Genomic DNA, 72,089 nt, shown 5'->3' on the forward strand with positions numbered 1-72,089 from the left:
AAAATGGTATAAGGAAATGAATCATAGTGCATTAATTGGCTTTTAAATAAAAATATATACATGATAGCAAAAGTGATGGACTGAAATATGTCTCCCAAAAACATGCCACTTTGGCATAAAAATTATTTTGACCTAAAGGCACTTGAAAAATATCAGGTACAAGAAGGGTACTTGACTTTCTTCCCTACTACACCCCCACAGTTTTCCTTTCCTTGAAAGCAGTAGATAAAAATCCCCGAAAGAAGATATTCTTATACCAGAGGGAAAGTAAATTCTTATCATGACAGACTAAAAGTTAAAACAGAGAATTCTGTACAAACAGACCTTGTTAAAATAATTCTTATATTCCTTTAGGCTCCCCACATATTTAGTCACTTGTCCACAATTGCCTTTATTTGTTCACCCTCCTGTAAAACCATTTAGTCTTACCACTTCTTTAGGTTTTCTTCTCATCACGAGGGCTCCTGTGGTATGTAAAATTTACATTAAATATATTTGTATGCCTTTCTCCTGTTGATATCTCTTATATAAATTTAATTCTCAGACTCATCCAAAACCCTTAAGAGGGTTGAGGTAAAATTTTGCTTCCCCTACAATACTATGCAGTGTCTTTTTATTTTCAACTTCTGGAATAACACAATATATCCATGGCTATAAACCTGTTGCTAAGTAAAAGATTCTCTAGAAATTATGAATCTCAGTCATTAGTGATATAAACATTGGAAATGTCCAAACCTGTACAGAATTTTTATGAGTTTAGTTGAGCCAAACTGATGACAATTGCCTGGAAGCAAAATCTAATGGATGAAGAAAATGCTCTGGATAATGACAGGTTTACAGCTTATTTTATACATTAGATTTAAAGGAGGAGACATACAGGTGTTACATAAGACCCATTGGTGGTCCATTAGGGAGGTGGGAGAAAACAAAGCAGGAAAATTTCTGAGGCTGGATAAAAAGTAAAATGCTGAGACATATACTTCTTTTACATTGATAGGTATAGGATACTTAACAATTGACACTTACAGCACTCATAAATGGTATTCCAGGAACAAGATAACAATGAAGGGTTCTATCATCTCCTGCTTTGCGGGTAAGGTTGTACTCTGAGGGGTCCAGAAAAAGGGTAATACTCAGACATTCCAAGGGTATGTTATCTTAGATGTAAAAACACAATAGACAGGCTTACTTAAGGTAAAGATTGAACTTTGTCAAGGAAGCTACAGGCCTGGGATGTGACTATCTGCCATCACTTTCTTATAGTTAGGAATGTTGATGTTCAGACCATCTTATGTGCTTACTTTCAGTCGCTGAGTTTGTAGGGTCTGCCATGCAAGACTCCCCTGAGCTTGTGAGGTTTAGTATGCGGTCCTTATTTTGTCCACAGTGTATTCAAAATTTTAATTATTGAAATATTTCACATAAAGCATATTGTTTCCAAACAAGAAAAAAAAAATCAGAAGCTATAAATTTATATTTCTACTAGAGGTCCAGTGCACAAATCTGTGCATGCGAAGGGTCTGGCTGGCCCAGCCCCAATTGGGGTGGATCAGGGCCAGGCTAGCCATGGGGGGAGGGGCCATGGGCAATTGGCCAGCGTGCCACCCTGATTGGAGTGGGGAGGCTGATTGGGGTGGGCTGGCAGTGGGGAGGGGCTGTGAGCAGCGTGGCCAATCGGCCCCACCCCCAATTGGTGTGGGGAGGCCAATCAGGGACAGGGTCAGCTGGGGGGAGTGGCCACAGGTGATAGCCACTGGCCTTGCCCCTGATCAGAGTGGGGGGGGGACAATTGGAGGTGGAGCTGGCTGGGGGGAAGGGCCTCAGGACGATCAGGGTGGTGGGGGATGATCAGGGGTGGGACCGGTCCTGATAAGGGGCTGTGGGCGGTGGGCCAGCTGGCCCCAACCTTGAATGGGGTGGAGGGACTGATTGGGGGCCAGTAGCTTGGGGGAGGGGCCATGGGTGATTGGCTGGCCGGCCTCAGCCCTGATTGGTGTGAGGGAGCTGATTGGGGGCAGAGCTGACTGGGGGAAGGGGCCACGGACTGATCGGGGTGGTGAGGGCCCATTGGAGGCGAGGCCGACCTGGGGGAGGGGCCACAGGCAGTTGGCTGACTGGCCCCTCCCCTAATTGGGGTGGGGGGGCCGATCTGGGGTGGGGCCGGGTGGGGGGGAGGCTGCAGGAGGTTGGCCAGCTGGCCCTGCGCCCTATTGGTGTAAGGGGGACGATCGGGTGTGGGGCCAGCCAGAGGGAGGGCCTGCGGAGGTTGGCTGCCAGCCCCATCCATGATCGGCCGGTTTGCTGGCCTCAGTGGCATCATAGCAACCAGTTGCTCTGGTAGTTACAGTGTTCTGGTCACTAGCTTTATATAGACATATCAACAATAGAAGGCAGGAACTTATTGCTTTTCCTTTTAGATGAAATTTGCTTTTCCTAATTTCTCATAGTCTCCAAACTATTAGCCCACTGCAACAAAAGAAGTAAATCATTTTTTTCCAGTAATATTATACTTAGATTTATATTACCCATAAAACAGTTAAAAATGAATTCTTGCCCTGTCAGTGTTGCTCAGTGGTTGAGCATTGACCCATGAACCAAGGAGGTCACAGTTCGATTCCTGGTCAGGGCACATGCCTGGGTTGTGGGCTCAATCCCCAGGAGGGGTCATGCAGGAGGCAGCTGGTCAATGATTCTCTCTCATTATTGATGTGTTTAATCTCTCTCTCCCTCTCCCTTCCTCTCTGAAATCAATAAAAATAAGTTTTTAAAAATGAATTTTTTTCATACACAGTGTTTTATAAGGCTGTTCTAAAAATATTACAAAGTCAGTGACTTAAAACAACAGAAATTCTTTCACAGTTTATTCTTTCAGAGGCAGGAGTCCAAAATCTAGGTGTTGGCAAGGCCACACTCCCTCCAACAGCTCTAGGGGAGAATTATTCCTTACCTTTTCCAGCTTCTGGTAGATCTAGAAGTCCCTTTCAATGGGACTGCATCACTACATCTCTGCCCCTGTTTTCACATGGCTTTCCCTCTTGTTTATCTGAGTCTCAAACCCCCCTTTGCCTTTCTCTTATAGTTAAACCTGCCATTGGATTTAGATCTGACACTGAATCTAAGATACGTATCAAGACCATTTTTCAAAATGTAATCACATTGACAGATTCCAGGATGAGGACATGGGTGTATCTTTTGGAAGACAACCATTGAACCCATTATGCCATGCTTACAATATTGAAAAGAAACCATTGTTAGAATAAAATGCTCCTTGAAAAATGGGAGGCATCATATTACTTGGAGGAAAAAAGCTAATTCTTAAGTTTAATTTTTAAAAGCATATATGCATTGATTGACTACAGCTTGAGTCACATGGGGGAAAATGTTACTCTTGTACAGAAATAGACACATAATACAAAATTTACAGCCCAGATATAGAACTGCAATTATGATTATAAAAATAATGTATAAACCATTGCAAAAATTCAATTGTATATTAAGTGAAAACTTTTAATAAATGGTGAATGTATGATAGAGTGCCTAATGCATATAACAAAAACCAGTTGTTCTAAATATAATTATACATTTATTAATGTAAATTCAACTACAAAATTTTAAAACTTTATCCTTGGAACATATGAATAAAAATCTACTGAAATTCTGTGGGAAAAATAAAAATAAATTTTGGTATTTTCTATTGTAGCTGGTGAGTACACAAATATAAAAAACTAGAGGCCCAGTGCACAAAATTCGTGCACAGGGGTGTGTGTCCCTCAGCCCAGTCTGCACCCTCTCCAATCTGGGACCCCTTGAGAGATGTTTGACTGCCCATTTAGGCCCGATCCTACTGGGATCAGGCCTAAACGGGCAGTCAAACATCTCTCACAATCCAGGACTGCTGGCTCCCAACTGCTCGCCTGCCTGCCTTCCTGATTGCCCCTAACCACTTCTGCCTACCAGCCTAATCACCCCCTAACCACTCACCTGCCAGTCTTATTGCCCATAATTTCCCTCCCCTGCCAGCATGGTCACCCCTAACTGCCCTCCCCTGAAGGCCTGGTCACCCTTAACTGCCCTCTCCTGCTGGCATGGTCCCCCCAATTGCCCTCCCCTGCAGGCCTGGTCCCCCCCAACTGCTCTCCCCTGCAGGCCTGGGTCCCCCCCAACTGCCTTTCCCTGCAGGCCCCGTAGCCCCCAACTTTCCTCCTCTGCTGGCCTGGTCACCCCTAACTGCCCTCCCCTGCAGGCTTGATCGCCCCCAACTCCCCTCCTTTGCAGGCCAGGTACCCCCAACTGCTCTCCCCTCCTGGCCTGATTGCCCACAACTGCCCTCCCTTGCAGGCCTGGTACCTCCCAACTGCCCTCCCCTGCTGGCCTGATCACCCACAACTGCCCTCCCTTGCAGGCCTGGTCCCTCCCAACTGCCCTCCCCTGCTGGCCATCTTGTGGCAGCCATCTTGTGTCCAAATGGGGGCAGCCATCTTTTTCCACATGGGGGCAGCCATCTGGTGTGTTGGAGTGATGGTCAATTTGCATACTACTCTTTTATTAGATAGGCTAGTACATGACTACATTTAACTGCTAATTTTTATTTAGTTAAATACCTATTGGACTTGATGCTCAAAATACTCAATACTTTAATATTATATATATATTTTTAAGTAATTCCTGGAAGTACTTAAATCTTCATGCAGATTAATCTAAATAAATTTTAATATAGACCAGGGGTAAGAGAAATAAATTTAAAAGCCCACAAGCTAAATCTGGCCAAACTTGTGTCAAGGAGAAAATTCTGTGATGTCCTAATTTAAATTACAGCAGTGAGAGGGTGGAAGGAAGAGACCAGAAGTGGTTAATCAGTTAACAACTGCAGGGCAAAACTCACAAAGACTGCTTATATTCCTGCGTGTTTATTGAAACTTTGAATTCACTTCCAAGGTGGCTATTTCCACTTTATCTAATAGAGAACAGCAGGAGTGCCTGCGCCCCAGGAGCATCTGCTTCAACTTTTCAGGCGGTTGTCCACACCAAAGGAGCAAACACTTCTTTAGGGACTCTGCGCCTGTTTCAGAACCGCCCCTGCTTCACCCTATTTCACCCACCTTATCTGTAACCAATGTAAATTCGTTCAAACCCACTTACAGCTGTCACCCCCTCCTTGATGTGTAAAGGAGCCCACCAGCTCCTGCACAGCACACATGCTTCTCCACCCAGCGCTGCTGCTGTGGTTTAGACGTCATGCCTCAGCACCTGGTCCTTTACGACCCCATCAACGCTTTCTTTTAAAAGGCCTTTCGCTGTATAAGTTTTTTTTGTTTTGCTTTACACCTGCTTTGTAAATAAAGTTTTATTGGAACACCAGTACACTCCTTGGTTTATCTGTTGTCTATGGTTGTTTTCCCAATACCACAGCAGAAGTAATTGTAACACAGAGCCCACAAAGCCTACATTACTTAGTACCAGGCATTTTACAGAAAATGTTTGCCAACCCCTGCTATTGTTCAGCATGTGCAATAAAACTTGCTGAGATAATTAAAATATTCTGTATGGGCTCTCCAATAAGATTGCTAGGAGTCACATGAGGCTGCTGTTGAGGATTTGAATTGTGGCTAATGTGAGTGAGAAACTGAATTGTTAGTTTACCTATTTTAATTTTAATTTAAGTACTCACATGCGACTAGTGGCTATGTTACCAGACAGTGCAACTATAGATGGTGTTCCAGTTGTAGAATGCCATATCATTTTAGTTGAGAAATTTAATACATTGTGGTAGCTTTTTTCTCCCCCAAGGATTCAGGTTATAAATACGCTTGTTACACCATTCACAAGTAATTATTTCATGCTCAAAAGATAAATTTGAATAAAAAGTTATTGAATGTAATAATTAACACAGTGTTACAGACTTTTAAGATGTCATAGAAATATTAACACTTTTCTGGGTATGTTATATACACACCACCATTGACTATTACAAGGAGGAGGTTGATTTAAAATATGCTAAAGACATTTTTTTGACAATTGAAATAAATAAAGTTGTCCCTGTCATCTAGTAAAAATACATGGTTTAGTTTACTGAAAAGATGGAGTCAAAATTAGCTTTTTTTTTACATGAACCTATCTAAATAGTTTGAACATTTCTTAGTAATTACCCACAAGCATATGTATAAAATATATAATTCAATTTGTTCCTTCTTAGTGAAATGGTTTCTTTGGGAAACTCATTTGGTGAGTTTCATATGCAGATATTTGTTTACATAAACAAAAGTAATACTCTGAACTATATCCATATAAACTGTTGGAATAAATATTGAATTTTACAAAATGTTCTTTGATTTGCTAGTTTGTGAAAATGAACTAACATTTGTTCAATTCACTTCTCTCAATGAATATTGATAGTGTGAATGAAGAGTTTCAAGTGGAAGTTATTGAACTACAATAAAATATGACACAGAAAACTAAATATGATAATGCTGGTATATTAGAACTCGATAAATACATTGGGACATGTTATCATAGATATAAAAAACCATTGTGAAAAGATTATATCCATCTTTGGAAGCACTTGCAATGGTGAACAGCTGTATTCTTCTATAAAACTGAATATAATTATTTTTCCATGTTAAAAGATTCAAAGCTGACTTCTTATTGCATACCACAGCCCAAAGTATAAGAATGACATTGATAGTGCTTGGTATAGAAGAAAAGGTGACAAATAGCTAGAACCAAATAAAAGGAATAATAGATTTGAAAAATAGTATATGCCATCTTTAAATGTGTCTACTTTCTGTATCAAGTGTAAAATGCAATACTCAATATAATATAGATTATAATTGTATTGCTTATTTTATATTATATAAATAAAATAATGTTTTTGTATATAATAGTACATATATCAAATAATGTAGTATTACAATAAACCAAAATTTGAGTTTTATTTCTGGTAGTCACTTTTTCTATTTCTGTTCTGGTTCACTTACAGACTGGGGGCAAAGGTATGTTTATAGTTGTTCATGTGGAAAATAATACAATAATTAATACATAATAATAAAAGAATAAAATCCCGTTTTGCATACTCATAACCATAAACCTATTCTGCCCCACCCTGTATTTCTGTTTACTACATTGATTTTGTAGGCATTTGAGTTTCCAACTCTTAGAATTAACAAAACAAAGATGACTTCAATATGCTTACAGAAAGAATGTACATTATTAAACATAAGCATATATAAAACTACAATTGATAGTAGGAGATTTTAGAATGAAGAGCTATGTTGAAAAGTGTGGAAATTTAAATATACTGATCTTACAACAAATAATGGACAAGGTGTAACATCTGGATTATTCAAACAATAAAGTGCAATAATATTATTTATATTTATAAGTATAAAAGTGAAAATAAAATTATTATCAAATTAGAAGAGGTGAGTTTAGTTGGCATGAAATGTGGTAATTCTTTATAACTAAAGTAGTAAAGTGAGATTTAAAAAAGTGGAATAAATACAGTATATTCTTTAAAAATATGGAAGACAATGAAACCTTAAAAATAAATAAATTCCCCAAAAGAGTTTGACTTGGACTTATGAGGAGCACGTCAGGGATTATTGCTGCTCATTATAGTAATTTTTGGCCAGATGTGATTGTTTAATACAGCAGAACATTACTTTGTTAAAACTATTTAGAATATATTTAAAAATTTGAATAACAAACTACATCAAAATGACAAAAAGCACACTCTGGAATCTGATAAATTTTAAATACTTTCTCTTCTTGTAAAGAATCAAAAAGTGGGAGCAAGAACTGAATGCAGACTTCTTTTCTCCGTAGTGTCTAATAGACTCTTGCCTTTATTTTTAATAATGATGCATATAATTTTAAATATACACAATAAAATATCTACTGAAGAACTGCTCATCAATCATTCAATACTCCAAATTCATAAAACTAAAATTTTAATTGGGGACACAACTAAAAAGCAATTACATTAAATTTGATAACATATCAGGGAAAGTATACTAGTGTGGACTTACCTAGCAATAAGGTCTCACCTGGCCTAACCAGATCAGGGAATGTTTACTAGGGAAAGCTATATTTTACACTACATGACTTAGAGAGAATTCCTGAATGAGGTGTCACTGTCTATGACAGAACACTGTGTATGGAAGGTTTTGGGTAGTTCTAGAAATATAAATCCACCTATAACCCTCTTGAAAGGTACTTGATAACCAAGAATTCATCTGTTTGTCAGTTGCCTTCAAATGTCATCATTTGTATATTTGTAGGATCATGGTTAGTAAAGGCTTCCAAAGTGGTAATATATAGAAAATGAAATATAAAATTCATACTCATTGAAAAATGTACCTTTTAAACACAAATTATAAAGAAGTTAAAAAAAGTACTTTGTTCTTACCCATTGGCATTTATTTGTAGACTCGATACCACATCAGCCCCTCCTTACTACAAACAAGAACAGTCTCCTGCTGCCAGGAAACAACCTTCAAAATCAGAAAATTAACATTGATAAACTTTTACCATTTAACCCTCAGGCTATATTAAAATTTTGCCAACTACTCTAGTATTTTTTATAGTAAAAAAAAATCTAGTTCAGAATCATACATAGTATTTCCTTCACACTGGGAGGTTACATCCATTCCTTGTACGTTTTCCATTCTTAAGCATAAGTTCAATATATTTATTCATTCATTGACATCTCATAATAAATGGAACTCATGCTTTTATATTTTATTCAATGTGTTAGTATCTGTTAATACCATTATTCATTGTGATGTTAAAATTATTTTTAATTGGGACAGCAAAAGAAGCTCTTGCAAGTTGGCTTCTGTGTTCTTTTTTTTAAAATATATTTTATTGATTTTTTACAGAGAGGAAGGGAGAGGGATAGAAAGTTAGAAACATCGATGAGAGAGAAACATCGATCAGCTGCCTCCTGCACACCCCCTACTGGGGATGTGCCCGCAACCAAGGTACATGCCCTTAACCGGAATCGAACCCGGGACCTTTCAGTCTGCAGGCTGACGCTCTATCCACTGAGCCAAACCGGTTTCGGCAGCTTCTGTGTTCTTTTGACCACTTTATTTTTTAGTATACCAAGATGTTTTCGATTCATATTTGTAGTTTCTTTTTAAAAATGTTTTATTGAATTTATTAGGGTGACATTGATTAATAAAATTATATCGATTTTAGGTGTACAATTCTATAATACATCATCTGTATATTGTATTGTGTGTTTACTAGCCCAAATCAAGTCTCCTTCCATCATCATTTACCCTCCTTTCCCCTCTTTTACCTCCCCTACCTCCTTTCCCTTTGATAATCACCGTTTTATCTAAGATACTTTTCTTTTTTAGAGGAAAATGATATTTAGAAGTGAAAAACTGTGTTTTCATTACTCATTGCAAATCTATCATGGTGATTGAGGTATCACTAATTACAGGCCTTCTCATGAAGAGATCTCAGAAATATACATAGGAATGTACATATAGACATATACTTACATGATTAAGTCTATGTTTATGAAACTACCTACCTACCTTTCTATTATCTACCCAACTACCTATTTGAAAGCCATGTACTCATCCTAATGTATCCAATTTAACAACAAAGTATCCATTATGTTTTTCTCCCATTTTGTATTTATAACTGTCTTCTCTACTTCTAAGAAATTGGCTTTTGTCATCTCTAATATATTTACTTATTTGATTAATCCCCTGCATTTACCCAATCCTTTGTCTCTGCTGCATCCATCCCTTGTGCTGATATCCTTTACTCTGCTTGAGCTCTGACTTCCATTCTGGGTAGCTCTCCTATCCTACATGAACACCCTCTTCACCTATTAGATAATTTTAGATTTTAGTCTTTTTAATGCATATAGATAATCTTTGTGCATCCTAATTATTACTACAGACTTCATTTTTTTAAAGCTATCTGATTTTCTATTTAACACTAACATACATAGAAATATCTTGTTGACTATGTATTATAATTGATTAATATGTTATAGACATCATTGTCCATGTAGCTCAGAATAGTGACATATGTCAGGATTATATCCCCCGAAGTAGGCACATTATATATTCTTTCCATGGTAAGATAGCCTTTTCCCATTTAAGAGAGTAGTAAGATATTGTAATGTAATATCCAATAAGACTCAGATATGTATTTCAAAAATTAATATGATTACTTGGTTTTTAATCAGTGCACACATATATTAAATGTTATTAATATTATAGATAATTTGGTCTTAAAATGTATCCTTAAATTGTCTTCATGTATATGAACAAATATATGATGCTGTTTTAGTGTCTGTGAGTGGTATGTGTGTGCAATTAAAATTAGCGAAGATAGGAGAATTACTAAAATTCTGATTTTTTGAAGGAGTAGGTTCTGTGAGACTATAACTGCATGTAGAAATCCACTGAACAGGAAATGAGCATAACATTTTGGGAAAGAGCATATATTTTTTATCCGAGCATCTTGATATAAAACCCCAGTCTTCTCTTACTATGTATATGTGTTTTAGAAAAAAATTACTTGGCCAATTTATGTTTCAATCCTCCATCTACAAAATGATTAAAGCATATCTACCTCACTGAGTTATAATAAAATTAAATGTGTTATGGGATATACAAAAGCCTGACATATAGTATACACCATGTAATAATTATAGCAATATAAAAATATTTTTATCATAGATGATATTAATATTGCCTTCTCAAGGAATCTAAAATATAGTCCTTTATTAAAGTGTCACCTTTCAATGGAGATCTCTGTATATGCCTACAAATATTTGGAAACAAAATTGTTCATTCCCAACCAGTTTACTTACCTATGCTAGAACATGTGAATATTATCTAATTTGATTTTTCTGTTCTATGTCACCTGACTTTTTAAATTAATTTCCCTGCAGCTAATTTAAATAAGGAAATTGTTAAGTGACAAGTATTTTAGTTAGTTTAGTAAAAGAAACACATAACTGTGGGTATCTGGGGAGAACAGCTTGTATTTGCCAGCAAACTAGCCAGAAGGCACACTTAACAATTTTTTCAATCCTTTTGCATTTGACAAGAATACCCGCTGTTTCTTATCTTTCCAAAGGAAAGGTTGTCCACTTTTATTCACTCTTCCCACAGCCACACGGGAGCAACAACTACATTCTCCTCTTTCTGCTCTGCTTGAGCTCCTCATCAATATCTATTTTTGCTCTCCTCTGTTGTGGAGGACAGATGTCCTTGATTTTAGTGGACTAGTACAGATTTTCAGAATCAAAGGCTACTCTACCACCTATCATTTTCACAGACAATTCAAAGTAATCTTTCATCCCTCTTCCTTGTGGGCCATCATTAATGAAACTTGCATTTTTAATGTTACAGTCCTGCTGACCATCACATCTGAAACTGCAAGAATGACAGTCCATGCAAAACTCTATCCTACTGTGCTTTTGCTCACGGTCTTGTGAAACTGAGAACCAGTACAGAGTGTCATGGAGTTTTGACAATTCATTTTGAATGAAAGCTTTGTTGTTTTGGCACCAGAAAAAGAAAAAAAAAGCTAGGGAGACTTGTTAGTTTACAAAGTTGGATAATACCCAAATGCTAAAAAAAATAACAAATACAAAAGTGGAAAACATATTTTGTGAAAATGCTGTAAACCCTGGGTAAGAGAGCATGATGAAAGCTTTTATCCACTACATTTGGTTAACCTCCAACGTTTAGATGTCTTGGGCTCAACCTACATTATTCAGGCTATTATTTGTAAGACAATTTTAATAACCAATTAGCTGATTCAGTACATTGGCAGACCTGTTGTACATGGTCTATCCAGAAGAAATCATGATCAGAATTAAAGTGATGTGTGCTCTCTTAAAAACTTTTCAAAACCCCTTGAAAAGAAAGGATTGATACTCTTAGATAAATAAATGTATACCTGTTATATCAACCAACAGAGTACTCATCTATGAGTTCATCTATGTTTTGCAGATTTAGATTACTAATTTCTTTGTCTGTATCTTTTCTTAAATGTGTTTATAGTTACATTTTAATTTTCAATTGCTTGACTATAATCATACTGGTTTTGAGGAAGAAATAGAAAACTGTGTGTGCTCATTTCTTATTATTAATGTGTGTTCTCATATCTTTATCTTTTTACAGTTGCTAGTGATACAATAAAATTATCCATTTATTATGGAAACATCAAAGAAGCATTCAGAAGTAAATTATTATTTAAAAGGTTTTTTAAAAATATTTTCTCTTTCACATATATAAAGTGAGTGGGAAATTTATAGGATATTATTTGAGGTAAGTCTTATTGTTTGTCAATATGGGAATACGGGAATGTTTTAACACAGCAATGGATGATCTAGCCTCTCTAATAAAATGGTAATATACAAATTAACCATCACTCCGCTACACAAGCCACGCCCACCAGCCAATCAGGGCAAGCATGCAAATTAACCCCATCCAAGATGGCTACAGCCACAGAGAGCAAGGTTTCCCAGGTAACAGAGTAAGCCAAGCTTTCCATAGCCGTTGCAGGCCTAAGCCTCCACTCAAGCTACAAAATTTCAATTATAGAAGGTAAACAAATTCAAACAAATGGCAGCAGAATGGAGCTTGAGAGTGCAGGCCAGGGTTGCCGCCGGCAACAGGGGAAGCAAAGCTTTCCACACACCCTGGCCGGGCTCACCCACTTAAGGCTACAAAGTTTCAATTGTAGAAGGTGAATTAACTGCCACAGAAATGGCTGCCGCCCCGGAGGGAGCAGCAGGCTTGGCTCCGCTCCAGGCTACAAAGTTTCAATTGTAGAAGGAAAATAAATTCCAGATACCAGGGCCTCCCCTTGGGTTGCCAGGGGGCGTGGCCGGCCTGCAAACCACCACAGGCCCCTCGCTCAGGCCGCCCCATGCCCCAAGGGAACCCCACTCTGATCCGGGACACTCTCCAGGGCAAACCAGCTGGCCCCCACCCCTGTACCAGGCCTCTATCCTGTCTAATAAAAGAGTAATATGCAGATTGATCATCACTGCAACACACAATATAGCTGCCCCCATGTGGTCAAAGATCCTGCCTCCATGTGGACACAAGATGGCCACTACAAGATGGCCAGCAGGAGAGGGCAGTTGGGAGGCACCTGGCCTGCAAGGGAGGGCAGTTGTGAGGGACCAGGCCTGCAAGGGAGGGCAGTTGGAGGTGATCAACCCTGCAGGAGAGGGCAGTTAGGGGTGACCAGGCTGGCAGAGGAAGGAAGTTGGGGGCAAACAGGCTGGCAAAGGAGCAGTTAAGCATCAACCAGGCTGGCAGTGGAGTGGTTAGGGGGTAATCAGGCTGGCAGGCAGAAGCAGTTAGGGGCAATCAGGAAGGCAGGCAGGCAAGCAGTTGGGAGCCAGCAGTCCTGGATTGTGAGAGGGATGTCCAGCTGCCCGTTTAGGCCCGATCCCACCAGGATTGGAGAGGGTACAGGCTGGGCTGAGGGACAACCCCCTTCCGTGCACAAATTTCGTGCACCAGGCCACTAGTATATATATAAAAGCCTAAGCAGCCATCGCAATTGAACAGATGTCCAAACAGGCTGCTTGCGGTGACCAGGCTGGCAAGGGGGGTCAATGAGGGGCAACCAAACAACCGAGCAGCAGGTTGCGTGGGGCAACCAGGCCAGCAGGGGGGTCAGTAAGGGGTGACCAAATGACCGAACAGCAGGCTGCATGGTGCAACTGGGCCAGCAGGGGAGTCAGTGAGGGGTGACCAGGCCAGCTGAGTGGGCAGTTGGAGGCAACCGGGCCAGCATGGCGGGCACTAAGGGGAAACCAGTCCAGTGAGGGGGACAGTTAGGGGCAACCAGGCCAGCGGGGGGGCTGATAGGAGCGACCAGGCTGGCGGGGGGGGCAGGTGGGGCAACCAGGCTGGCAGGGGAGCAGTAATGGGCAACCAGGCCTGTGGGAGGGCAATGTGGGGCGACAAGGCCAGAGGGGACAGGGCATTTGGGGGTGACTAGGCTGGCAGGAGAGGGCTGTTGGGGGCAATCAGGCTGGCAGGGGAGCAGTTAGGCGTCAATCAGGCTGGCAGGGGAGCAGTTAGGCGTCAATCAGGCCAGCAGGGGAGTGGTTAAGGGGTTATCAGGCAGGCTGGCGAGTGGTTAAAAGCCAGCAGTCCCAGATTGTGAGAGGGATGTCCGATATCCGACTGCCGGTTTAGGCTCGATCCCCCTGAGGGATCCCAGATTGGAGAGGGTGCAGGCTGGGCTGAGGTGACACCCCCCCCCCCCCCCCCGTGCACGAATTTCATGCACTGGGCCTCTAGTATATTATAAAAACATTATTTGAAGTAGTTTTTTAAAAACTTACTTAAAATGGCTTATGTTCTCTCCTAAGTGTGTGCATATGTATGAATGTATATATATGTGTATATAGATGTATATATCTAAATATGTATGTATGTAGCAGTATCTTTTATGATTCTGTAACAGAAAGCAAATATTCTAACAAAAATAATTGTAGAATTTCTCATGTCAAATGCATGTTTCTCTTTGTATTTTATAGAAAATATCTTCAACTCGAATGATTCCTACTAAAAGTGTCAGCTTACAATAAAATGACTATAAGCAACCCAAGAAAAGGGTCTCTGTTTAATATCATGCACAACATGATTTCAGCAACAGAATATATGCCATATTAGAAGAGGAACTGGGAATATACCAGGTGGAAGAATGGCAGATTAAATCAGGACAGACTTATCCAGTTGATATTTTGCAATTAGAATTACTAATGATTTTTAATATTAAGATTGCATTTTAAAAATAATATTCCCTTATAAATACTATGAAACTCCTAACGTATATACATGAGGGAAAGTAGCAGATGAGACTCCTTTGTATGAAAAAACAAGTGTTTTTGTTATTTGTATTGTAGCAAATAGAGAAGAAATGTTCCAATCAACCAACTTCCAAAAGGTCAGACCAAGGTCATCAGTGAAAGTAAAGTAGCTGTGTCTCAAAAAACAAATACCTCTTAATAAACTACTTCTCAAAAGGAACATGGCTTATTTGGCACTAGAGAATAGTAGTATTACACACAAACATTACCATCTGTGTATGTTTCAAAGTATATCAAAATAGATTTGTTTTTGTGTGTGTTCCGCAGTTTCCATTATTTTGGGCAGTTTGCCTCGTGTTGCCAGAGTTAGTTGTTAAGTTACAGAGAGCATGCTTAGACTTTGGAATTCTGAACATCACTCTTAATACGGCTGAACATATTCCCTGACCGCTCTGTCTCCTTGCATATCTCATTAAATACACATGCTAATATGCGATTAGACATAGTTAAGTGTAATAGTAGTTAGGGAATTGATAGTGGTTTGTTTGCTGCAATGCAGTACACTAATTTTTTTAGCCATCATCTATTTTTATTCAAACCCCAAAACATTTCTACACTGTTAAATATTGAATAGTCCGTATTGCTCATGAAAGTCCTTGATTAATAGTAAATAATTGAGTTCAGTCAACAGCTTCTGTTTCCTCCTATGACAGTTTAATTTGTAGAATTTAAGATAGCAGCATTTCAAAGTTGTGCTTATATCCAAATTGAAAAGAATGCTCAGTATTAACTATTCTTCCTAATGTGATTGTATTATTTCATAGTCATGACTTATCTGCAAATAGCATTTTGCAAAAACTCAGGACAAATTTCTAGAACAATATATAAACATAAATTAACTATTATATAAAGGCCCTTTACTATTTCATGACTTGTTTTTCATATCGTTCATCATTTATTTCTTGTGATTTAACAATGTATTATTTAAGCTAGAGTTGTATGTAGTAAGTCAAACCATAAGCCATCTAAAACAAATCAGCTTTTAGGTGTTCTGTTCATCATGAATCCCATTATTTTAGTAGCCAAGAAGTTCCTAAGGTCTACGTTGTCAATAGTGTGGACAAATGAGCTCCAGTGTATACTAAAATGATCACAAGGAGTTAATTTTCATTTCAGCTATTAATAATATTTGTTTTCCATGCAACACAATTACTAACAAATTCTAGGCAATGTGCCAGGTTTAGGGACTCAGATATGAAACACACAGGCCCTGTCCCCAAAATGCAAAATATGTTGTATGGATTTTGAATTTCTAATCCTCTTAAAATAATACCTCTAAGTATTTTATTTGGCAAAATTCCTCTGAGAGAGTGGGGCATTTATTTAATCAAGAAAATGATATAGGTCTTCACAGCATCGCCCTGAGTTACCACAGAGCTAGGTTTTACTTTTGAGAATGGATAATAAGATTGTTTTTCTTTAAAATAAGGAATGGAAATTTATTTTGAGAAATACTTTTTTAGCTAAAATGTTCACTGTATTGATTTAAACTTTTATCAGATTATGACAGAAATTTTTTTCAAGCATATGTATAATTACACATGATCCATTAAAATAAATTAAAGAAACATTAATATAATCTGCAAACATGCTTAATTATTAACTATACATATACTTGATATTGTTATTTTTTCTATAAAGTATAACAATATCAGTTAATACTTGTATGAATAAATTATTTTGTAAGTTAGATCTGTTTTGAATTGTGTTTCTGCTACTTAATAGTGACCTTGAGAATCTAATTTATCTGTTTTAAGATAAATTTTCTTTTGTTATCTATGACTAAGAGATTATAATTGACCATATATCAAAATGTCTATTTAATAATAGAAACTTTTCTGTTCATTAAATATTGCATGTAAAATGCTTACAAAGAGCAATAATTTATGGATATGTATTATATATGTTGAAGACATACACACATATACTTACTTTTTTGTATTATAAAACCGATTTAGAGCAATCCTTAAGACAAATACTGAACAAAAAATAAAATTACTAGGTGGGAGATTCACTTCTGCATTTGGTGAGTTTATATTATTAACCTTCCAACAGATAGCAAATAAAAGTCTAGAAAATATTTTTAAATTATTTGCTGTAATTAAAGATTTAAAAAAATGCAGAAAAGAAATGGGAAGGCAAATCAAAATATTGAACAGAGAAGTAGTAATGGGTGATATTTGTGTCCATGAAGGTTCATTTTCTCCATGAGGACACTTCTCACTCCACAAAACATGAGGCTGGAAAAACACAACAGAAAGTTCCAATTTAATTAGCTTTAGGAGTCAGAGGACAGCATCCAGGACTGTCAGAGTGGCTGGAGAGTGAGGCAAAGCCTTTTCTTTGTCATAAAAGCAACATCCCATGAAGTGGAAAACTCAAACATATGCAACTAAACTCCATCCAAAAGCTTAGCTGGTTATTGAACTGCACATTTGTGGGGAAGACATTCACAGGCCCAGTGAAACATATTTGGTAACATTAAACACTCATCGATGAAAACTTCCCCAAGCTAAAAATGGCCCTACCCCACAAAAAAATCTACAGCTAGCATCCAAATGATGCTTAACGGTGAAATATTGAACACTTTCTTCCTAAGCTGAGGAACAAAAGAAGAGAATTTACTCTTACCACATTGGTTCAACAAGAAGAGAAATAAAGTCATACAGACAGAAAATAGAAAATGAGGCAGCCTATATAACAAAATCTATAAATTAACTGTTATAACTAATAAGCGAATTGAGCAAACAGCAGGATACAAAGTCTATGTCACCATAATAATTGAAAAATGTAATTATTAAAATATATGTATAGTAGCATTTAAAAACATAATAGTGTTTAGTGTATAGTGTCCAGCCTCTAACTCAGAACCACTCATGCACCTCCTCTCTCCCTATTGCTGGTGCCCAGACCCACTTCTGTTTAATTTTTTATTCCACGCACCCACAATCATTATCCAAAGGCTTTTTTTTCCCCACTGGAAACTGACATGCTGATGGTATGATAAAAAAAAGTAACTTGATCCAGAATAGTAAAATAATTTTTAAAATAACTAACATACTTGAGGACTTTATAATACTGTTTTATTTTAAAAAATACATATTTTTATTGATTTCAGAGAGGAAGGGAGAGGGAGAGAGAGATAGAAACATCAGTGATGAGGAAGAATCCTTGATCGGCTGCCTCCTACATGCCCCACACTGGGGATCAAGCCTGCAACCTGAGAGTGTGTCCTGGCCAGGAATTGAATCATGACCTCCTGGTTTATAGGTCAACCCTCAATCACTGAGCCATGCCGGCTGGGCTATAATACTAGATTTTTGATGTATAAGTATAAAAAAAATAGAGGTCCAGATATGCAATCACATTTATTTTAGTCAATTAGTTTTTGACAAATCAATGGATTGAAGGAAGTCCTTTTTAAAATTTTTATTATTTATTTATTTATTTATTTATTTATTTATTTATTGGGGTAACATTGGTTAATATAATTTTATAGGTTTTATGTGTGCAATTCTATAAGACATCATCTGTAGACTGTATTGTGTTCAGCACTCCAAGTCATGTCTTCTTTCGTAACCATTTATCCCCCTATACACTCTTATTCCTTACCCACCTGTCTTTCCCTCTAGTAATCACCATATTGTTGTTTGTGTCTATGAGGGTTTTTTTATTGTTGTTGTTTTGTTCTGTTTTGCTTAATCCCTTCACCCTTTTCTCCCAACTCTGCAATCTCCCTCCCCTCTGACAGCTGTCAGTCTATTTCTATTTTGTTTTTTAGTTCCTTTTGTTCATTAGATTCCACACATACATTAAATAATATGGTACTTGTATTTCTCTGCATTATGGTAAGTGAAATAAGTTAGTCAGAGAAAGACAAGAAAGTCCTTTAAAAACTAATTGAATATTCATGTAGAAAAAAGAGGTCAATATCTACCACTCAGTATTTATTAGCAATAATTTGAGTTGTATCAGTGATGTAAATGTAAAAGCAAAACCTATAGCATTTAAAAAAATGTCCTTAAGAACATGAGAAATAAAACATAGAGTGAAATATAAAAACTAGAAAAGGAAAACTACTTTTCCTGAGTAGCATCAACAAGATGGCAGAATAAAGGTCAGTGATCATTTTCCAATGGAAACTCTAATTTGAAAAACACCCAAAATCCAAAATTTCTTAGTGGGAACTTAAGGATTCAGGTAAGAGTTTGTGACAACCTGGTGGAGGTGTAGATAAAGGAAAGGAGGTTTGAGAAGGCAGGTCTAGACCCCCCAGTAGCAGGCACACTGACCACACAAACCTAGATTCAGCCCTATTCCCCCGTGGAGTAATCTCCAGGCTTGCTCTTCCATTATCCTTCCGCCAGTCTTAACAGCTCTGGACCTGACAGGGACCTCATCTACCTGAGCTACTGGTAACAAGATAAATTCCGGACTTAACTATGAATCCAGAATCTGTCACATATGTCTGGGAACCCAGTAGGAGCCATACCTGCCGAAGTCCCCAGTAGCAGGCTTCCGACAATGGACCTGACTACTACCTGGACCTAGAAGTATACCAGTCCACCTCCTACAGCCCTTCCTGTCTGCTACCTGGAGGCAACCCTATCCTCAAACAGACACAGCAGGAACCATACCTCCAATGTCTGATCCACTGACCATGGGTCCAACTGTGGTCCTAGAGGCAGCTCTGGTGCTCCAATGGTCTCATTAAAAGCTCCTCCAGCCCTCCCATGGACCTGGCTCCAGTCCCACCCAACAGCAGACCTGACTCCAGCCATGCCACCTGCATCCCAACAGTGTACTCTCAGATACTGGCAGTGGCCTCCCCTGGACAATACTAGTCAACCAGCCCAGAGATGAGAGTTTTTATCTGCTGACATAAGTCTATAGAATGCTCCTTCAAGCTAGCATACACTAATCCAAGCTTACAATGATCATGAAGAATCAGGAAACATGATATCAGCAAAGGAACTTAGTAAAGCTCCACTAATTTACCCTAAGGAAACAGAAATCCATGAACTTCTTGACAAAGAATTCAAAGTAATTATTTTACAGAGTTTAAAGAGCTACAAGAAAGCACAGATAGACAACTAAACAAAATTGGGAAAATAACACAAGAACAAAATAAACTATTTCTTCCATAAACAATTAAAAACCATAAACCATAAAGGGGAACCAAAAGGATAACCTGAAGCTAAAGAATATAGTGACTGAATGGAAAAACTCTATAGAAAATTTCAATATCAGAATTAATCAAGCAGAATAAAGTATCAGCAAACTTGAAAACAAGTAAATTGAAATTTACTAGTCAGAGAGAAAAAGGAAAAAGAAAAAAAAAAAGAAAATAAGAAAAGGAAGCTTATAGGACTTAAGTTGTAGCATCAAGTGAACTGAAACACACATAATGAAGTCCCAGAAGGAGGAGAGAGAGAAAGAGATAGAAATCTTACTTAATGAAATAATGGTTGAAAATTTTCCAATTCTTAGGAGGGAAATGTATATCCAGTTTTGTGAAGCCTCCAAATGGGTTAGATATAAAGAGGTCTACACTGAAACAAATAATTTAATTAACCAGTTCTTCAAGTTGAAATGAAAAGACACTAAACAACAATGCAAAAGATTATGAAAGTAACATCTCACTTATAAAGCTAAATATAAAGGAAAACACAATATTGTAATGCTGTGATGGTATTGCATAAATTACTTTTTATATTGTGTAAAAATAACAATAATTATAACCATAGAACATTTTAATGGGAACACAATGTAAAAAAAGTAAAATCTGGTATCAATTACATGAAGTGTCTGAGTAGAATAAGGCGTAATGTATCCCTACGCAATTGAAGTCAGGTTGTTGTCCATTTAAAACACACTGTTATAGCTACAAAATTTGATGTGAGTCCTAGCTGGTTTTGCTCAGTCATTAGAGCAAAACGGACTCAGAGCTGCGGGTTCAATTCTGGTCAGCACCCATGGGATGTCATACCTGAACTCTGCCTCTACCGAGGTCCTGATGAGATTGAAAGGGAAGAGCAGGCCACTGCTGAAAAGGCTGTGACCAAGGAAGAATTTCGGAATGAATATACTGCCCCAGCTCCCGAGTTCACTGCTGCTCAGCCTGAGGTCACAGCCTGGTCTGAAGGTGTGCAGGTGCCCTCTGTGCTAACTCAGCAGTTCCCTACTGAAGGCCCATCACTGAAGACTGGTCTGTAGCCCCCACTGCTCAGGTCTCTGTATGGCTAGCAACAACCACTGAGTAGTCTTAAGCTGTTCTTCCACAACAAACTCTTAACAGAATGGAAATAATGTTGATGAAAAATAAAGTTTCTAAAAAGAAAGAAAAAAGAAACAGCTAATGAATGCATAAATAGAACAAATCTCTCATCTTTCAAATCAATAAATTAAAATAATTAGAAAAATAATAAACCAGACATAGTCCTTGATAAATACGTATGATAAATTTAGCTGTATATGTTGCTAAAAGATAGACTAATATGTAATTATATGGAAAATCTTGGCATTTATTGGTGAGATGTAAAGAAAAAATAGGACTTTCTCTGTGTATATATTCAACCAAATTTCTCCACTAGTATGTTAAATATATTAAATTCTTAATATAGTATACCACAGAATTTAAATCTATAGTTTGAATTCCAATAGCACAAGAGTCCATCAATTTGAGTGGCAAAAGTCTAGAGTTTGCCCAGTCTTCTCCTCATCCATTATGCTCTGTAGGAAAAAGCCAGGGAAGCATTCTCTGATTCTCACTTATTATCAGCTCTGCTTTTACAGTGGTGCAGAATTTCGATGTTCATTGCTCATGGTATCCTTCTTCTTTGTTGTTGCTGGTCCTAATGCACATGGGCTGTCATCTTTGCAGACACGAAGCACGTTTTTACCATTTTTCTCATTACAATGACCTGTGTCATTTAGATTTACCACTAACTACCTGAAGTTAACTGCTCTCTCTCTCAGTGCGTTAATTCCAAGACACTTTTCCCTATCTTAGCCCATAGTACAAAACACATTTTTTCTATAACTCTGCTTTATTAATCATGGGTTATGAGACATTAACATGTGTAGACCAAATTTTGTGAATCACCATTAGAAAAATATATTGGGCATGGAAAGTTATCAAATGGAAAAGAATATAGTACATCAGAGTGAGTAAGAGTAAGATCACTTTGTGCAGGTTTTGCCTGTTAAATGTTTCTCTCCAAAGTGATCCTATGGCTTATGCAAATCATGGAATAATAACTCATATTTTCAGACCACTTAAATTGACATATTATTGTAATCATTACAAATTTATGAATTAGGACTTTATTGAGCCCATTTTGCCCTCTGAGGAGGCAGAAACTAAGACATTGTAAATAACTTGCCCCAAGTCACAGTTCTAGTTGGTGATAGATCTGGGACTCAAATCTGTACCAAACCAAACAATGGCTCTACTACTGCCCCAGGACTCTAGGTGACAGTAAAAAAAATTGACAAGTGTGCAGTGACAGTTAGAAAACTAGTCTTCCCTGAGTACCAGGAAGGTTGTTGCCTCATGCCACAAGTCAGCCATAGTGTTATTTCTGACCTAGACAATTTCTGTAATACAAATAACATAGATACGGAGTTGACTTAATTATATGCCAAAACCTTATAACATGTTAATGATATCTTTAAATTGTGGAATTTGCTTTTTAAAAAAGTTTTTCATAATTTTTAACTTTCCTAAGATTAATATTTGAAAAAAAAAAGTAGAACATAAATGAAGGAATCACAGTAGTCAAAGGTCTAGTGTTTTTTCCTAGTCAGAAGCTGACCACAACATTTTAACAAAGGAAATTGATTTTTACTTTAATTATAGAAAGGGAAAACTGGCTAGAACCTGCAAGCACAATAGCAATCATTTGCTTGGCAAAGATCCCTTCTAGCCTTGATAGGCCAGTTTCCACGACACAATGTAAAAAACACACAAAAGAAAACAAAGCAAAAATACTTACTCTAAGTGGTGCTAAATAGCTTTCAGATCTAGACAGATCCCAGAATGATGCTGATTGACACCAGAGGTTCAGACAGCTTTATCTCTGCAAGTCAGCATCATGTCAGAAATAGTCTAACACTAGAATGACTCTGCAAATGACAAATGACTAACTTTCTACTTAGGTAGTGACATGGAAAATATGTAGTTAATGATTTGAGAAACACTTATTAGGACCTCCTGTGTGTCAGGTATTTCTTTAAGTGAAGAAGAATTTTGCTTAATTTGCTAGTGTAAATTATCCATATATAAGTTTATTGTTGCTCCAGACGAAACTATCTTCAATAATCTACAATAATAAAAGCATAATATGTTAATTAGACCAGACACCCTTCCGGACAACCTGCAGGACGAAGCCGGGGCTATGAGGGAAGCCCAGGTCCTGGGTGCCAGAGGGAAGCGGGTGGTGGCAGCCAGAGGGAAGAAGGCCTACTCTTGCATGAATTTTGTGCATCAGGCCTCTAGTAATTTAAATAATTAGACACTGTATAAAAGAGCTGAATAATATTTTAGCAGAAATCATAATTATAGGTTAAAATAATTTAAGTATAAATAATAGGGAAAAGGAAATAAAATAGAAACATCATAATGGTAGGAATTACAAATAAAAGTGAGAAAATATCAGAGCGATATTGTAAGATTAAGAAATTCAAATAAAGCACTTCAAGGAGGGACAGTAAAAAGTATACCATTTGCATTCTGCTTATGCCTATTCATTCACTATTCCTTATTCTACCCAATTGTGTGATAACTGCTATTACTTCATTGAGAGATATGCCATTAATTTCTTATTATATTTAAAGATATAGGTACATAAATACTGCTGTTATTAGTAATAATAGCACACATTTACCTTGTGCATATTAGGCAATGTTAAACCACTTCACAAGCATTAGTATTTATAATCCTGAGGTTATTCTTTTGAAGTTCAGGATAAATGTGTGTGTGTGCATGTGTTGTAAATGTGTATTATATTCAAAGAAAAAAAGTGCTATATATAAAATCAATAAACTGTATTTCATATACAATGTATTATGTATAGCATCTATCACTGAAATATATTAACTATTTACTTAAGTGTAAAAACAAAAATATATTTTTCTAAAATAAGGACAGCATTAAATACATTGTTTTAGCACTTTCTCAACCTTGAAACATTACATACTTAACAGATTTTATTCTACACAATCATAAAAGCATTATTAGAAACTAGAGGCTCAATGCATGAAATTCATGCAAGAGTAGGCCTTCCTTTTCCTGGCTGCTGGCACCAGCTTTCCTCTGGCACCCAGGACCCAGGCTTCCCTCACAGCCCCGACTTTGTCCAGAAAGGTTGTCCAGAAGGACGTCTGGAAGGATGTCCAGTCAAATTAGCATATTACATTTCTATTATTATAGACTAGTGGCCCGGTGCACGAAATTCGTGCCTAGGGGGTGGTGTGTGTTCCTCAGCCCAGCCTGCACCCTCTCCAATCTGGGACCCCTTGAAGGATGTCCTACTGCCAGTTTACAGGGATCAGGCTTAAACCAGCAGTCAGACATCCCTCTCACAATCCAGGACTGCTGGCTCCAGCTGCTCACCTGCCTGCCTGCCTGCTTGATTGCCCCTAACCACCCTGCTTGCCGGCCTGCTCGCCCCCAACTGCCCCCTGCCACCGGCCTGCTCACCTCCAAATGCCCCCCCGCCAGCCTGGTCACCCCCAACTGCCCCTTGTGCCAGCCTGCTCACCCCCAACTGCCCCCCCTGCTTGCCCCCACGTTCCCTCCCCACTGGCCTGCTTGCCCCCAACTGCCCTCCTGCTAGGCTGCTCACTCCAAACTGCCCTCCCTGCTGTCCTGCTCATCCCCAACTGGCCCCCCTGCTGGTCTGCTTACCCCCAATGGCCCCACCCCCCACCAGCCTGATCACCCACAGCTGCCGTCCCATCCTGGCCTAATCACCCCCCGGCGACCCAAGCTCCCAGCTCCTTCTTTTTTTTTCTTTTTTTTTTCCAGCGCCTCCTTGAGTGGAGGCCAGGGTTGGCTGGAAGCAAGTATCTGAGATTTATTTATCTTCTATAATTGAAACTTTGTAGCCTTGAGTGGAGGCCAGGGCCAGTCAGGGCGGGCGGGAAGCTTGGCTTCCTCCATCGTCAAGGTGACCCAAGCTTCCTGCTCGCACCAGCTCCATGGCTGCTGCCATCTTGGTTGGGTTAATTTGCATACTTGCTCCTGATTGGCTGGTGGGCGTGGCTTGTGGGCGTAGTGGAGGTACAGTCAATTTGCATGTTACTCTTTTGTTAGTGTAGATGTTATTTTTATAAATAACTGTTTCAAGCAAGATAAATACTTGTATAATAGTAATCTTGTTTTAACACGTATGCAATGCTAATTATAAGAGATGAAATATTTTAAATTAAATAAAGAAATAAGCAAAACCTTAAGGATAGCTTTTACAGGCATTTAAAAAGAACAGAGTGACTTCATCGGCATGGTGGAATAAAAGTTTTCTACCATTTACTCCCAAAGAGCATAGGTTTAGCCAATCATCACCCATGAGATACCTTTGTGAAAGTCCAGTGGAGAATTCTAGCACACAATTCCAGCAGAAAGTTCTAGATTGAACACATTTAAAAGAGTAAGGTGGACAGTTTCCCTTTACCTGTGTTACCCTTTTCATAAAATCACACAGAGAACTTGGCCCTGATTTCTCCTGCAGGGGAAAGTGAGAATGCATCTGGCTCCTCCAGCTGGGCAGGATGCTGTCAAAGATACCCAGCTCTTTCTCACCCCATTCAGGAGACTGAGTGTGTTGCACAAGTGGGGTGTGGAGAGGGGCTGGAAGAACAGCAGACAGGGCTCTCAGAGAGCATTACAAACAGGCAGATCCTAACTGGGTTGCAGACTCTATCAGTAAGCCTGTCTATCAAGAGCTGCTGAGGGCATATTGCCCATGGATCCCACCAATGGGCCAATAGGTATTCTCAATGCTTTTATCACCCAAACAACTGCCCCCTTCCCCAACTTCATTGCTGACTTCCTGAGGACACTCTCCACAGCAGTGGGAGCAGACTTTGCAGACAGTGAGCATTGACACAACACCCATCCAACCCTGCACAACTCTGTGGAACTAGGAGGAACCACATAAATTTATGCATCCAGCACTCCCTAGAGAAAAGGGAAGCTGTCAGCTCTCAGCCTGGCCTTGCAGTATGGAGAGAAGGCATGCACACTTAAGAACATCCCACAAGAGAAAACAACAATTGTGCAGCATTGTAGCCATAAAAAAGGTGTGAAAAAATATCAGAATCCCTAACAGGGCTGGTGAAAGGTGTTAATCCTCCAAAGCCAGTCAATAAAGACTAGAAGAGGTGACTGACTGGTTCTTCCAATGTGATATGCATATGACACCAAAAGCACAGGCAACAAAATAAAAAATAAAAAAGTGTAACTACATCAAATTGAAAAGATTCTTCACAGCAAAAGAAAAAATAGATAAAGAAAGAAGCAACCTCCAGAAAGATAGAAAATATTTGCAAATCATATATCAGATAAGAGATAACACCCAAGGACATAGGAAACTTAACAACTCAATAGAAAACAAAAACAAATAATCCAATTAAAGTATGGGAGGGGACCTGAATAGACATTTTTCCAAAGAACACCTACATACAAATGGCCAAAAGGTACATGAAAAGATGCTCAGCATCATTAGTCATCAGGGAAATGCAACTCAAAACCACAATGAGATAGCAAGGCTGTAGATATACAGGTGTCCTTACTTCAGCTTGTTGTTTTAGATAATTTTGCTTCTCTTAGTGTCTTAGTGTATGTGTGTGTGTGTGTGGGGGGGGCGGGGAGGGGAATGATTTTGCAAAGCTCTGCTATTAACATGTTAAACTAATGCTTTGATTTTGGAAAATATCTTAGCCATTGAGAGGAGAGTGAAAATAATAGAAACCCTAATTTTTAAGGATATGTTTTTCAAATTATATAGCATATATTACCTGTCATAAATTTGTGAGGGGTGTGAGTAAATGTAGTCTGGATTCCACATTATTCATATAACAAGTCTCTGAGTGAAGGTCCTGGGTATCTACATTTGAATCAAACACCCCAAGAGGTAATTAACAAACATTGTTTTGAGCACTGTTTTGATCACTATTTGAGAACCAATGTTTTGTTCAAAATAGTACTCAAAGGTACATATATGTTACTAAAATAAGAGGAAATAAGAAGAAAATCACCCCAATTAAATTTCAAATAAAATGATAACTCAGTATTACTTGTTATTTTGAATGAATAGAATTAAGGTTAATCAGTTTTATGTTTTGACGTTTTTATATTTCTATTTTATTTTCTTGTGATTACAGGTCAAATTTAAGAGTTGGGCAAAGTCATGTCATCTACTCTAAGAAGGCAATGAATGGTATGCATATTTTAAAAAAAAATCACTTAAAATATATTGTATTTTCTTTCATTACTAAAGAATTCTATGATTTTTTTTTCAGATGTTTAGGTTGTGTTGTGCTTATAATATTGAGGGGTATTGATTTTAGGAGTGTCTGAGTATTTTGGTCAGACTACTCCGAAATGAGTTAGTATAATTTGCCCTTCAAATAAGTTTGCCATATGTATCCTTTCTGCTTTTGTCAGTAAATGCTAGCTTCTTATTTAAATCCATGTTCTCTTTTTCCTGGGCTCACTGCTAGACTATTTTTCTCCCCTTCTAGTGTACTCCAGTATGTTGTTATGACTAAATTTTAGCTTATGGGATGCCAGTCAAGTGAATGTTCCACTTCATGAGTCAACTCATTAAAGATTTTCATGCACACACTCTCAAGCACTTGTTCTTGTTTCTGTTTGCAATCAATATCCAGGGGAACCTTGCAATCCTAGCCTATGGCTCTCTGACTGTGGAGAAGAGCAACCCACTGTCATAAGCACCCATAAAACACTGGAAAATGAGCAAGAAATTCACTTCTATTTTTCTTGAGACATTATATAATTAAGATCATATTTATTGTGTTTCGTTTACTTATATACACACAAACATTATTAGAAATGCATGCATCACATAACATTTTATTTTAAATAGCCTGTATGAAAGCATATTTCCTAATGTTTACAAAGTATTTTTCATAACGAAATTGAGGCTAATGAAACTGTAATATGGAGGGTTTTTTTTTACCCACAGAGAAATAGAAATCTGAAAGAAGCACCAGCCCAAAATATATAGTGAAAACAAGCTGAATGAATTGCGAGTCTGCAGCTTTTCTGAACATATCAGGTTCTGAGGTTGTAGGGCAAGCACTTGACACGAAAAACTAAGGAGATACTGGTGGTGCCCACTGGGAGAAATGAAACTAGAGCCCTCATTTAACCAGGGCAGCTTTACCTGGACACCAGAGAAAAGAGTTCAGGTTGGGTGGCCGGTGAATAAGGAGAGACAATGTTCACTGGAAAGAAAATGATGCTCTTGGAGCCTGAAAATATAGGGGGAGTGCATATCATCACATAGCTTTTCTCTAAAGCCCCACTAGGCACTCACAGAAAGTCTGGTAGAGCCCCGGAGTCATCTTCCTCATGGCGCATAACCCCGAGAGGAGAAAAGAAGCTACCGTGATAGGGGCAATGAAATTCCACTGGAACTTCTTTCCCATATATCCCCTATGGAACAAATAACTGGTCAAAGTCAACAAAAACTGTAACCGATAGGGTACTGGTGGGCAAATAATCTAAATAGGTACTTCTTCAAACAGGACATGCAGATGGCCAACAGACGATGAAAGGATACTGTTTGTCACTAATCATCAGAGAAATGCAAATTAAAAACACAAGGAACCCCTGGCCCAGTAGCTCAGTTGGTTGGAGCTTCGTCCAGTACATCAAAAAGTGGTAGGTTTGATTTCCTGTCAGGAAACATACCTAGGTTTCTGGTTCAATCCCTGGTTAGGGTGCATACAGGAGGCAACCAATTGATATTTCTCTCCCTCTTCTCTCTCTCTCTCTTCCTGTCTCTTTCTCTCTCCCCCCCCCCCCCCCCCGCTTCTCTCTCTCTAAAGAAATCAATAAAAAGTGTTCAACATTACAGTCATTACAGAAATGCAAATCAAAACCACAGTGAGATAGCACTTCACTCCCACTGTGATAGCTGCAATACATTTAAGAAATAAAAAATAGAAATAACAAATGTTAACAAGGATATAAAGAAATTGGAACTGCAGTAGATTAAAATTTGAAACTGGAACTAGCAGGTTAGGTAAATTGTACAGCTGCTTTGGTAAACAGTCTACTGTTCTTCAATAAGTCAAACATAGATTTGCTATATGAACCTGAAATTTTACTCTTAGATATATACCTAAAATAATTAAAAACATATCTTGTACTCAGAAACTTATAACAGCACATAATCTAACTTCAGCTTATGAGTGGTCCACCACACAATTCTGTTGAGACATCATGACAACTTGGAATATTGCCAGAGAAATTAAAAAAATATATATGTGCCCTCTTATGACTCCTCTAGAAAATATACTGCAAAACAGCAGTTATTTATTTCAATTTTCTTCCATTCCCATGATTTCTCCTTGTGTCTGCCTCCCCATGTCTTGCATGAAACCCATGATTTGCTTTGGAAATCATCCTGAATTTGCAAATGACAAAACAAGTCCCTACACATGGTCCATGAGGTGAATCACAGCACTGAGGACGAGAGGGTCACCCCTTGCACCATTGTGCTTGCTAGAGTCCCACTGATCGCATTGATGATGTGAAGAGAATTTGATAAAATGCTCCTCTTCTCCTTCAAGGGATAAATCTGCTCATGCATGATTTCAGAAATCCCTTTTGCCATTTCCCTGTAGTTGGTCTTCATTTCTTCCTGAAACTGTAACTGTCCTTCTTTAATCAGACATTCATTTACCACTAAGGCTTGATCACAAGCTTCCACAGATTGCCTGAAAATTCCTTTATTCAACTTCACTTTTTTTTTGTCAGGATATATTTTTGTGTTTGTCAGCTAAGAAAGCTGGGGTATATGCTAGTGGACCAGCACTGACCTGAACACTCATGTTGCCCTGGAGCTTCAGCTGTAGTTTGATTATGTCCATTTAGCCCAGGAGCACAGCTGGGGAAGCCCAGACACCTTCTTCCTCATCTTGTCAATGGGGCTCACTCAGTTCCATGTGGTGTTGGTACATGATGAGTGTTCAAAAGTTCATAGCAGCATTATTCATAATAGCAAAAAAGTGGTAATAAGTATGGCTCAGTGGTTGAGCGTCGACCTATGAACCAGAACATCATGGTTTGATTCCCAATCAGAGCAGATGACCAGGTGGTGGGCTTGATCTCCAGAAGGGGGTGTGCAGGAGGCAGCTGATCAATGGTTCTCTCTCATTAGTGAAGTATCTATATCTCTCTCCCTCTCTCTTCCTCTCTGAAATCAATAAAATATATTAAAAAATAAAAATAAAAAGTAATTAAGAACTGATACATGCTATTATACACATAAACTTTGAGACCATTATGCGAAGTGAAAGAAGATAGCCACAAAGGCCACACGTTGTATAAATTTATTTATAGAATAAATTTTATTTATACAAATTATTGAAATAAAAATAAAATTGCAAAATTGTATTTATACAAAATATCCTGACACTGGCAAATTTATAGAGACAGAAAATAGATTAGTGTAGTGATTGCTAACATGTATGGAATTTTGAGGGGGAGTGATAAAATTTCCGGAATTAGATAATTATGATGGTTGAAAAATCTTATAAATATGTTAAAAAACACTGAATTATATATTTTAAAAGAGTAAATTTTATGCTATATAAATTGTATACCAATAGGAATAAAAAAGGGCATTGACATATTAAATGAAAAAAAAGGTGAACAAAGAAACATTGTATAAAACCCAGAACAAAATAAAGCTGGAATTGCTATATGGATATCAGACAGAGCAGACTTTAGAAGAAAGAATATTGTTAGGTATAGAATAAAAATTGCAAAATGATAAATGTATCTATTATCCACTAATACATAGAAACCCTAATATGTATTCTCCCCCAAAGAATTTCAAATATGTAAAAATCCTCAAATATTTCAATATTTATAAAACAAGATACTTTTAAGTAACAACTGTGTTAAAAAATAAATCTCTGAGGATATTAAAATATATTTTGAATTGAATGACATTGAAACACAACAATAAAATTTGTCAGATGCACCTAAAATAGTGCTTAGTAGAATATTTATAGCATCAAATTATTAGAGTGGTTAAGAAAAAAGAGCTTACTTAAATCAGAGCTTACTTAAATTTCCACCTTACCAATCAAAAGAAAAAATAACAAATTAAAGCAAGCAGAGAAAATAAAAGAACATTAGCAGCACAAGGCAGTGAAACTGGAAATAAAAAAACAATACAGAATATCAGTGAAAACAAATGTTGTTTCTTTTATAAAAAGTTAATAAAATTGATACAGCTTCTGGCTACTGAACAACACCCCAGATCCCAAAGTCATTAAAATTATAACAAAAGAATACTATAAACAAGTATATACATATAAAGTCAACAATTTCGATGAAATGGACCAATTTCTGAATAGACAAGAGCAACCAACATTCAATCAAGATAAACCTATTATACCAAGAACATGCATCTGGGAAAAGATAGTTTCTTCAATAAATGGTGTTGTGAAAACTGGATATAAACATTCAGAAGAATTAAATTGGATCCTTATTCACAGTACATACAAAAATAAACTCAGTAAGTTTTAAAGACTTAGACATAGACCTGGACCTATAAATGACTACAGATAACTATAGGTATAAAACCTCTCGACATTAGTCTAGGCAACGTTTTTTTAGGTATGACTTCAAGACATAAGTAACAATAACAAAACTTGACAAATCAGATTGCATCAAAGTATGAAGTTTCTGCACAGCCAAAGAAGCAATCTACAGAGGAAAGATACAACTTACAGAATGGGAGAAAAGTATTTGTTAACTATATATTTAATAAGGGGTTAATATTCAAAATATACAAGGAACTCAAGCAACTCAACAGCAATGAAATAAATAGCCTGATATAAAAATGGGCAATGGGTTTTAATAGGTATTTATCAAAAGCAGACACACAAATGGCCAACAAATGCATGAAAAGTGCTCTACATCAGTAATCATCAGGAAAATGCAAATCAAAACCATAATGAGATATCACTTAATACCTTTAAGAATCGATATTATAAAAAAAGGCAGCAGATAACAAGTGCTGGTGAGAAGGATGTAGGGAAAAGAGAACCTTTGAACACTGGTGGTTGCAATGTAAATTGGTGTACCCACTATGGAAAACAGTATGGAGGTTTCTCAAAAAATGAACAATAGAACTACCATGTGGCTAAGCAATCCCACTTCTGGATATGTATCGAAACAAAACAAAACACTAATTTGAAAAGATATATGCATTCTTATATTCATTCAGCATTATTTATAATAGCTAAGATATGGAAGCAACCTAAATATCCATCCATGAATGGAAAAAGTGTGGTGTATATAGCCCTAGCCAGTTTGGCTCAGTGGGTAGAAAGTCAGCCTGTGGACCAAAGGGTCCTAGGTTTGATTCTGGCCAAGGGCATGTACCTTGGTTGCAGGATCCTCTCCATCCCAGGCCCTCCTCGGGCTTGTGCAGGAGGCAACCATTGGATGTGTTTCTCTCACATCGATATTTCTCTCTGTCTTTCTCTCTCCTCTACTCTCCCTAAAAATCAATGGAAAAATATCCTCGGATAAGGATTAAAAACAACAAACAAACAAACAAAACAAACAAGTGTGATATATATATATATATATATATATATATATATATATATATATGGCCCGTTTCACGAAGATTCGTGCAATAGGCCTTCCTTCCCCTGGCTGCTGGCACCAATTTTCCTCTGACACCCAGGACCCAGGCCTTCGCTCTGGCCACAGCAGAGAAGCCAAGCCTCTTCAGTCTTCAGTCTTCACTCTGCGCCTGTGTATTCAAATTAACCTGCCATCTTTGTTGGGTTAATTTGCATAATCACTCCTGATTAGCTGGTGGGCACCACGGAGGTACGGTCAATTTGCATCTTTCTCTTTTATTAGTGTAGATAGATAGATAGATATACAATGAAGTATTATTCAACCATAAAAGATGATAAAATCTTTCCATCTGTGAGGGTATTATGCTAACTAAAATAAGGCATAGAGACAAAGTTAAATATCATATGACCTTTTTTATATGTGGTATCTAATAAAAAAATACAAATGGACAAAACAAAACACATACAAGCTCATAGATAAAGAGAACAGATTGGTGGTTGCCAGAGAGAAGCAGGGTTGGGGTAGGAGAAATAGGTAAACATTATTTATTTAGTTTCAATAAATTGAATAAAGTTTAAAAATAAACATGGGAGATCATAAAAGTAATAACAGAAGAATAAGTCATTTAGATAAGGACAAGTGTCACCTTGTTCTCTGAGAGTAAAGAAATATATTTCTTATGATATATATATTCTCAAAGTAAGATAGAAAATCATTAATAATTAATATCTTATGGCTTTATTTAATGTGCAGAAACAAAATATACTGAGAGGTGATAGGAAAATAAACTTTGAAATAATTTTTAATATTTTAGAATTTCCAAATATTTTGGAAAAATATAACAGTAAAATAATTTTCAAAAGCAGTAATGTTTCATTTGAAAATACAGTGAGCTTATTATTTTGAAATAGACGACCTCAGGAAGTTTCATAAAATTTTATAGCAATGGCCCACAGCTCAAAAACTAATATAGAAAAGATGTCACATGGGATGTAATGTGCTTATTTTAGTAAAGAATTACTTAGAAAATATATATTTGTACAGCACCTTGATTTTTGTAGAAAGCAATTTAAGAAAAATATTTTTAGAGCTAGTCCTTGAAAATATAAAATTGATCATTGTATACACAATTATATTGTACTAGAGACCCAGTGCACAGATTTGTGCACCGGTGGGGTCCCTCAGCCTAGCCTGCAGACATCTCTTGAGGGGTCTTGGATTTTGAGAGGGCACAGGCCAGGCTGAGGGACCCCACTGGTGCACAATTGGGGCCGGGGAGGGATTGTGGGAGGGCTCTAGGGTGTGTCCGTCCCATGTCACCCAGTCCCAATCAGGGCCGATCAGGGCCAGCCTGCCAGGGAGGGACCTCGGGAGGTTGGCTAGCCAGGGAGGGACCGCAGGAGGGATCCAGGGCATGTCCAGCCTGTCTCACCCAGTCCCGATCAGCTGGACCCCAGCAGCAAGCTAACCTACTAGTCAGAGTGTCTGCCACCTGGTGGTCAGTGCATCATAGCTACCAGTCGAACAGTCACTTAGGCTTTTATTTATATAGATAAGCAATTATATTGTGTAAGTAATAACTTTTTAAGAGTGGAATAAAGTAGTGTGTTTTGAATGATACTTTTTTGGGGGAGAGAGGAATTTAACTAGTTAACTAACACATTATCATTCATGTATGAGTAGCATTTCAGTGATAAATTAAATAAAATAGATGCTATAGCAAATTAATTTTTATAGCGCTGGTGTGTATAGTGAAATTGGTGTCAATAGTGAATTAAATAAAATCAAAGTTCTATTTTATGATTAATGTTATATTTACTAATCTTAAAGTACACAAGAAAAATAGTACATAAAGTGTAACCTCTGCATCATATACTGAGAAAAATACATTCATAGTTGAAGGAATGAATGTATAAGTGGACTATTTATATATATTTCTGAGCACATACTTAGAAAGCATTTTGTTTTTACTGAATTTAAAATGAAATAAGAAAGCTCTATCTTACGTACTTTGTTCAGACTTAAACTTTGCCTGATTATATTGGTGATGGATTATTAATACTATCCTCACAAATATGACACATTCTAGTCTTAGCTTAGCAACATGTGTAATGTGGGTTAATTAAGATATTACTGGACTATGCCATCAACATGACAACCACAGCTTTAAGTTATTTTATTTATTCAATGCACCAGCAATGTAGTGTCAACTAACTGATTCAGAATTTGTTCTTGCAGTTTTGTCCTAAGTGATCTTTCTCTTTCAAAAGCATTACCTTGTTAGCTAGTGGCTAAAATGGCCCTTATGTTAATATTTAACAATCAATTCTGTGGCCTTCATGGAGAATTTGTTTTTTTTTACTTCAGTTATGATTCGGCAAAGGACTATAGATTCAGAACCCAGAGGCTTAAGGTAATAACTTTTCAAAGACCTTATAGCTATTGCTTTGTCTCAATTCATTACAATACAGCACTCAATTTTTGTAATAAAAGTTATAGAATACAATGGACATAATTTTCATTTTGCCTAGTATTGAAAGCTATAATGGAGACCAATATTGTTTTACATATCACTTTGATTTCTCTATAATAGTGTAAAACTTGTTATCTAATCAATATCACACACTTATGTTGACTCTTGGATATCCATCTCAACTGTGCACAGTCCATATTCCAAACAAAACACAAATTTTGATCTACTTTTATCTGGAACAGGAATATATTTATGATACAACAACGTCAACTAGAAATGTTTAGATATATGCCCACCCAGAAATGATGTGAAATTCTTAAACAAATCTGAAGAAATTTATTAAAGGTCTTTTAGGTAAAAGAAAAAAACAAACAACAAAAGATAACTTTATCCTAAATATTAACTCATTCTGGTTTAATCTTACTAACATAGGCTAACAATGTTTGATGTGTTGCTAAGAAAAGAAAGCCCAATAAAATTATTAAAATCAGTGTTGAATAACTTTTAAAAATCCTTCTTATTATATTGAAATAATAAATAAACCTCAAATCTCAGTGGCTTAAAACAACACAGACATATATTTCTTGCTTCTGCTACCTATCCACTGAGGTTTACCTAGGAGTCTACCTCCTATTTTGTTTCCCTAAGTAAACAATAAAATCTGATTACTTATAATAAGTAGAACCAGTGAAACAATATATTTTTCCCAATCTTCCCAATAAACTTTCCATCATCGTACAACTTTTCCTTGTTTTCTTCTTCCAGGCTATAACCATTTCCTTAGAATACATACAGGTTGTGAATAAAATGAAATGGACCTTTTTACCACTCATCTGCCATTAATTTCCTGCCAGTGGAGAGTGGTCATTTATAAAGCCACAGTTTTCTAAATAATCAGCACTATTCTTCCTGGAGTTGCCAAAAGCAGCCTTTGAATTCAAAGACCATCTAACAAAATCTTGCTTAGCTGTGAAAATAAGCCTGAGGATGCTCCACCAACCATACAGCCAACTAGCTAAATCATTTACTATAATCCACAACAAAGAAGCTTTTAAATAGAAAAGCAACTGAGTTGGAAACTTTTCCTTATGAGCAATAGTAGCAGCAAGGCAAGGGCCAATAAATGAAAGAAGTACACTGGTTCACAGAACCAAAGGAGTGGGGGCATTGTGGTGTGTAACAATGTAGCACTAGTGCTCACTTTCAAAGGGTATATTTTGGAATATTGCCTGAAAATACTATTATTCTCTAAAAGTTATTTATGTGCTACTTCACCAGCAGTAAGAATTATTGACATCATTGAAAATGACAGCACAAATAGTAACTTAACACAGAAATGCCTAAGCATGACGCTTTCTCTCGTGTGTGTGTTTGCTGTGAAATTGATACAAAACTGATTTTCATAGTTGACAGATTATTTTAAAGAAAGAAAGCTACATTTCCATTTTCAGCAAATGTACCATATGAAAATCATGATACTTCCAGGAAGTACAAATAATGACTATCATGCGGTTGGTAAAATAAATTCTATTGTAATAAATAAATAAATAATCAATCAAACAAACAAACAATAAATAAATAAATAAAAAGTTTTCAGTTTCCTTTGTTACCATGATAGTGATGTTATTTGTGAGTAGAGAAAAAACAGAAAGTATGACATACCTTATTATGCAAAAAAAACACCCCAAAAAACCATACAAAAGATAATTAAAAGAGATACATTCACTATTGGAAAGGCAATATAAAACAGTGACTAAGGGGCAGATTTCACATCAAAAAGCCCATGTTTAAAGTTATATGTTTTCTACTAACTAGGGAGTGATTTCATGTAAGTGACTCCACTTCTCCAAGCCTCAGGGTCTTCATCTGCTATGTGGGGTATTAATATCTGGTTCATTGTGGCTGAGTATCTAGTAAAATACTATAAATATAAAGCCAGCACTTGCTTGATGAAATGGGAGTGATATTTATAATAGAATAGTATGACGGGATGGCCACTCAATTAGGGGTTTGTAAACCTTGGTTTATCCCAATTAGAACATGAACTCACCTTTTTCACTTATCTTCAAATACTTCATTTTCCTTCTCTATAAACTGAGAGATGAGAGTATGTAGATAAGAATATGAATTCATTCATTCATACACTTACACTGAGCACTTCCAATGAGCTAATCACAGGGCATAATGAATACAAAGATGAATAAGGTAAAACATTATCTCCTCCAGATATGAACTGTCCAGTGAGGGAGTCAGAGAAGCAAGCAGCAGTACCATGCAGCAGAGTAACCATCTTCACAGAGTACGGATAGAACACAGAGAAGAGATGAACTAAAACTGCCAGAAAAAGTCAGAACTTGCTTAACCTGTAATGCTATGTATAATGGATCTTAAGAAGCATATATATATATATATATATATTTCTAATGTAGTTGTAGGAGAGAAAAGTTAAATTGCTTTCCAGAAGGAAGAACAAATGCAAAGTCAGGGATGAGTGAACAACACTGTTGGATTAGCAGGGCAACAGTGAGCTCAGTGCCACAACTGCTGAAGTGAGCAAGTCCAATCTGGTCTGGGGGTCTTCTCTGAGGAGGCAATGTGGGAAGCTTTATCACTGCTTTTAGATATGAGTTTCACATTAAGATTTGGGAAACTATTCATGAAGAATTGTGTGAAATGGTTGGATATGTAATAAAATCAGCTAACTCTTGGGAGACAAAAAGGAAGGAATTACAGAGGGTGGCCGTGTTTTTCATCCTGTCAATCTTTTGGAAGGACTCTGGTTTTGCTCAAATATTGAGTCAGTAAATTAAAACAGACCGTTGTTAAATGTTTGGAAGAGAAATTGTAGTCAGAAGGACGGGCACAATGTAAAGAGGCTAAATTACCCCTGGGCCCACGGAGCATTGAGCAGCATCATATTTCCAGGTCATACCGCATAATCCGGGAGAGGGGCTGTAAGAAAGAAAGAGGTTGATTTTGCAAGTACTGACATGATTACTGGTAACTGGGACAAGACTGTGAACACCAAGAAAAGTGATAAATCAGAGCTCTGCTTTTCAAAATTCTTAACTCTAAAATTTCTTTAAAGCCACTGATGTTTATCTCTTCTCCAAGCAGGCAATCTAACAGTGTAACTCAAATAATGTATATTATATGAAAAATGATATATTTAAGATAAGAGGTAGGAAAGTTATTTATATTATTAAGTTTCCCATTCTATCACACATTTATAAGGGTTGACCTTGTCAGTTCTGTTCTAAATAAACTCTTGTTTAAAAATCCAGCTTCTCAGGTTTTTTTATTCACTTCATCAGCTACAAATCAAAATCAAGACATAGATTCTCCCCTTCACCCGAGATCCCAATTACTACTCATTCTCTCCTTCGAAGTAAGCATGATTATGATGCTTAGCAATCTCAGTAATTATCATGCAGGAGGGAAGGTGAATTATTCTTAGATGTTCCTTCAAAAGGATGAAAATTTGTAATACATGTCTCATAATAGTCTGAGAATTTAAAACATCAGAACTATTTTTTCAAACCCTAGAGACAGGAAATTTGTGGTTTGGAAATTCAAAAGAAAGGTCTCTTTGAAGCATGTGATGGTTAGTGTAGGCATCATGCTGAAATAAACAAATTATTAAAATGCCTTCGAATGCAATCACATACGAGATGTCAGGTAAGCAAAGTTCAACATAAAACAATATTTTTTTTACCTTTTTAATTCTCTAATACTGTACTAACAAATGCTCCCAACACAATCATTGTCCTCTCAATGTGCAGTATTTAAAATGTAATATTACCATCAATGTATTCTTATCTTGGTCCCTTCTATTCAATAAATTAGGTTTTACCTATCATGTCTTATTCCATCTAACTTTTCTTTCTTTAAATCGTAAGGAATACATTTTACTTATTAAAAAGAAAATGCTTCTCTTTTGGAAATGTCATGTGCTTAGCAAACTCTCAGGAAAGATATTTGTGTCGTAGAATGCCTTCCCAGACTTAGTCTATTATGCCTGGTATAGAATAATTTTTTAGGGATGTGTCAGAATATGCTACTAACAATATTAAGAGGAAGCTGGGAGCCAGGAGAGGGACAAAAATAAACAAACACACATCCACGCACACAGACATATTTAAAAAACCATGAACCATTTTCCTATAGCATTTTGGTGTAATAGCCCAATCTCCAATTCAATATGAAGTTATTTGCAGCTTCAGTTTTTAATTTTTTTAATTGTTAAACTTGAGTCAAATTACATGCCTACCCGCACTTCTCACAGCATCAGTTGCCATCTTTTCAGGTATCATGCACAATCCTGCCTGTGCTCCTAGGAAAGTCCAATCCTCTCTGTGTGCATAGACTCCATTATTTTTGTCACTTATTTGAGGACATCAAGACATGACACATAACACCAATAATTTTTAATCTTTTTAAAATCTATTTTACCTTTTCTATCTATCTACATGAAAAGACTGTCTCTGATTTTGAAGAACCAGTGGACAAATAACAAACCAGAAATTTCTCTTAACACTCACATCCTCCTCAACTTCTGCCTATCTCCCTATTGTCAGTCAAAGCAATAATCCACAAAATCACTATTTTCTCCTTACTTTCTTCAATTTTTCATTTTACCCTCTCTTTACCTCTTGACAGTGGTCTTCATAATACTAAATCTAATTGGCAAATATCAGTACATACTTAATCTTAATTGCACAAACATGTCTACATAAGTAAAAATAGGTAAACTAACTAATTTGTCAATTTTTAAACATACAAATTTGGAAAACATACTTTACTATATAACGGAATTTCAGTTTTAACAGATACCCCCCTCACCCAAATTAGTCTGTTATATCAAGGGCTTATTGTATTGCTATATAAAATGTAACTGATTTCTGAATATTTATTTGTATCCTTCTACTTCGCTGAATTAATTTATCAGTTCTATTAGTTTTCTGATGGAATCTTTAGGGTATGAAATTAAAGCAGATATAAATAAGTGGAAGCATATACTGTGTTCATGGATAGGAAGACTTAACATCATTAAAACATCTATACTTCCCAAAGCAATCTACAGATTCAAAACAATTCCTATCAAGATATCAATGCTGTATTTCACAGAACTAGGAAAGTTATTCCAAAAATTTATATGGAACCACAAAAGACCCCTAATAGTAACAGGGATCTTGAGAAAGAAGAACAAAGTTGGAGGAATCACACAACCTGAGAGCAAACTATTTTACAAGGCCATAGTAATAAAAACTACTTGGTACTGACACAAGAACAGGCATGTAGATCAATGGAACAGAACAGAAAGCCCAGAAATCAACCCATGTCTTAATGGTCAATTAATATTTGACAGAGGAGGCAAAAGCATACAATGGATTAAAGACCGTCTCTTCCATAAACGGTGTTGGGAAAATTGGACAGCAACCTGCAAATAATTGCAACTAGACCACAAAAGTACACCATACACAAGACTAAACTCAAAAAGGATAAAATACTTAAATGTAATTCACAAAACCATAAAAATCCTATAAGAAAACATAGGCAGTAAAATAACAGGCATCACTCAGACATATTTTTGCCAATATGTCTCTGAGGGAAAGGGACACACAGGAAAAACATAAACGGGACTCTATCGAACTAAACAGCTCTGCACAGCAAAAGAAGCCATCAACAAAACAAAAAGGGAACCCACTATATGGGAGAACAAATTTGATAATGATTCACCAGATAAGGGGTTAATCTCCAATTATATAAAGAACTTATACAACTCAACACCAGGAAGACAAACAATCCTATAAAAAATGGGCAAAGGACCTGAATAGATACTTCTTCAAAATGGACATATAGATGGCCAATACACATATGAAAAAATGCTCAAGGTTACTAATCATCAGAGAGAAGCAAATACAAACTACAACGAGGTATCACCTTACATCAGTCAGAATGGCAACTATTAATAAATCAACAAACAAGTGCTGGAGAGGATGTGGAGAAATGGGAACCCTAGTGCACTGTTAGTGAGAATGCAATACATTGCAGCCATTATGGAAAACAGTATGCTGTTTCCTCAAAAATTAAAAGTGGAACTGCCCTTTGACCAGAAATTCCACTTCTGGGTATATATCCTAAGAATCCCAAAACACCAATCAGAAAGAATATATTCACCCCAATGTGCACCAAAGCATTATTTACAACAGTCTAGATCTAGAAACAGCCCAAGTGTCCATCAGCTGATGAGTGGATAAAAAAAGCTGTGGAACATTTACACAGTGGAATGCTATGAGGCTGTATCAAAGAAAGAGATCTTACCTTTGTAACAGCATGGCTGGACCTGGAAATTATTGTGTGAAGTGAAATAAGCCAATCAGAGAAAGACAAATAACACATGATCTCACTTAAGATAAAAATAAACTGACAAAAAAAAAAAAAAAAAAAGGACCAGAGGCATGGATAAATTGTGCAGATCTCAGAGGAGAGAAAAGTGGAGAGGTAGAGAGGATGAAAAGAGATCAACCAAAGGATATATATGTATATATGCATAACCCATGGAGACAATGGAGACAGGCAATGTGGTGAAGCCCTAGGGGTTGGGGGGCGGGGGGGTTGAGTGCAGGTTAGAGGTAAGCAAAGGGGGGCGGGGAGGGAGATGGGTAACACCTGTAACAGAGTCAACAATAAAAAACTTTAGAGAATAACTTTAATGACTTACTAACGAGTGATGTTTTTCCTGTAGTTCAAAGTCTTAATGACCATTATATAAAGTCTTCCAACACTTTAACAAAAATGGTGTTAATGGCTTTTCACAGTTGACGCATTTTTATTGCAAATCTTCATCCTAGCAATATTTATGAATAGTTTTTAATGGTAAGAATTTTAGTTTAAAACTTTTAAAATTATTATATATTTATGAAAAATTTTCTGGTCTCCATTTAATGAAGATAAGAAATTCAAGAGTGGTATAATTTCATAATTCACTTTGAATACTAATTTTTCTATGAAATCATTAAAGTAAATTATTCATAATTGAGACAGAAATGGAATTTACCAAAATTAGGTTCAAAAATTAGATCAAGTCATATTTTTATTAAAAATGATTGTTTAAAATTCAATGCATGCAATGCTTCCTTCTAATAAGTATTCATTTATAAAACACTAGAGGCCCAGTGCACGAAATCTGTGCACTCGGGGTGGGTCCCTCAGCCTGGCCTGTGCCCTCTCACAGTACAGGAGCCCTGCAATCAATCGCCCTGCAGAGGGAGGCCCCGCCCACCCACCGCAGTGCCAAGACTAGGTAGCCTGGGCCTCCTTCTGCAGGGTGATTGATCACGGGGCTCTGTGATCGATCACCCCAAAGAGATAAGCCCTGCTCACCCTGCCGGGGCTCTGCAATGAATTGCCCCCACTGAGGGAGACCCAGGCTACCCACCACAGTGCCGCTGCCAGGTAGCCTGGGCCTCCCTCTACGGGGCGATCATGGGGTGATGATCAGGCCCCTGACCAATCGCATTACACCCGCCTTGACTGGCTTGGCACCAGTGGGTGTCATAGCATGGTCGTCTGGATGGTCATTTCACTGTTCGTCTATTTAGTCAATTTTCATATTATGCTTTTATTATTATAGCTGGCATTCTTCAATTTTTATTATTGAATTATTTTGACATCTGAGAAAAGCATTCTAGGTCACAATCCCAAGTTTCTGTTGGCTATTTTTTGTTAAATTTTAACTATGGAGGTATGGGATAATTTGAATTGTCAAAATATGAGAAGTGTTCTGTGTCATATACTAATAGTCTCACTTAATTTATTTAAGGAATGAATAAATTTATGCCATTGTATACCTGAACAGCTGCTTCTGCTGCCTGCTATATTTCACATTTTTAAATCCTCACCTGAGGATATGCTTATTGGTTTTAGAGACAGGGGATAGGAAAGAATAGAGTGTGAGAGAGAAACATCCATGTAAGAGAGAAACATTGATCTGTTGCTTTCTGTATGTGATGGACCAGGGACTGAACCAGCAACCGAGGTATGTGCCCTGGCTAGGAATCAAACCCACAACATTTTGGTGTATGGAATGATGCTCCAACCAACTGAACCACCCTGTCAGGGCTGTAGGATTTTTTGTTCCTCATATTGATCATAATTTTTTAGCTCTAATTCTAAATTGTAATATTCTCACTCCTTTCTAGTGTCAGTCCACATAATCTATATACTCACTAAAGGAATTTTAAACTTATCTATCCAGAAGAAAACAAAACGTGATCTTCTATACCACTTACATAGTGCCTTTTTCCTACTTAAATCTTGAGTTTTACTTTCTACTAGGGGCCCAGTGCACGAATTTTTGCACCTTGAAAGGAACTGTGGGCCACAAAGCTGCGGTGGGCACAGGGGCAGGTCTTGGCCCATCCTCTGCACCCTCTCCTGGCCCCTCCAACTGTGGCCCCTGGTCCCATCTACCAGCAGCCCAGCTCCTGCCACTGCAGCTCCCACATGCTGATAACACCAGCCCTGCTTGCACCTGCTGACAGCATGAGCGATTAGGGTCGGCGCCAGCAGTGGGTGCAAGCATCTGCTGCTGCCCCGATTGCCCCTCAGGAGCAGGGGGATGTGGAGTAGCCCTCAGGGGCAATCGTGACTGGCACCAGTTACTGGCAGTGGGTGTGAGTGGTAGCGGCTCCGGCGCCAGCTGTGGGTGTTAGTGGAGTCGTCTCCAGCAGTGGGTATGAGCAGTGGCTCTGATGCCAGCAGCAGTTGCAAGCTGGGCCGTCACTGGCAGCAGGTGTGAGAGATGGTTGCTGGCCCCAATTGTCCCTCAGGAGCAGGGGGAAGTGGAGAAGCCCTGAGGGGTGATCAGGGCCAACCTCCACTGCTTGTACCCACTGACAGAGCTGAGCAATTGGGGCCAGAGCCGGGCACCAGCAGTGGGTGTGAACGGGGCTGTCACCAGCAGCAGGTGCAAACACCCAGAAGGACTGTGGCACGTGGGAGCAAAGAATTTTCAGTAACTACCAGAGGCTGGCCCCAATGACAGCAACCAGCACCCCGCCTTGTTCTGGTGCCCCCACTCACCTACTCCACCATCCTGCCATGGCTGATGCCCGCCATGTCCCAAGCTCTGCCACCTGCTGCCAAAGCCCCCATGTCCCTTGCGCACCCCCTGTGGTCAGCACACGTCATAGCGACTGGTTGTTCAGTTGTTTTGCTGTTCGGTCTATTTGCATATTAAGGTTTTATATGTATTGATTCCTCTAGTGTGATGTGTGAGCACATGGTCTAGCTCAGAGAAGATGCTCATGTGAAATGTATTATTAACAAATTAGTGAAAACATTGTCCTATTTATACAAGCATTGATCATTGACAAAGGACTTGGAACAAGATTATATCATTGTGTTTATATAAAACTAGAGACCCGGTGCATGAATTTGTGCATGGGTGGGGTCCCTGGGCCTGGCCTGTGATCAGGGCCTATTGGGGCCGTTTTGCCCAGTCCTGATCGGGGCCGGACCAATCGGGGTCTGCTGGCCAGGGGGAAGGGATGGGGGGGGACTGTGAGAGGTTGGCCAGCTGCGGGAGGTTGGCTGTGGGAGTGCACTGACTACCAGGGCGCAAGTCCTGCATTGAGAGTCTGCACATGTCATAGCAACTGGTTGACTGGTGGTTCCAGTCGTTCTGTCGGTCACTTAGGCTTTTATATACAGAGATGTTTAATTTAACTTGGGAAGTATTTGCATCTTGAACTGAATATATGATGTTGCACTTTAAAATCTGTTTATTTTTTTGTCCAAATTGAAGTAGTTTTTGAGATTTTTGAAATTGCATATGTAGGTGATTTGTGCTAAACTCATTCTCTTTTATTGATTGGAATTTATATAAATCAAAGCAAAATATTTAAGGAAGTAAATAGGTTTTTTAAAAGATATATTTCAAATCCTTTCTCATGGAGCCAATAGAAACTGGTGGAGAGGGTGACTTTTTTGGGAGAGGAATAGTTGTTTTTAGGGCATAGGATATTAATTCACATTAGAAATATTTTTACTTAGTAAATCTCCATATGCTAGCACAGAAAAAAAAGGCTGGATGAAAGCAAGAGAGTGGTTATCAAAATAAATTTTTTAAAAAGGAAATTACAAAGATAGTGACCATAGTCTAATTTATATTTTTTATTGCTTACAGATACAGGTGATTAAAATGCTATGTATTCTAGTTTTCCAATTAAGTAACAAAAGAGTTTGTTATGGAGTCTTTGTTTGAATGTGGATGGAGTGTGTGGGGGGAGTGTACGTGTCTATGATGCGTGATGGCCAAGTTTGTATTGGAGGGATGAAAATGTGGGTTTTTAACCACAGTTCTGTGTTACTCAAAGGCTTCCTATGTAATGTTTTATTTCATTGAATTCAACCATATGACAAGTAAATAGGAAAGTACATTTGACAAATAAATAGGATAAGTACATTTCTTCTACAACACCAAGATTTTCTGTGTCTGTAAAAAAAAAAAAAGATAGTATTAGAGAATGTATACATTGGTTTCCAATGACAAAATAAATCTTAAGAGTTAACTGTAAGTGCACTGTACAATCAGAAGACAGCCTAGCGAAGATTTCAGCCATCTCCATACAGCTGCCCTGAGTAACATGAAGGGGAGCAAGTTCTCTGAAACAGTGACATATTTCCTTAGTCCCCTATGTCTTTGTACATCATGAATGATTTACTTATACAAATAATTTTTTTTTATTTAATCAGGATTGTGGCTCTTTATTTCCCATTTCTTATTAACTAAGTTCAGGTACCCAAACTAGCATAACGAATTTCCCCTTAGAGAACAACCTTAGAGAGCATCAAGTTCCACCTCTCATTTACTGGAGCAAACTTCTGGCTGCAGCACACAACAAATGCAAAGCAAATGAGTAAATAGATACAGAAATAAAACAGCCACAACCAAGCAAAGCATAGCCTCTTGCCCCCAATTTCATGGAAAAAAGATCCCTGATTTTATTTGGTAGCTTGCTTGTAATGCTACAGTGCTGCTGCCCACGGCCAGCTGCTGTGTGTAATTGTTCTCTGCCTTTTGCTGCGATGCCACAGAAAGATGGTGCATGCTAGTTGATATTTGCTTGTTTAGACTTTGTTCCACTGTGCACATGTAATGGAGCACTTCTATTAAGGGGAACAATATATTTTCAATGAGTCCTTTGTGCTTTTTAAGTGAATTCCCAGCACACTATAAAATATGTAACAACCGGATATTACGTATTTTAAAAGAAATGCATTGATACACTATTATTCAGAAGATATTTTTGTACTGAACATTTCAATATTATGTCTCAGTTGAAAGCACTTAGAAACATTAATCAATCTGGCTTACTGATAAAAAGGATGTGGCAAGTTGTTAGGGTGAATTAGTGATGAAGTCTGAGGAACTTTAAAGGGATATTTGCAAAATGATATTGAAAGGTTCTGAGATTTATTTCCCCCAACTCACCATCAGGCTGCCTTTGAAATTACAAATAATTTGCAGAATGAGGATTTATCATCTTATTGTAGGCAAGAATGATTCTCAAAAATCATAAACTGATAATTTTCTTACAGAAGAGTGTGGCTAATTCAATTTCAAAATAAGAGCCAATTGACAATTTCTTTGTTTTTTCCTACTTAATTTGTTTTCCTTTTTATTGAATGTATTGGGTGACACTGTTTAACAAAATATACAGCTTTCAGGTACACAATCCCACAACACATCACCTGTACGCTGTATAATGTGTTCACCAACCCCAGTCAAGTCTCCTTCTATCATCATTTATGCCCTCTATATCTTTTAAAAGCAGTAGCAAGCCAGGAATGAGAGGGCAGTGACAGAATCTCAATAAAGCCTCTTATTTTAGCACAATGGAAAAGAATGAATATGAGCTTTTGAAATGGGTGTAGCTAATGTGCTACTAAATGTCATTGCCGCTTCTTATCACAGTATTTAGGATTGCCAGATTTAGTAAATAAAAATACAATATACCCAATAATTTCAGTTTTAAATAAGCAGCAATTAATACGTATATGTACTTGTCATAAAAATTTATTATCCCAAGTTTAACTTGAAGCCCTGTAGTTTATCTGGCAACTTTATGTAGTCAGTCCTTGGAGGCTTCCTCTAAAGCAGCGATTTTCAACCAGTGTGCTGCAGGGATTTTTAAAACATGCAGTACCTCACTATTTAGTCAGGAGCACTGACCTCTTTTCCCTTAGATTGTCAAATAAAGAAATGACAACAGCCAATACAACAATAGCTGTCCAGTGCGAATTAATCAAAATTATAACTTGTTTTTTGTCAGATCAGCAAAAATATATTTTTCTGTGTGCCATAAAATTTTAGTAATTAGTTTATGTGTGCCATGAGATGAAAAAAAGGTTAAAAAATCACTGATCTAAATTCATGCTTGGCTCAGTTTTTTGTAGTAAACCATGACTGCGTTCACTAATTGAAAAACTTTTGCCTTCCCTCTCAAACACCTTAGTTATGCAGAGACCTATTTGGCAAAAGAGCAAGCAATTATAATTTCAAAAGCGAGGTTTGTGTAGATATTACAGTGTTCTTCTTTAAGGCAGACATACAGCCTCTCACTCATGCATGTGACAGTACATGAGTGACAGCTCGTAGTTTAAGGGCTAAAAGACTATTTGCAAATCTCGGCTCTGTCATTTAGTAGCTATATGACTTTGGGCAGGTAGCTGCACTCTTTCTGTTTCCTCATCTTGAAAATGAGGCTAATAATAGTATCTACCTCATAGGGTTGGTTTTAGGTTTAAATGTAATAATCTATGTACTGTGTAACACTAAAAACAGTGTCTGCCAAATAGCAAGTGCTCAATAAACACTGGCTCATATAATAATCACTTAGTAATATTGATCAAAGTATGTTAATGCCATCAGTTACCATGAGAAGAAAAATATCACATTGGGGTTCTCCATCCCTGGATATGAAACAACTAGTAGCCCTGCACACGAATCCCTGTGCCAGTAGCTCGCCAGTAGCTTGCTGCTGCCCTCCAGTAGCTCTCCGCCCGCTGCCCCGCACTCCTGTAGCTCCTTCCACCCTTCCTGTTCCCCCTAATAGCTTGCTTCCCTGGCCCCTCCTGTAGCTCTCGGCCGCCCGCTTGTAGCTTGCTGCCCCACCCTCCTGCTGATCCATGATCCGGTCCTTATGTGGTCGGTTGTTATGCTTCATGGCGTAATGACCATTTGCATATTACATCTTTATTATATAGGATTCTAAGAGCTTTTCCATGACATCATTGCAGTTTGTTTGCTCTGAAATGCTTCTCAGATATACTGTAGCCAAACGCCTCTTTTATTCAAGGAAATTAACTGGATAAAAAAGGGGAGCTGTAGTAGTGCAGGACACAAAACCTAAACCCAGGATGTCTAATTGTCACTATTCAGTAAAGTGACACTTTTAAAAGGTGAATTATGAGATCTTGTGTTTCTGATTCAGTGATTAAGTAGGAACTGATTTTCTGCAAATGTGCCCACATGATGCTTATGCCATTGTTCTGTGAAGGACACTTTGCATAGCAACGAGCTGAGAGGGCATCAGGACTTCAGGGAATGCAGGATGTTATAAGTAAAAAATCAATTTTATAATAACTTACCAGAATATGTTTAAAAGGTATATATTTCGTATTAAAAAGGAGAATTATTTGGTCTTCATATATAATGAATCAAAAACTCTTGTTTAAATATCTTACATAATAAAATACTAGGTAAAAGTAAAACTCAAAAGGTATCACTCTTTATTCTTTCATTTATCCCCATTACCTAATGCACTTTATTTTCAGAAAAGCAAATTAAATATTAATTAAAAACAACAACAACAACAACAACAAAAACTTACTTTACACTCTTCTCATAGACTGTCTCCCTTTTTCCATTCATTCCTTCCCACTGATATATCAAATGAAATTATTTCCATTGTGTAGGAAATGTCCTGATAAGATAATTATGATTAAGACTTATTTTAGATTAGGGTGTCAGGGTAGCTCTCTCTGAAAAAGTGATATTTGAATTAAAGGATAAATAAAGGTTTTTGATTTTTAAAATGAGGAAGAAATAGATAAAGGAAGAGATATTCATTTCATTTACTTTCATCATTTGCTTGCAAATTTTGATGGATGATTATTTCAAGTTTATTTTATTTCTCTTTAAACTCCTTTATACGTAGCAGTAGCTTGCTGTGTGTCATCTAATGAAGAATGCCTTGAAACCTGATGATAAGAGGTGATGTCACATCACACTCTCTTTGTGGTAATGTGATATTTGTCTTTATTTTCTTTCACACTACTGCTGATTGACAGGAATTATTTTAGCTCCTGATCTCTTGCAAATCATTAGTTGTTATAATCCAGGAAGGGCTGTTAGTTATTTGTCCAATTAATGATGAACAAGACAGTTCCTCAACATTTTTTTCTATTTCAGAAGCATATGAACTACTTACACTTTGCTACGTGATTCCTATTATTTTTGAGGGGAAAGAATTATATATTTAATCATATTAGATGAAATGACATTTAAGGTGTCAATTGGTATCATTTCTAGTATGTTTCTAAGCCTTGCTATATCTTTTATCTCTCAGATTTTGCTCAAACAGGTTTTTCTTGCCCACCTGTAACTCGCTATTACCTGCCTGTAAGAATGGGCACTCCCTCCTTCTTACTCAGATGCGCTCTGCTCATTCTGTAAGCTTACTTTGTTAAAGCTGTACTCAACAAATTTATTCTAGTTGATGAGGAAACAAACCATTCCAGTCCTGTGGCAATTGTTCCCGCTATTCCCTTTATGCAGTTCTTTCCCTGGCCTCAATAGTTTCTTCACACATATGTGTTAATAGTATTTAGCGGAAAACTTGCTGGCAAATGTAACCTTCTCTCCATACAGCTTTCTCTCTCCTGGCACTTTGCCTTGAGAATTCTAGTTTCCTCAAAACAATGAACTCTGTCTCAGTTCACTTAGTTCACTAGTCTTTCTTTACTTTGTCCTACCAAACTCCCACCCCCATTTCTCAGCTCGATAACCCTGCAAGTAGAAAGATAGAACAGTTGTGGGACTCATTTATTGCCTTTCTTTCAGGTATCACTGTCCTTCACTGCTTGTTGTTCAAGTCTCAAAACCACTTTCTCATGTATATGTCTAATTTGTTATTTGTTTAGATGGGGAGTCTAAACCTGTTCCCAATTAATAAGAGTTCATTCTGGGAGTCAATGACTACACAATGTTTGTTCCCTTTAAGGATTTTTTAAAAATTCTTTAACTTCCTAGGGCAAGAATCTAAGAAGTTAAATAGGACAATTTTTGTAAAGCAAAACAGAAGGTTCAACTGTCTTGTGGGTCTGAGAAAACAAAAATAAAACAAAACAATAAAAGACTGTAGTTCAGTACTCATCAGTGAAAAAGGGTCTTAGTAAATGATCCATATTCCAAGATGGATACCCCTAAAGGGTTACACCCCAGAAGAAGCAAACCCAAGGCAGAAAAAGGTCTTATTAAAAATGTACCCCTGAGTAAGTCAGCTCATCCGATTGCTTATTTTGATCTGTCTCACTGTTTTTCAGACCAAAGGGTGAATCGTCTCTAGAAGAAGATAGCATCATCCAGAGCATTGTAATGTTTCTTACATAATATATGACATCCAATAACGTATTACCAAGTTCACTAGGAAGAGGCCCAAGAAAATATTATGAAAAGATCTACATGTACACACAAGAACAATGAAATGATGGAGTTATTTGTGTTTATACACATAAGTTATAAAATAATTGTGATTGATATATTCAAGGAAATTGATGGTAAAATAAGTAATTTAACCAGGAAATTGGGATAAAAATCAAACAAAAATTATACAAACCCAAAAATTAAAAGTAAAGACTCAATAGATTAATTCAACATATTGAACAGAGGAGAAAGAGCATGAGTGAGCTAGAAAACATTCAGGTTGAAACACCTGAATAAAAAACACAAAGCAGAGCATGTGAGAATTTGGGGATAAAATTAAAAGGTCTAACAAACAAGTAGCGGACATTTTAGAAATGAAAAGAGTTAGAGTTTAGCCAAAGAACTTATTTGCATATATGCATAACCCATGGTCACAGACAATAGTGCAGTGAAGGCCGGGGGTGGGGTGAGACCAGGGTAGAGGGAGTCAATGGGGGGAAAGAGGGATATCTGAAACTCTTTCAACAATAAAGATAAATTAAAAAAGGGTATATGGGGCAAAAGCAACCAAAAGGGGTACTATATCTGCCCACCTAACAATCTGTGCTTTTATGTAACTGAGTAGGTATACAATATGCATTTATTTTTGTCATATGTTTATATACTGCCTATTGAAATTAGTTATATAAAGCTCAAAGTTTAAGAAGAAGGATGGCGTATATTTTGAGAACTGAGCTGGATAAAGAAAAATAAATTCACATCCAGAATATGATGTGAATATGATGGTTGTGTGCGATAGTTATTTTACAGCTGTACTGGGGATTCTTTATCTTTAGGGACCTCAAGATGTCTGACTTAGACTCTTGGCCACAGTAAAGGCAGTGAGGTTCATGACATGCTGTTTAGGATTTGAAATTCCCCAGGTAATCCCTAAGACCAGATTTTTACTGGTGATTTTCACCCAGCATAATCGGTTAGGCAGCCTGGATTGACCAAAGAGGCATTAAAGACTCCACTGGGAACTTCTGCCTTGAGCTAAGATTCACTGCACAGAATTTGTGATTCAAACTGAAGGAGAAGTACATATGTCCATGTGTGAATAAAGGCACTAGTAAGCTTGCATCTGGGTGTTCCTAAGAACTCTAATAATTGCCTGTACTTACTTTCTCTTGCTGTACCTTATCTTTTCCCTTTAAATAAAAACCTTAGGTTTGTATGCTCTATGGGTTCCTGTGAATCCTCTCAAACATCTGAACTTGTGAAGTTCCTGTAATAGTTAAAAAATAAAACATTAAAAGTGAAGTGAAAAAAAAAATTGTTAAGCACACCAATAAAAATGAAAGATAAAACCATATCTGTCTAATAATCAATCCCTTATCAGAAATAGTATACATTAGAAGATGAATATTGTTTTTAATATTATGAAAAAACATTTCTCTCAGAATTTTATAGAGCAAATTTTTAAAATATACTTTTATTGACTTCATAAGGGAAGTGAGAGGGAGAGAGAGATAGAAACATCAATGATGAGAGAGAATTATTGATTGGCTGCCTACTGCATATCCCCAACTAGGGATCAAGCCTGTGTCCTGATTGGGAATTTAACTGTGACCTCCTGGATCATAGGTTGAGGCTCAATCACTGAGACACACCATCTGGGACAAATTGTTTTTAAAGTACTGAGTAAAATGAAGACATTTTCCAATAAAAAGAGACAAAGTAATTTTCTCCACAATTATGTTAATAAATATTTAACAATTTTCAGAAAGAAAAGTAAACCCAGGAAAATGTCATCAATTAATAGAGGAGAAAAAGAGGGCAAGCACACACTATATTACATACATCAATAAACCCAACTATTAATTATAAAGAGTGAACATCTTTACTTTGGAATATCAAACAATATTGAGGTGAAGGCAGAGTATACAATAGTAAACTTGTTCACTGTTAGAAAGCAGTTAGAAATATTACATAACTAATATATTTTAAAATATAGGTAAATATATCTGTTAAAAATGTAGTGCAATTAATAATGGTACTATATGTCTAATTTGTGAAATACAGGTCCTGGTTGTTCCTAAAGCTAGATAAATCTCTAGATGAACTGATCAAGTTCTGATGGGTCCGGGCCTTGCGGGAGCCTCCGCATCCCACAAAGACAGGCTTGCCCCGCTGCAATAGGCCATAGGCTGCACGATGTAGGCTGCACCATAGGCATTCGGAACAACTCAGAGCAGGCAGAAACTGAAGCCCTGAGATTTCTCACCGGTTTGCCTGGGGCTGCTGGCGGCCCTGACTCCATTGCCCGCTCCTCCCCACTCCTAAAGCTACCGTGGGCCTTGGGGCATGGAGCAGGGGGACGTGGGTCCAGACCGAGACAGCTGAGGTGTCACGACTGCACTGTCCAGGAAGGAGGGGGAGACGTTTGCCCTCGTCCCTGCAGCTGTGTAGTCTGGGCCGCTGACCCCGAGGAGCCTGAAGACCCAAGGTCCCTGGGCAAACAGCGTGCGCAATGGGACAGACGTGGTAGGACAAGCGAGATGTTTACTTCCGACTGGCCAAGGAGACTGGCTGGTGCGCCCGCAGTGCCTTCAAGCCGCTGCAACGCAGTGAGGAATTCCAAGCTGTGACAGGAGCAGCGAGGTGCTGCGCCAGGAGATCGGGAGTCCGAGGGGGTCTGGCCAGGTGGGGGCTTTGGACCTTCCAGCTACGGCTCTGCTTCCAGGTGTGTTACAGATACAGGGGGCCATCACCCAGCTGCCCGCTGCCGAGGAGATCACCCAGCACTTTGAGGGCTGCCCCGCGGACCTGGTGGTGTGCGATGGGGCTCCCGATGTCACGGACCTCCGTGCTGTGGATGAGCATACGAAGGCCCAGCTTCTCCTAGCCGCTCTGAACATCGCTACCCATGTCTTGAAGCCAGGGGGCTGCTTTGTAGCCAAGATCTTCCTAGGCCGGGATGGGACGCTGATCTATAGCTGCGTGTCTTCTTCTCCAGCGCGCTCTGTGCCAAACCAAGAGCCAGCATCGAGGCCTTCGCTGCCTGTCAGGGTTATGACCCCTGAAGGCTTCCTGTCGGACCTGGCGAAACCTCTGCTGGACCACTCTGCTGATCCAGAGCTCAACCAATTAGATGGTCCCACCCGCATCATTGTGCCATTTGTGACCTGTGGGGACCTGAGCTTCTGTGATTCGGACCGCGGTTACCCATTGGACCTGGAGGACGGCTCAGAGCACAAGTACACTCCTCCCACCAGCCCCCATCTCGCCTCGGTACGCGGAGGCCTGCACATTGAAGAAGAGGGGGCAGCTGGCCAAGGAGATCCATCCCCAGGACAGTCCCATCAGCACAGTGGACACATTGCCGCAGCCCCTGGCTGCCCCACAGAGCCACACCCTCTGAGGTGGAAGACAGTGACATGAATTGTGCACCTTAACACATTAAGCTGTGAATCTGCGACAACTCGGAAGCTGTTTGCTGTCAGGAGAACCAGAACTTGCATTAGTTCATTGCATGAATGAACTTGTTTTTCAAATATCTCGTCCATGGGTCCTGGATACAAGCTTCAGGTGGCAACCTACAATGACCACCATGAACACAGCAAGAAAAGAAACATCATGGAATGTTCGTTTGAACCACAGCAGGGGTTCTTGACTGAGATCTTGCCTCCTCTCTGAATCTTCCCAGGGGTATACCTGAATTTGATGGAGGAAAATATTACATCTTCGTTTTCACTAATATAACTGAAACTTAGCTTTATTTGCAAATATGAATTCTAATAGTAAATCATGATCATAAAAGCAGTGCCTGTGACTTTCCCACGAAACCAAATCAAATCAGTTCATTTTTATAGTAGGGTTGTTAGGGGAAGGGTGGGAGTAATCAGAAAATAGTACTCTCGGTCATCACTAATTGGTATCATGGGATATCTTATTATTTGAGTTACTAATAAAAAAGACCATATAATACAACAAAAAAAGAAAAAAATTAAGTACACCAAAATGAATATAGACATGAATATTTTAAAATAATAAAATGACATTATGAAATCTTATATTCATAAATAAAATATTATAACATTTGTATACTTAAACTATCTTTTTCCAGAAGTAAATGAATCATTGCTATTGTCTTAAAAAGTGATATGCTGAAAAATATGAATAACCATTAACATTTTCACAATGATAATCTATGCATCCAGAAACACATGTTTAAATACCTTGCACTTTTTTCTATTTGATTGTTTTATTCTTATCGATTAGTAGGAGTTCTTTTGAAGAGTTAATAAATGAATATGACAACATAGCAGGGTCCAAAATTAACACCCAGAAATTGACTTTTTTATAAACCAACAATGAACTCACAGAAAGAGAAACTAGAAAAGATAATCCCATTTACCACTGCACCAAAAAAAATTAGGATACCTAAGAATAAACTTAACTGAGGTAAAAGACCTGTACTCAGAAAACTACAGGACACTGAAAAAAGAGATAGAGGAAAACATAAACAAATGGAAGAACATACCATGTTCATGGATTGGTAGAATCAACATCATTAAAATGTCCATACTACCCAAAGCAATTCATAGATTCAATGGAATCCCCATTAAAATACCAATGGCATATTTCACAGACTTAGAACAAACTCTCCAAAAATTCATTTAGAATTAAAAAAGACCCCGAATAGCCACAGCAATCCTGAGAAATAAGAACAAAGTTGGAGGGATCATAATATCAGATGTCAAGCTGTATTACAAAGCCACTGTTCTCAAAAGAACCTGGTACTGGCACAAGAACAGATATATAGACCAATGGAACAGAACAAAGAACCCAGAAATCGACCCAAATCACTATGCTCAATTAATATTTGAAGAAGGAGGCAAGAGCATACAATGGAGTTAATACAGTCTCCTCAATAAATGGTGCTGGGAAATCTGGTCAGACACATGCAAAAAATATGAAGCTAGATCACCAACTTACACCATATACAAAAACAAACTCAAAATGGTTAAAGGACTTAAATGTAAGATGGGAAACCATAAAAATCTTAGAAGTTCCCATAGGCAGCAAAATATCAGACATATGTCATAGCAATATCTTTATTGATACAGCTCCTAGGGAAATGGAAACTAAGGAGAAAATAAACAAATGAGACTACATAAAAAAAAAAAAAAAGAAAAAAAAAAGCTTCTGCACAGCAAAAGAAACCATCAACAAAACAACAAGAAAGCCCACTGCATGGGAGAACATATTTGCCAATGCTATTTCAGATAAGGGTTTAATCTCTAAAATTTACAGGGAACACATACAAATTAACAGAAGGAAGATAAACAATCCAATAAAAAAATGGGCAAAGGACATAAATAGACACTTTTTGAAAGTGGACATACAGAAGGCCAAGAGACATATGAAAACATTCTCAAAGTCACTAATCATCTGAGAGATACAAATCAAAACAATCATGAGGTACCACCTCACACCTGTCAGAATGGCTATCATCAACAAATCAACAAATGACAAGTGCTGGAGAGGATGCAAAGAAAAAGGAACCCTGGTGCACTGCTGGTGGGAATGCAGACTTGTGCAGCCACTGTGGAGAACAGTATGGAGTTTCCTCAAAATACTAAAAATGGAACTCTCATTTGACCTAGTGATCCCACTTCTAGGAATATATCCCAAGAAACCAGAAACACCAATCAGAAAGGATATATTCACCCCTATGTTCATAGCAGCACAATTTACCATAGCTAAGATTTGGAAACAGCCTAAGTGCCCATCAGCAGATGAGTGGATTAAAAAACAGTGGTACATCTATGCAATGGAATACTATGCTGGTATAAAAAAGAAGGAACTTTTACTATTTGCAACAGCATGGATTGAGCTGGAGAGCATTATGCTAAGCAAAATAAGCCAGTTGGAGAAAGATAAATGTCACATGATCTCACTCATTTGTCGAATATAATGAACAACATAAACTGATGAACAAAAAACAGATCCAAAGACAAGGTAGCACTGCACAGACCATCCAACCTCAGAGAGAAGGCAGGGGACAGGCGGTTAGAGATCAACCAAAGAACTTGTATGCATGCATATTAGCATGACCAATGGACACAGACACTGGGGCGGTGGGGGCTTGCCCTCGGGGGTGCGAGTGGCAGGGCAGGGAGTCAATCGGGGGGGAAAAAGGAGACATATGTAATACTTTAAACAAACAAACAAAAAAAGAGGTATATATGTTGCCAATATATTATTATGTATTTGCATATTTACATAGTTAGAAATAATTTTGATAGATCTAGTTGTTGATTTTATGGTAAAATTAATGATTATTTTCAATGTGGTTAATGTACTTCTTAAGTTAAAGAAAATATTTTTGCCTAAGATCATAAAGACATTCATCCCGCATACCTATGGAAAGCTTTATAAATTATGAGCATTAAGTATTTTTCATAGTTTAGAGATACAATTTACCTGGAATCAATTTTAAACTATATTGTGAGTTAATGGTTAAAATTATTTTGTTTTTTAATAGATATTTCCTTGATCTAGCACAAATCTTTGGGGAAAAAATGAAACATCCATTTTCCACCTTATGGTTCTGCAAAATTGGTCCCAAATCTAGTAATCTTTGATATTATAGGAGATTTTCTGTACTATGGTCTATTTGTCTCTACTGCCAATACTTAATTATTGTAGCTTGATAACAATTTTCTTGCTATATGGTTGAATAAGTCCTCTCAACTTGGTTCTTTCTCTTCCATATAAATTTAGAATTCTCTTGTTATTTTCCAGTAAAAACCAGATTTGGACTGTAACAACACTGAATCTATAGATAAATTTTGGAAGAATCAACCTATCCAGAATATTGAACATTCTATTTCATTAACATGTTATATCCTTTTGCTAATTTAGGTATTTCTCACTATTTTGAAAAATATTTTATATTTGTGTAGAGTTCCTTCTGATCTTTAATAGGACAATTTCGTCAGTATTTTGTTGCTATTTTAAATTATATTTTATGAATTCAATTTCCTAATTATTTAATGTACAATGTAGAAACTCAACATTTTATGTATCAATATTACATACTCATTAACTTTCATTGTGTATATGCAGATTCATCAGATGTTCTATGCACAAAATTATGCCATGACAAAAACATTTATTGAGACCAAGAATAGCTATTCAGGAATCATTATTCAGACAGAAATCCAAGTAATATTTCTGTTAGGAGACAAAGACAATGGATATTTATAACAAGGGGAACAATTATATCAAGAAAAGGAAGGTATTTTTATTGGAACAGATAACATAACATAGTGATGTTAATTCTCAACAATGCTTTTAATTTCCCGTCCATCAGCCATGTGTTTGGTAGTCACAATATCTGATATCTTTTTATCTTTGCAAACAACTCTTTGGGAAACAAGATTGCTTAGGCTATTTTGCCCTATTTTTAACATTCCAAGGTTTGAGGTATGACATGCACGGCAGGTCCTTGGCATGCCAGTTCTGGCAGTTAATTTTATTTATTGTGGTGGCACTGGTTAATAAAATTATACACATTTCAGCTGGACAATTCTGAGTTAATATTTCCTATTTTGGTGGTAAATTTGCTTATTTCTTCTCTTAATTTTGTTAACTAATTATTGCTTTATATGTTGAGAGGAGATTTCAGTAGTTATATATAATTTTAGAATTCTATAATTATTTATAATGAACTGAGAATTTAACATTATGAGAGATTCTACTTACCAATTTCAGTAATTTTTCATAGCTTTAAGTTTAATTTATCTGGTATTAGTATACTTATGCAATATATTTTTAATAATTTTTGTTTGCCTGTGACCTTTTACCCCTTTATATTTCAACTTTTTTTTTTTTTAGTATTTAAGCATGTTTTCAGTGAGCAATATATATATGTATTTCTGCTTATATCCAGCATAATATTTTTCTATTTGTGAAATATTTAATGCATTTATAGTTGTTATTGTTGTTTATATATTTATGCTTATCTATCATGCTATCAGTTGTTATATATCACTCTTTTTTGTTCTATTTCTATATAGTCTCAGTTGTATGAATTGAATAAGTATATTTTTCTCTTCAATTGGATTGTTTGTTTTAAAACCTTCACTTTCTATTATTTACCATAGAGATTACAACTTGATTTGACATATCAGAGTTAATGGAAATTGTTTTACTGCTTCCTAGAAATGCAAATAGCTTAAAGTCTTTATAATAGCATATCAATCTATATGTTATTGTTGTTGTACATTTTAATTTGATATATATTTTAGACTCCCCAAACACATTTAAATTATTATTTTATAGAGTTAGCTTTTATTCACTATTTTTTAACCCAGACATTTAGACTTTCTATTGCTCTTCTTTTTTCCTACATACTTATACTTTCATTTAAGATATATTTTGTCTATAAATACAACATTTCTTTTTTAAATCTTTATTGTTGAAAATATTACATATGTCCCCCTTCTACCCCATTGACCTTTTAGCCCTCCTCTGCTCCCCATCCCCCCCCCCGCCCCCAGGCCTTCACCACCCTATTGTCTGTGTCCATGGGTTATGCATATATGCGTATCAAAGACAACATTTTTAACATTTTTATTTCCTTTAGTCTTGCTCTGGACAAATACTTTATAGTATTTTATCTTTTGTTTATTTCCTAAGAATTTATTAATTTCATCTTTGACATTTTACTAGATTTAAGGTATAGAATTCTAGATTGAAAGCACTTTCAAACTATCATCCTTTTATTTTTTGAGTTTTATTGTTCAAGATGAGACAGTTAGAGATAATATGTCTTCTCTTTGGCTGTATTAAGGTTGCCTTTTTGTTACATTGGTTCTCAGACTAGAGGTGTTTTTTTTTTTAATTATTCAGTTCATATTTTTTAAAACTGACAAATTATGACTCTAATTTCTTACATTTGTTTCTACCTCATTTTCTCTTTCTTTCTTAAACTACAAAAATATTTGTATAATGTTTTCCACTGTATCTTTCTGTTTTTATTTTTTCTCTGTGCTTTAGTCTGAATGCAATTAAATCAAATTCTGCTTAATCTTCTCCTATCCCAATTTTTAAGTTCTAAATTTTAGCTATTGCATTACTCAGTTCTATAAATTTAAAATATACTTTCTACCAGAAATCACTCTTTTATAAGTCTTCACTGTGATTTTTAAAAAGGTATGTGCCTGATGACAACCTTAAATCAATCATTAAGTTAAAAAAATATTACATATCCCCAAAACACTACTAATAAGATAAAAAGGTAAGTCAAAAGCAAGAAAAAGACTTTTCTCCAGAAATTAATACCAAATTATATATCCAAAATGAAAAAGTAAATTGTAGATAAATGTTTAAAGAAGGGGCAGGGGGCGAGGGCGGGCTAGAAGGGCTCAATGTAGGGACAAAGGGAATATCTGTAATATTTTCAACAATAAAGATGAACTTTAAAAAAAAAGAAGGAAATCCTGCAATATGTGACAACATGAATGAACTTGGAAGACATTATGCTGAGTGAAGTAAGCCAGCCACAGAAGGATATATACTGCATGATTCAACTTATGTCAGGTGCCTAAAATTACCAAACTTACAGAAGCAGAGAGCAGAGCAGTGACTGCCAGGGGCAGAGGGCAGAGGAAAAGGGGAGTTGATAAACTATGTATATAAAGTTTAAGTTATGCAACATTAGTAAGTTCTAGAAATTTGCTGCACAACATTATGTTTATTGTCAGCAGTATCATATTATACACTTAAAAATCTTTAAAAGGGGTAAATCTCATATTAAGCTTTTCCCACAATAACATGAAAATGAAACTGTTAAAGAAAAGAGAAAATGAATATATAAGCCACAGGAGACTAAACATGTAAAAGATGATAAAGTTTATTATTACTTGCATAAATTTAAATTAAACTTAGCACACTATTCTCTAGTAATCAGAATGGCAAAAGTTAGACATTAAATATATCAGTAAATTTTGAAGAAAGAATTTTCTTACACTGGTCATGGGTGTATAAACTGTTACAATCATTTCAAAAATAATTTCATATTTTATGGAAAATTTATAGGTGCTCATACTCAAAAATCCATAGTTTTAAGTGTAGATTTTAGAGAAGTTTTACCATTTCTGCCCATGAAACTGCACAGAATAAATTTATTTTAGCACTGCTTCTTTAAAAAAAATGTGGAAATCATGTAAATGGCCATTCAACCAATAGGAATAAATAATTATGCTATGTTCTGGAGTACCTCAGTTCTTCTCATATCAACTTTTGGCAACAACAGAATAGAATATAGATCCATCTAATTCTATTGGAACACACCATCCTTCCTTCAAAAATACTTTCCACACTTCTACACAATTTTGTAGACCAGTCCAAAGCAAGAGGCTATCATGAGAAGTGACTATTCCTCTTTCCCTATCTGTCTGCACATCACTCTAAACAGGAAAATATATTACAGTTCCAACTCTTCACTCAAATGCTTATCTTCCATTCAGCTCTGGGCACCCACTGACCCACTAAGGGTAGTCAGCCTCCCATATGTTTCTCTTAGTAAGGCTGTTTTAATATGATGTTTTCATCTGCCAGCTTATTGTTTTTCAAAAATCTAACTAGATAAGACATATGATCATCGTACAGCCTGAGAGCAGTGACAAGTATTAGTCACATTTTAAGTCTGTGGTATGTAGGAGGGGTCAGAGAAAACCATGTGATGGAGTTTACTCTCTCTCCACTTCATTATTCTTACCTTTCCTAGTAATTATCATGGACTGTGTTCTTCTTTCCTTTTTCCTATGCATTGGTTCATTTTATTGGTCAACAGTATTGTATTGTATTGTACTGTACACTTATTGTATTATATAGCTGAAGCCAAGGAATGAGGAGGAGTAACAGCAGCAGGTTTAATTTTTACCTTCATTTTTACCTTATACCTTTCTTTTGATAACACAGACACTTACCTGACCAGAAGTTTAAAAATTAATAAGAGAGAGAGAAAGAGAGATTAGGAAGGGAATGGAGGTTAGTGTGTTCACAGTACACAGTTTAATTTTGACATGGTGTGAGAGCAAGTGTCTCCTTGAACACAGACATTCTTCCGAATCCTGCCAACTACTACGCCAATGGTCAGAGCACTTACTGCTCTATCTTGCCTACAGGTCTAAGTGTGGGAGCACAGGCTAATTCTTGGAGTACTTACTCCTAAATCCTGCTCGCAATGCCAATTGTGAGAGCAAGCTTCCCTTTGAACCCTGCTGACTGTGCTTAGTGATGGAAGCACAGGTCCTTCATCCTGCCGACTATGCCAGCTGTTGGGTCCGAGCCCCTCTGCCAAGGGTGGACCTTCTTGAATGCCAGCTGGTAGATGGAGAGGCCATGAGAAGTCATGGTTATGTAAGAGAATCTTTATTGTAGAAGCCAGTGGCCATGCAGCCATTGCTGACAAGGAGCCGTTAGACAAAGCAGTTCTCCAAAGTAAAGTCCCATACAGTAGGTAGCCGCACACCAGCTAGTTAACAATACATCTTTTCCACACGGCAGTAGCCTCTGTCCCCACAGCCATTATCTGAGCAGCCGTGCACTGACTGCCTCTAGACCCACAGCCCCTCATAGGAGCCGCATCTGCGCTCACTCACTTCAGCAGCCTCAGTACTACTTAGACGAAAGAGGCTTCTGCTAGAAGACAGTGACATCAATCTTTTGGCTTATAGAAGCCTGCACTGTGTCTGCATCCTTGCACCTGTATAGTCCTTGGACACCCTTATTAAGATTCCTACGCTCAGAGTGGCCTTGGACATCCAGGTACTTTGAACAAGGCTTCAATATTCCAACTGGCATACTCTGACCTAGTTCCCTTACATGGCCAAGGAGTAGGAGATGGAGGAAAGTAGAATGAGAATTTATAAATGCAGAGGAAATGTATTCTAATTGCATCTGCTTCTCTAATCGTGGTGTGTGTGTGTGTGTTTTCCTTCAGAGTCACTTGTATAATCACCACTTGTTAAGTTTTGATGAAATTTTGCTAGATTCAATCTTTTCTGAAAAACCTTTTGGAAATAGAGGTCCTCCTTTTCTACTAACATGTTATATTTTCCAAAGAGATATTTCCCAAAAGAAAAAAAAATGTATATGAAATAATTTACTTTGAAAGAAGATTGTGGTGAAATGGGGTGATTTGACTCCTGGTCCTGTTTCATTTTATGAATTAAACACCCCACCAATAATATGCTTGTAAGGCATACATAGACTATCTGCTGAACAGCCATTTTCCCCCATTTGGGTCACTTCCTGATGCTGAATGCTGTGTTGAAACTCCAAAGCAACACAAAATGCAGAAATCCATCTGGACTACACATCAGTTATACTGATTTGACACAAATTGTTGTTTTTAGATATAATTCTCCATTTTTCATTTTTTCTGGGGGTTTACAGTCAGTGTATAGTATAATTGTGATTAAAAATTATGTAGGAAATACTTCAGGATACTGGTTCTTGTATTAGTATCTCAGATATTAAAACAAGTTGCTTAAACCTTTTGTACTCCAGGATCATTAATGCTGAAATTAAAGTTTGACTTGACTATTGTATATTTACTTCAAAATTAGCTATACCATTTCTTGCTTTATCTAATGTGGTTTCATGCTCAATTTTACATTCATTTTAAATATTTGAGATTATAAAAATATTGTATAATTTTTCTACATATTAATTTTAAGTTAAACATTTAATGGCTGATATGGTAAACATTTTTCTTAAATAGGAAAACTTTCCTCATACAATTCATACTTTTTATTTTTATAGAATAGCATCTGATAATTATTTCATTATTCTCTTCATTGTATTCCATGATTTCCAAACTTTCAAGAAGCGAAATGCTATTTTATTTTTAAAGATCCAAATATAGGCATAAAAGTATTCTGAAAACAATTTTTTAATCTTAATATGTTGTACTAACAATTTGATAATCTCTTAAGCAATTTATTTGGAATTAAACAGAGAAAACTCTAGTAGTATGATGATTAAAATGTGATATTCTATAGCAGTAGAGAAATTTTTATTGTCTAAGTGATTTGGACACAGACCTCTGGTTTAATAGTTTTGAATTTCTTCATTACAAAATTATATTGCATCTCTATAATTTTTCTTTTTAGCACAGCGGACAGGTGTTCTACAGATGGAGAGACAGTTGTGGTTTTATGGTATCTGCTCTCCCAAGCACATTAGTGTTTGTCATTCACAGGGGTCCTCTTTCTAGAGATGACAAATGCCCTCAAGCACATTTATTGTCTAAAAAAAAAAAAAGACTTTAGATTAGGAGAAAAAGAAAAGACATGTTTAACTTTTAATGTGTAAAGGAGAGGGGGTGAAGTGAGTTTTCTGACACAATCTAGATACTAGTTTCTTTTTTTTTAAAATATATTTTATTGATTTTTTACAGAGAGGAAGAGAGAGGGATAGAGAGTTAGAAACATCGATGAGAGAGAAACATCGATCAGCTGCCTCTTGCACACCCCCTACTGGGGATGTGCCCACAACCAAGGTACATGCCCTTGACCTGAATCGAACCTGGGACCCTTGAGTCCACAGGCCGATGCTCTATCCACTGAGCCAAACCGGTTTCGGCTAGATACTAGTTTCTTGATCACATATAATTTATATGGAAAAGAGACTATGGTTGCAACATATACTAGTTTTAAGCCAGGAAAAAACCACTCCCAACCCAACCCAACAAAAAGTAAGAAGGCATTGACATCAACAGATAAGAGGTATCTGATGACAGTAACAGAAATAAGATGTTTGTAAAATAATGAGAAATGTTGAAATGAAATATGCAGTTCCATTTATCTGCCCACAAGACTACTCTGCAGAGCAAGCTTTGCCATCTCTCAGTGGGTGAGGTCCGTGGCACAGTTAACAAAACCCCGTGGGCAGTAGTAGTATATGTAGAATAGTTACTACAAAGCACTCCTCCGTGGTAAAGTTGCTTGGCTAACACAGATGAATCTGGGGATTTGATTAGTTCTTTTTGTGTCCATAACCCCTGACCCTCTTTAGTTAATTGAAACTTTCATTAAACCCAGTTGATGTGGTAAGAGTAGCAGCATAACAATGTCTTGCTAACAGTTTTAATTTGGATTTCATGTTTTATATCACATTCTGAATATAACAATTTTGTTTTTGAATGGTAAACAATTTGAAATATTAGATATCAATGCAATTTTTTTTTGAATTGTGAAGTGATTGTTAGTATCCCAAAACTCTGGTTATTACACAGGAAAATCATGCTGTAGAAAACCTGACTTTTAGATAATGTATTTTTTTAGCCAGAGAAAGAACTAATACTTTTTATTTAACATTCAAAAATGCAACTCTGTTTTCCTGATAAAATATTTTATCTTAAAAATATTAGAAAACTTAGTGAATTTATGTTTTGTAGAAGAAATGTAAAAGGTGTTCATATTAGTGGTAAAAATAATCAGTACCATATCTAAATATCCACTAGAAAAAGCAAGCAAAACAGATGAACAAAAACAAAAGGAAAGATCAGAATTCTGTTTCTTCACAAAAACACTCAGTCTTTATTCTTCCTGAATAGTAAGCAGTCATTAAGTATTTATTTTGGTCACTGAAGATATATCTAGAGCATAATTGCAATCTAATTAAAAGAGGAAAATAAAATATCACTAATAAGTAAAACTGTAATTTTTTGTCAGTCTCTTAAATATAATCAGCATAAAAATCTGATACCATGAGATTATTAAAGAAAATCAACAGTGTAGGAAATAATCATCATCAAATTCAATTCAGTTTTTTTCTTATAATTTTTAAATTCTAGGAGGCACATAGGATTAAAAATTTCAGTTTATGCAATTGTAAGTTAAAAATGCAAAAGTAAATATTTGTATGTATAGAATAAAATAATATTTAGGTAAATTAATAGTCTAAATTAAGCAATAAATAGGATTTGCTATCGATATGTTTTATGTGAGCAGGAGCGCAGGTATAAAAGTTATAGACTGTCATGTAATCTAAGCATACATTATGAAAGTAAATAAAAGTGTAATTCTTAACATATGATTTAAATAAAAAATTAGCATTCTAATCATATTTATAATCAGACATAGTATAAATAATTGTCATTTTAGTGCAATCATCCATTTCCTATGTCTGGTCCTCTCTTCAATTGTTCAGTATGTAATATTAAATAATCACTGACCCGATCTCCTGTGTCTGGGCCTCTATTTATTGGTCAATATCAAATATCAAAGAAATAATCTCTGACTCCAATCTCCAGGTTTTCCTTCCAATTTCAGTGATAGGAAGCAACTTGTTGGTATGATACTGTTTACCTAATTTAATTAAAGACAGTGCATCTAATCAGAGTTAACCTGGAAAAGACAGTTTTTATCAATCTGCAGGTTAACCTCTCTGACTGCTAATTAGCATGTGAAAACATTGAGCACCGGTCCTAATTCAAAGTAGATGACCCATAAGCATTACTTATTGGAATATCTGTTTAATCTGAAATGTTATTTATAGGAAATTATATCAAAGATCACACAATTTTGAAAACCAGTCTATATGTACTTAATTGAATATTTCAAGTTTAATTACTAATCCTTCAAACATTAACAAATAATTATGTTAATAAATGACAACTAGGATTGATGGCTAAAACATAGCAGGTATTTATTATAAGAATAATACAAGGTAGCCAGCACAATCAACCAAATATAAAATTATGTATTAAAATAATGTTAAGGAGAAAAATAATTTTAAAACCTGGATTTGCTATGAAGATTAAATAGCAAGTCAAAACAATATTTCCCTGAAATCTAACTTTATATTTTTAGCTAATTTTGAATGTTCAAAATAAATCTAATGCACAGAACATTATTTTGAACTTTTAAATGTAGTTAAAATTATTCTTTTTTAAATTAAATTTTATTGGGGTGAGGTCAGTTCACTCAACATGAACATATAGATTTCAGGTGTTGGTTTCTATGTTACAAAATTTGCATATTGTACTGTGTGTCCATCATCCAAAGTCAAATCTTCTTCTGTCACCATATATTAGGATCCCCTTGCCATCCCAGCCACTTCCCTCTGTCAACAACCTCACTGCTGTTTGTGTTCACTAGTTTTAGTTTTATATCCCACATATAAGTAAAATTATAAGGTTCTTAACATTTTATGACTGACTTATTTCACTTAGAATAATGTTCTCAAGTTCCATTTATGTTGATGCAAATGGCACTATTCCATCCCTTCTTATGGCTGAATAGTATTCCATGGTGTATATGTACCACGTCTTTCTCCAATCCTCTATCACAGGACACTTTGGTTGTTTCCATGTCTTGGCCAGTGTGAATAATACTTCAATAAACATATGGGTGCATATAGCTTTGAGAATACATGATTTTAAAGTTTTGGGTATATACACTGGAGAGGGATTTCTGGTAGTATGGTAGCTCTATTCTCAATTTTTTTTTTAGTAATTGCCAGACTGCTTTCCATAGTGGTTGTACCAGTCTACATTCCCACAAGCAGTGGATGAGGGTTCCCTTTTTCCACAACCACTCCAACACTTGTCATTGCATGATTTGTTGATAATGGCCATTCTAACAGGTGTGAGTTGGTATCTCATTGTAGTTTTAATTGCATTTCCCTAATTGCCAGTGAGGTTGAACATATTTTCACATATTTATTGGCTTTTCATGTGTTTTCTTGGGAAAGGTGTATTTTCAGGTCCTCTGCCCACTTTTTGATTGGGTTGTTTGTTTATTTAGTGTTGAGTTTTATGAGTTCTTTATATATTTTGGAAATTAAAATTTTTTTGGAGCTATTGCTTGCAAATATCATCTGGCATTTGTTGGCTGCCTCAGTTACTTTTGCTGTGCAGAAGCTCTTTGTTTGAAATAGTCCTACTCATTTATTTTTGTCTATTCACCTTGCCTTTGGGGTCAAGTTCATAAAATATTTTCTATGACCAAGGTCCATAATTTTGGTACATATATTTTCTTTTAGTAACTTATTGTTTTGGGTCTTAGGTTTAAGATTTTTATTCATTTTGAATTAATTTTTGTACATGGAAACAAACTGTAATTCAGTTTCATTCATTTGCATGTGGCTTTCTATTTTCCTAGCACCATTTATTGAAGAGACTGTCTTTACTACATTGTGTGATTCTGGCTCCTTTGTTGAAAATTATCTGTGATGGGCTCTATTCTGTTCCATTGATCAGTGTGTCTATTTCTCTGCCAATACCATGCTGTTTTTATTATCGTAGCTCCATAGTATAATTTGAAGTCAGGTAGTGTGATAACTCCAGCTTCATTCTTTTTTCTCAGAATTACTTTGGCTATTTGGGCTCTTTTATGGTTCCATACAAATCTAATGATTTCTCATTCTATTTCTTTAAATAAATGACATTGTGATTTTGATGGGGATTGCATTAAACCTGTATTTTGCTTTAGATAATATGGCCCTTGTAACTATGTTGATTCTTTCAATATAAGAACACAGTATATTTTTTCCATTGTGTTTTGTCTTTTTCAATGCTTTAACAATGCTTTCTAATTTTAAGTATGTAGGTATTTCATGTTCTTTTGGTTAATTATAAAAGAAATTGTTTGTTTGTTATCTAAAGTTTTATTGTTTGTATACAGGGAGGTAATGAACTTTCGCATGATGAGTTTGTATTCTGCAACTTTACTGTATTTGTTTATTGTTTCTAATAGTTTTTGGTGGAGTCTTTAGGGTTTTCTATGTATAGTGTAGTGGTATTTCTCTCTTTTCCGTGCCATCACGGAAAAGGTTCTGGTCCTGTTGCTGAGTGGAGGAGCTGGGGATTAAGAAATTAAAGAAAGAAAGAGACCAAGAGGCAGAAATAGATTCATGAAGCTGGGAGCTGGGTGGGCCGCCATCCTCTCTGATGGAGAGGCAGCATGTCGCGGCCCAAGCCACACAGCGCGTTTATTTTAAAGGCCTAGATTTACATATCTAGTCCCACCCCTGCCTACACCTGGGCTGCTATGATTGGGGAAGCATGTTCCCAGGGTGTGACTCGACCTACGCCCTGAGTTCAGCTGATCATAATTAAGGAAATGCCCAGGTGCCTCCCAGGCAGCCCTCTACAGTATAGAATCTGGTCATCTGCAAAAAGTGATAGTTTTTCTTTTTCCGTCCCTATTTTAATAAGTTTTATTTCTTTCTCTTGCTTTATTGTTCTGACTAGGAGTCCTGAAATCCAATATGTAAACAGAACACCTCAATCCAAAGAGGCCTTCTCCAAGGCCCTTGGTATTAAGACTGTCAAAAATGAATGACAAAGGAAAAATTTTCAAAGCAACCAAGGAAAAGAAGGTGACCTACCAAGGTCATTAAGTATTTATTTTGGTCACTGAAGATATATCTAGAGCATAATTGCAATCTAATTAAAAGAGGAAAATAAAATATCACTAATAAGTAAAACTGTTTCTTCACTCAGATTTGGAAAGTTGTTCCCTGAGTCCGCCAGCGTATTAAACAGTGTCCCTCCTTTTCTTTAAAGTGTCGCTTGGTTTTTCTTTGGTCTTCTGCAACAAAGGGAGCTGTTATTCATTAAGTCAAGACAAATTCCAAATTCTGTTTCTTAATTATTTTTTAATTAAATCATTTGGCATTTGTATTTTTTTTTTTTTTTGCATTTAAATATCTTCATGCATATCATTGAAGTTAAGGACACAGGAATTTTAGGGGAACATAGGCAGGCTTAGGGAATTTTAGAATTGGGGTCCATGGAAAAAACACAGGGCTACAGACTGGGAGAAGGTACATCTCCATAACACAAGGAAGCCTGGAGCAGTTACATTTCCATAAGACAAGGAAGCAGCAACAGGGACATCTCCACAACACAAGAGAGATGCCACAGCTACATCTTCATAAGACAAAGGAACTGGGAGTAACCAAGAGGTCTATATTTACAAAATAAAGAAGGGTGAAGAAAGCCCAGAAGGAATAGGAGGACAATGAGGGAGGAGGGCCTCAGGAGTTACTATAGTAATCAATTTGAGAGGGAATATTGACCAATCAGAGGGGATACCAGGACATAGGAACTGCAGCCTTTATAAACCATTGAAACAGGAAGTCTGTGTGACTCTTTCCCCCTCCCCAGGTGGGAGTCTGAACTTGTTTTTCAATAAATCTCCACCTTTACTATACCATCTTCTACCAGAGGAGGAGATTCATTCTTGGATTGAATCTTTGTCTGTGGATTCATTCTTTGTCTGTGGATTCTTTGTCTGTGGATTCATTCTTCGACTCCGGCAGACAAAGAATCCAGATTCCAGTTCAAAAACTCTGTTTCGCTAATATAATTGTAACAACAACTTGTAACACAAAGAAAAAAAAAAGTTTGTACCTCTACTAAGTCAATGTGGGAAATAAATTTTAAAAGGTGCAGTATAATTGTTGCTCCAAAGAAATTTATGGTTATTTTCAGATATCTCCAAATGTACTTAACACTTCAGAACGTTTCCTCAAATGTCCAATTCATCTAGACAATATGGCTGAGGAACTAAACTGAATTCTGAGAAAAACTTAGGCTTTTTACTTGTAAAAAGCTTTAGCCTTGCCAATAACAGTACGAAAAAAATGTCATTTTTCATCTGGCTACAGCTAGCTTCTTATGGATCTCCACAGAACTGTTCCAATTCTCTTTGTCATGGAACTGAGAAAATTGAAACTATTCATCAATCCTAAAGAGTAGCATGCTGGATTTTAGACTTCCAGTGACTTTGTTTTGACCTTGTTTTTCTTGGTTGAGACAACAAAGGTGAAATATACTTATCTGTTAAAAATTTAAAGGTCACTCAGATTTTTTTTAAAAAAGTGTGAACTTCTATTGATTGATCATCTTTATATAAATCATGAGAAATTACAAATCTAATGATCAATGATTACTTTTTGTGGCATGAAAAAGTTTGAAAAACAATGTTTGTGGGAAAAATGATAATGTAGATGGGTCATGCATATATGTTCTTTGGCTAATAGTGTCAGCAAAAAAATAAAGTAAAAAATGATGTTATATATTTAGCTATTTCTAACTGCTGATCCTTTTATTCTTTTGTGTACTTAATCAATTATATTGTTGTATTCTGCAAAATGAATTATAGGTATAAATATGTTTGACTGAATTCATTAATACTACTGGAAACTAATCTTCTGAAAATGGATAAAATTACTCATCCTTATGAAACACGGAAATCAAACTGAAAGGTGTGGTTTTCCTCTAGGCAGGATGCAAAGGTAATTTCTTTCCTGGATCCTTGTCCAGGTGAATTAGAAGAATGAAGCCATGGATAAAAGGGGGTATATGGAAAGGTGGAAATTTATTGGAAACAAGTACAGACTCCCACGTGGGAAGGGGATTCCAAAGGGGTAGCCCACTAAGCTCCTCTTTTTAAGGTTTATATAGGTTGCAGTTCTTTGTGTCCTGATGTTCCCTCTGATTGGTCACTATAGCAGCTTCAGAGCTCGAACCCCACATGGGGTCCCCTTCTTTTTCTCCTCCTCCTCTGGTAGAATTCTCTATCCCCTGTGAAAATCTGTTTTCCTCTTTCTCCCTTTGGTTTTTCTACTCCCTGTGGCTTTCCGCTAATTTTGTGTGTGTGTGTGTGTGTGTGTGTGTGTGTGTGTGTGTATGTGTGTGTGTGTGTGAATGGGTGTCTTCCTCTCCCCTTATTCTGTGGTTTTCCTTTTCTCTCTCTATGAGTGTATGCCTTTTGGCAGCTCCCAACCCCTAGCTTTGCAGTCCTCCCCCATGGACCCTCTTTATTTCTAAAACTCTCTAAACTTGCCTATTTCCCCCCTTAAAAACTCCTTTAACTTATTTATAGAATCAACTTGCATCTCAGAATTTACCCAATATTTATCAGCAGTTAGACAGACATGAGAAAAACAAGGATGATGGGCCAGGTACAGAAATTCACCAGAGCAGAAGAACCCAGATGTCTGGCAAGGGCCAAAATTGGGAAAACAAGAACCTTGCCCCCAGGGTAACCTTTCCTCCCTAGTATATTGCTGGTCCTGTGGTTTGTACTCCCTGACTTTCATATCACTAGTCATGTGGTTTAGACACCTCTGACCTTTT

General features: G+C 36.9%; 1 pseudogene across 1 annotated transcript; it reads left to right on the forward strand.

Moving 5' to 3' along the window:
* Positions 1–38,888: 38,888 nt before the first annotated feature.
* Positions 38,889–54,369, forward strand: LOC307104058 (tRNA (cytidine(32)/guanosine(34)-2'-O)-methyltransferase-like; annotated as a pseudogene). The gene is made up of 3 exons: positions 38,889–38,895; positions 49,857–49,909; positions 53,463–54,369. The product of its transcript is annotated as a tRNA (cytidine(32)/guanosine(34)-2'-O)-methyltransferase-like (transcript).
* The last annotated feature ends 17,720 nt before the right edge of the window (positions 54,370–72,089 follow it).

Source organism: Cnephaeus nilssonii (genome assembly GCF_951640355.1).
Source record: "Cnephaeus nilssonii genome assembly, chromosome: 8".
Classification (NCBI taxonomy): domain Eukaryota; kingdom Metazoa; phylum Chordata; class Mammalia; order Chiroptera; family Vespertilionidae; genus Cnephaeus; species Cnephaeus nilssonii.